We start from the raw sequence: 71,103 nt of genomic DNA, 5'->3' as shown, positions 1-71,103 counted from the left end.
GAAGAGGGAGGAGGGGCCGAAGGAGAAAGGTAGTGAGCTGCTCAGTAGGTGTCTGTTGGACTCAGTGGGCCTTCGATTAGACTCAAGTGCAGGTGATCATACGGAGTCCACTACAGGTTTACTTCTATATGAGACGAGTACAGCTAATATTTCACTAAGCACTGTGGGCCTGAACCCTGTCTGCCTTAACACTTGTCCAAATGGAGATGTATCTATACATAGAGCTAACACCCTGAAGGTTTCATCTCAAAGTGACCCTCATGTTCGGGTTTGTCTGTTGTCCCCCAGTGGCCCTCGGCCAATGACTACGCCCAAGCCCGAATCACGTGACCACAGAGGCCCCGCCCTCACCTGTCCAGTGTGTCAGGAGACCCAGGACACCAATGACCTCACCCTTTTTAACCGACACGTAGACCTCTGTCTGAACCAGGAAGTCCTGCATGAGCTTGGGGGACTGGCATCTGTGGACCGCACCACCCACACCGCACCACCTGCTGCCCACAAAGGTCCGTGTTTCAGAGATGTTTTATTTACTGAATGATCATGCATTACTGCTATTGTCATTCAAATAGAACAGGGACTTCTAAACTCTGTTTTTCTATGTGCTGCCACTACCAGTCTCATCCCCAGTGTCTCCATGGATCCTGTTTCTGCCTCTTCCTACTCAATATGTAATCCACTTACGTGGTGGGTGTGTCGGGGGCATAGAGAAAAATGTGTTGTTTTACAGGAAATGTTGCAAGGTGAAAGCAAGTTTTCTGCAATTCTACGCATTTTGCCTAATTGTGAAACTTAGCAACATGGTAAAGGCCCAAGGGCCACACCCTCTCATGCAATACCATGCCAATTGGCCACATGGTGGGCCTAGAACAAGCGATTGAAAATGCTAGCTTTGAAAGTTCAGCCCCCCCGCACCCTGTGTTCTTATGCTCAAACGTTATAGAAAAAAATCAATGGGTACACAAATCGGGGCCCCTGGGCATGTCCCCTATGTGCTCGGTTGGTAATCCAGCCATACCAAAAATACTCATAAATTAGAATGTTCGATTCTTCCTGAATGTCTAGCTTTTATTTAAGATATATTTTTTTATTCATAATTATTGGCACCCTTGACAAAGTTGAACAAAAAAAGACTGCATAAAATAAATAATACAAATACTGAGCTGTATTGTATGCAGAAAAGTTGGGAAATGTATTATTTTATACTAATACAACTGCTCAGAGAGAAATATTTTTCTAAGAAGTTGTTTAAAACATCTCTAAAAGATAGGGTCAGAATTATTGGCACCCCTGTTTTCAGTACTCCACCACCCTCCCCTTGTGAGGATAACGACCCTGAGCCTTCTTCTCAAATGTTTTATGAGATTGTAGAACACGTTGGGACGGATCTTTTATCCTTCGTCTTCTCTTATGGACTGCCTTCTTCAATTCAAACCACAGATTTTCAATGGGGTTCAAGTCCAGAGACTGAAATGGCCATTGCAAAATGTAGATTTTTGTGGATTTTGATTAGTGCTTGGGGTTATTGTCTTGCTGGAAGATCCACTTGAAGCCAAGTGTCAGCCTCCTGGCAGAGGCAACCAGGTTTTGACATAGAATACCTCTATTTTCATGTTATCTGACTGTAGAACCGGTTCCAATCCAAGTGCCAATGCCGTTTGTCAAAGTCCAGGTGGTGCTATGGTCAGATGACATGAAGATGGAGCTCTTTGGCCACACACACCAGTGGTGGGTTTGGTGTCGAAAAACAGAAGCATACTGTATGTAGACAAAGTACTTCATACCTACTGTAAAGTATGGTGGTGGATCTTTGATGTTATGGGGCTATTTTGCTTCCACTGGTCCTGGGGCCCTTGGTAAGGTCAACGGCATCATAAAGTTGACCAGCAAGACAATAACTCCAAGCACATGTCAAAATCCATAGGTTAATTGATCACAAAATCAACATTTTACAATGACCTTCTCCGTCTCTGGAATTGAACCCCATTGAAAACCTGTGGTTAAATTGAAAAGGGCCGTCCATAAGCACAGACTAAGGATATCAAGGATCTGGAAAGATTCTGTATGGAGGAATGGTCTAAGAGTACTGAAAACGGGAGGGTGCTGAAGTACTAAAAACAGGGGAGGGGCTGGAGTACTGAAGACAGGGGAGGGGGCTGGAGTACTGAAGACAGGGGAGGGGCTGGAGTACTGTAGACAGGGGAGGGGCTGGAGTACTGAAAACAGGAGGGGGGGCTGAAGTACTAAAAATGGGAGGGGCTGGAGTACTGAAAACGGGAGGGGGCTGGACTACTGAAGACAGGGGAGGGGCTGGAGTACTGAAAACAGGGGAGGGGCTGGAGTACTGAAAACAGGGGAGGGTGCTGGAGTACTGAAAACGGGAGGGTGCTGGAGTACTGAAAACGGGAGGGTGCTGGAGTACTGAAAACGGGAGGGTGCTGGACTACTGAAAACAGGGGAGGGTGCTGGACTACTGAAAACAGGGGTGGGTGCTGGACTACTGAAAACAGGGGAGGGGGCTGAAGTACTAAAAACAGTACTGGGAGGGGCTGGAGTACTGAAAACAGGGGAGGGGCCTGAAAACAGGGGAGGGGCTGGACTACTGAAGACAGGGGAGGGGCTGGAGTACTGAAAACAGGGGAGGGTGATGAAGTACTAAAAACGGGAGGGGCTGGAGTACTGAAAACAGGGGAGGGGCTGTACTGAAAACAGGGGGCTACTGAAAACACGGGACTACTGAAAACAGGGGAGGGGGCTGGACTACTGAAAACAGGGGATGGGCTAGGGGACTACTGAAACTGAAAACAGGGGAGGGGCTGGAGTACTGAAGACAGGGGAGGGGCTGGAGTACTGAAGACAGGGGAGGGGCTGGAGTACTGAAAACATGGAGGAAGACAGGGGAGGGGCTGGACTACTGAAAACAGGAGGGTGCTGGAGTACTGAAAACAGGGAGGGTGCTGAAGTACTAAAAACAGGGGAGGGGCTGGAGTACTGAAAACAGGGGAGGGGCTGGAGTACTGAAAACAGGGGAGGGGGCTGCTGGAGTACTGAAAACGGGAGGGTGCTGGAGTACTGAGGGAAACGGGAGGGTGCTGGACTACTGAAAACAGGGGGGTGGGTGCTGGACTACTGAAAACAGGGGAGGGGGGGCTGAAAAGTACTAAAAACAGGGGAGGGGCTGGAGTACTGAAAACAGGGGAGGGGCCTGGACTACTGAAGACAGGGGAGGGGCTGGAGTACTGAAAACGGGAGGGGCTGGAGTACTGAAAACAGGGGAGTGGGCTAGACTACTGAAAACAGGGGAGGGGGCTGGACTACTGAAAACAGGGGATGGGCTAGACTACTGAAAACAGCTGAGGGTGCTGGAGTACTGAAAACGGGAGGGTGATGAAGTACTAAAAACAGGGGAGGGGCTGGAGTACTGAAAACAGGGAAGGGGCTGGAGTACTGAAAACAGGGGAGGGGCTGGAGTACTGAAGACAGGGGAGGGGGCTGGAGTACTGAAAACAGGGGAGGGGGCTGGAGTACTGAACAGGGGAGAGGGCTGGAGTACTGAAAACAGGGGAGGGGGCTGGAGTACTGAAAATGGGGGTGCAGTCTTTTTTGCTCATCTTTATCAAGGGTGCCAATAATTATGGACCTGACTGTAGGTCAGTTATTTTTTTCTACATACTTTCTGTCTGGTTTTATTCATTTAGGTTAACACTGAAAGCTATTTTCCATCCTGAAAATGAATTACACTATCCTGAAGTCTTATGGCTAAAACTAGAAGGGGGCTCCCCTTCCCTGCTCTCTGCCACTGGTAAATCCCTTCTTCACCCATTGAATCCTGACAATAGAAAGACGATCTCTCCCAGTTTCTCCTTAACTATCCTGCCTGGGAGATTAGTCTGTATAGCTTTGAAATGAACACAAATGACTTGCCGGACATAGACAGTCGTCATTCTGTTTTCAGCGGAATAATCTGATGAAGTTTTTCGTGTTTCCCTTCACAGAGCGAGAGCAGCCCCTGCTGAGAGCGCCACAGAAAGGCAAGAGCAAAAGGTATGACTACATCTCCTTACACACATACAAGAGAGAGATTTGTTTGAAAGTCAGCACATTCACCAAGGAGTTAATTCAACATGTTGTGTGGTACGTCCAGATAAGATGGTTGCAGATACTGGTGCAGACAGTGAGAATCCCGCAGTAAAATGTGCTGTGTTTTTATTCTGCTACACTTCCAGGAGAGGCTTGTCTCCCCCACCCCCCTCGAAGAAGGCCAAAGCCCTGGGCCCAGCTTGGAACACTATTGACAAGTTCTTCAGGTGATGCAGCTTAGGTGACAACACACACTACGCCCAGACGATCCTGTGTATGAAGTATTATGCTCAGAAAGTGATAATGACTGACCTCACTAGCAACCATCCCTACCTACCTAGTACTAGTACCTCTTGGATTGCTGGGAATTTGGATTGCTCACTCAAGCATTGAAGATGCACTTCTTTCAAAATAAATACATTTTTATCTCTTGGGCAGTTAAAAAAAAAAAGTCATAATGGTCATAAGTTAGCAGGCAGAACCTTTGCAGGGGTTTTAGTGAAGGTCGTTGATGCAAACCAGTACCAGTATGAGATGGTGTATTTTTGCATAAGATAACTTAAATATAGGCAATGTATAAAAAATAAATTCATATTATTGTATTCAAATTTCATAGGCTATTTTTCTTACGGAAAATAAAACTTGCCACCACTGTAAATGTGGCTCAATTAATTATTCTCCTTGTGTCATTGTGTTGAGCATTTAATGTGCACAGTACAAATGAGGCTATTATGATTGCTTGAAGACATGGCTAAAGGTCAATCAGATTTGTGAACATGGTCCCTAGCTGTGTGTTGCCACTTTCCTTGTCTGTTGTCTGTAGCTTGTGAGGTGTGGAAACACTTTGTTGCTTTTATGAAATTTGTCTTGCTGCTTTTTGTTCTATGTTGCTCTGTCTGTATGCTACGTCTTGCTTGTCCTATGTTGCTATTGTCTATATTGTAATTGTTTTTAATAACCTGCCCAGGGACTGCGGTTGAAAATTAGCCGGCTGGCTAAAACCGGCACTTTTACTGAAACGTTGATTAATGTGCACTGTCCCTGTAAAAATAAAATAAACTCAAACGATAGAATCGTCTATCGATGAAGATTGAAAGCCATCATCAATGGTGACAACATCATGCTGTGAGAGACGATGGTTTAGCCTATTTGAACTTGACTGACGCCACGCAGAATGACTAGAACGGAGTCGGTCAGGGCAGCACATGAGGGACATTCCCAGTAATCTATCTTCCAATTTGCTATAGCCTATTTCAGCGTAAAATGTCCAGTCAGACAATATCCTCGCTCTCGCTCTGTCAGATACATGGGCCTCATAGTCTAAACCTTTTTTTATTTTTATAACGGACACTCCTCAACTATATTTTGTCTAGCTGTTTAAGAAAACGTAGGCTATATTCCCTTGTCTCTCCATTCGATATGACTGAGTTTGGGGTATAGTATGCTTTCATCATTTTATTCTCTCTCCCGATCAAACAATGAATTCATCTGAGTTCCATCTCAAAAAGTTGTTTGAATGGCCTACAAATGTAGGGTAGCCATGGGACTAATAATGAGAGCGAAAAAACAATATCAATGGCCGAAAGAAAAATATAATTAAAAGTTTAATCAAGTTCAAGCTTATTAATTAAGAAAAATGATCCATCCGGTCAGAAAAATCCATCCATGCGAAGTTTAAACCAAATGGCCTATAATATATACTGCTAGGCCTACCATAACTTTAAAACAAATTAAAGTTATGAATAGTAGCCTATTTCCCAAATATTCTAATAGCCTGAGAAGGTACTGTTGTCTTCAAGTTGCCACTTTAAAAAATAACAAGATTGAAAGTCTATAGGCATAGGCTAGGCTATTTTCAAGCACAGCTTTATGAGAAAGAACAAACAATAGCCTGTTATGACAGGAGGATGACGCACAGCAAATATTATCCTGTTCTGAACGGAGTAGACTGCTTCTATCCAGCTCATGATTTATAACATAACTCACTATGGTAAGAAAGCCCGTTCCTCATCAGTTGACTGTCACTTTGCTCCATCATGTGCACGAGACACACACACACACCTGTTTCGTTCCATGCTGAAACTCTAGCACCTTCTAACTCAACTCTGGACCTCGAAGCCAGTTCCACTGCATTTGTTCATTGTTCCCCTCTAATCAGGGACAGATTTAGACCTGGGACACCAGGTGGGTGCAATTCATTATCATGTAGAACAGAAAACCAGCAGGCTCCGGACCTCATAGGGTAAGAGTTGAATATCCCTGGAGGGGCAGGACCGAGTTTGGGAAACCCCACATATGACCTAGACTACTGTTGTAGTTTAGATTGGTGCTTAGATTCATAATAATATAATGATAGTCTACTTTACAAACATGTAGGAGATTAGTCACTAATCAAATAAATTAATGACAAGATGGGATTCATGAATCTGCACTCATACAGTTTATTCCAATGTTAGACTGCATGTGCAGGTAGTGCATGACACAATATTGATCATGCACTCAATGTGAAGGGTGTGAGCTTCTAGAACAAACAGAGGTCAGCCTTCCAGCCCAGGAAATGTACATACATTGCTCCATTCCCACACCAATTTGTATTCCTTATGCAGGACGAGCTTCAGTGAATGCTATATCACCAGTATAAGAGAAAGGGTTACCAGACTGTTGTGTATTCGACAGTGCTGAGTTCTCTTCAGGTTCCTCAGCATCTGCTCCAGTTCCTGACCAGACTTTCTGCATTCATTCAGTACTTCTACATGGTTGTTTGGCAAGACAAGTATAGAGAAGCAGAGGTGGTATAAAGCAGAGACAGACTGGGATCAAGCCCTGGTTCCAGGGAGAAGTCACCAGATATTCGCCATGGAGAAAAGGTCCTTGAAGGAGATACCGTCTCTGAAGGAGAGGATGGGGGCACAGCTGAAGGAACTAAACCTGAACCCTAAAACACTGAAAAACTCAAAAAAAGCAGTGAAGGGATTCACAGACTTCATACAGAACAAGGAGATGGAGGAGACAGACAACAGCTACGATAATAAAGAGATGTGTGAGTACCAGGTTTGTGTGTGTGTGCTTACACATGCGCGCGCGGGGGGTGTGTGTGTGTGCACTCATGTAAATGGCTGAGTGACTGGAAGCCCGTTTAGATTTTTTTTTAATGTTTTTATCAAAGTCATCTAACTTAAGTAAACACTGATGACTAAGGTGGTTGGTTAAGGTCCAATTGAAGAATTATAGCCTGAGGAAACCTGGCAATTGCCCAGTTTGACAGGATACAATGTAAAGTGTGTTATTGTAATTATGGTATCACAATTATGGTATCACCATATCGCAACATTGGTGAATATTCATGCTAGCAAATTCTTCTACAGATCAAAGCAAGCAATGGATATCCTTATCCTCTTGACGTTAAGGTGTGTTAGGCATGCCCTACAAGCTCTTTGCTCACTGGGTGTTCACATCCAGTCAAATCATTACCCCTGACAGATGTATAGGCTCTACAAACACAGAGAAAGAGCTGTGTTTGTATAGGACACACACACATGACTAATTCTGCCCTGATACTATTCAAAGTAACTCCTATTTCACACGCTCTGAAGAAGAACATTTTCTCTGAAGAAAAACATGCATATCGATGTGTTACTTATTGTGAAGCACCTTGTGTCTCTGTTGTGTGTTTGTAGTGTTGGCACTAGAGAAGGAATACATTGACGCAGCAAAAATAAATGATGTACAGACCATGAAGCTTCTGGGGAAGGCGGTCAATGTCGACGCAAAGAACTTGGTGAGTCAATCCTCATATCCTTGGAACACCGAAGGTCAAAATGGTGGGCGCTTATATTTGTCCTGTTTCACCCATGTACAAGTGTGTAGTATGAAATGGAAATGTGTTTTTTTGCACATCCCACTCCACCTGAGACCCTCAGAGTGGGGTCCTGGCCAGGGATCAGCCATTTGTGACCCTGGAGCAATTAGGATTAAGTGCCTTGCTCAAGGACAGATCAACAGATTTTTGACGTAGTGCGGCTCAGGGATTTGAACTAGCCACCTTTTTGTTACTGGCCCAACACTCTAACCGCTAAGCTACCTGCAGCTAGCCACACTGCAGTTAATATGCCATATATTCTGCTCTGTGTCACCTGTTCGATTAACTTGTCCCATGCATTGATCCTAGCATGATCGCACTGCCCTGCACTATGCAGTAGCTGGAAAAAACATAGAGGCCGTCCAAGTACTTCTACAGCGCAGAGCAAATCTCAATCAAGCGGACAAGGTAGGACGACACAACACTATTCCATTGTTAGTGATGGTGACATTTTAAGCTTGTCCATTTCAACAAACAATCCGACAGTTGAAGAGATTGGCCATGGTTTGTGAAAATGAAACGGCTCAACTCCCTCTGTCTTTTTCTTTCCCTCTATTTCTCTCTCCCCCTATTTCTTCCATACATACTCACATAGCATGGAGTGACAGCCATCCACCTGGCTGCCTGGTTTGGGAGTGTAACCATCATGAAGTTGCTTGTGCAGGGTGGTGCTGACCCAAGTGTTCAGAATGCGGTAGGGAACCTCTGTTTAAAACATTCTCTTTGCTATTCCAGAAGGCCTTGAGTGTGTCTCAGTTATCCCTTTCCTTGTGATGCTGGTCAGACCTAAGTTCACTGACATCTCAGTCATCTGGGATGCCAATTACAATAATCAACCACCGAGCCAATTTCTACATAGCCATTGGAGAATCCAATATGTCAAATTGTCTTGAGGTGTCATGCATGGAGATGGTGAGTTGTATTGTCTGTTCTCAGGTGGGACTGAACATTATGCACTGTGCTGCCATCAACAACCACACCGACATTGTGACGTTCATTATCTACGACTTGATGATGAAAGAACTGGACAAAGAGGACCTGGTAATCACATAGACATACAGTATCAGTAACCATTGCATCCATTTCAAATGTTGGTTGAGCTGAATTAGTTCAATAAGCTGACCCTTTTTCTTCCTCTCCTCTTCTCCCTCCTCTTTCTCAGTCTGGACACAGGGTGTTTGCGTCGGCAGCAGAGCATGGCTCTGTTGAGATGCTGCAGATGTTGATGGAGGAGGCATACAATATGGCCACCATGGAGGAAGACCAGGTGTGTGTGTGTGTGTGTGTGTGTGTGTAGGAGGCTGTATGACTGTTTCTCCATCTCTCCTTCATTGTGTATCTCTCCTTTCCTCCCACCCTCCTGCTTTTCCTCTTTCTTTAATTGCTAGAATGGGGACACACCTCTGCACTTGGCTGCCAGCAATGGCCATTTGGATGCCGTCCAGCTACTGTTGAAGAGCTTTGATACTCGTGATGAAGTCAATAAGGTAGAGTCCCACTGGAAACATTGTCTGGAGCCATTTGCTTGCCAGCATGTGTGACTGTGTTTGCTCAATGCCTACACTATACAGTAGATGCTTTAGGTCAATAGCTGATCAATGAGTGATGTATCTGGGGCAGCTTGGGGAGACGGCTCTGTACCTGGCTGCTGACGCTGCCCATGAGGACTGTGTCCAGGCTCTGTTGGAGGCAGGCTGTGACCCAAACATTGTCACCATGGTACGCCAGCAAACCGTACCAACCACACACTCCAACCAGTCAGTATAATGGTCACCACTAGGCAAAGTTACTAAATCATTAAAGGAAGGATCCCTCCAGACCCAGTTTATTATACAATAGTACTTTTACCACCCCCCTTAGGGCCAAAGCAGTGCTCTACACCCGGTCTCAGAGAAGGGTTACACGTCGTTGGTGAAACTCCTCATAGAGAACACAGCCCAGATGGACTTACAGAACCAGGTGAGAGTGAGCATAGAGGATTCGTACTAAGTCTTGGTCAAACATGAATGAAGCCAACATGTTATCCTAGTAATTACTCAGTAGTAAGTGACCTGACATCAGAGAGTTTCTATCTAATGGTCCATGTTGGCTGTGTCTCTATTGGCAGCACCTCCAGGCTCCTCTCTACCTAGCAGTGAAGAACTGTCACATCCCTGTCATCCACACACTGCTGGAGGCTGGCTGCAACGTCAACATCACTGATCATGTATGTACAACGCATGTGCATTCAGTCCTAATGCTATTTTGAAATCATCAGTTGCATCCCAAATGGCACCCTATTCTCTGCCCCATGGGCTCTGGTCAAAGTAGTGCACTATGTAGGGAATAGGGCCCCTTTTGGGATGCAACTAATGATTTAGAGGCATTGTAATGGTTATGGGTTTGAGTTTGGTAACCTGACTCTAGATCTGTGGTAAAGGGCAACATGTACCTTGCGCTCCTGTCTGTCCTCCTTAGAGGTCCCAGACTGTCCTGCATGTAGCAGCAGAGCTGGCCAGAGTGGACATTGTTGACATGCTTCTGAAAGCTGGGATGGACCTGACCCTCCAGGACAAGGTGAAACATGGACAACCACCATTATGATGTAAACCTGAATTTGACCCCTCTCCTTTTCACTGCAACTTCCCACTCAATGTTTTCTGCTTTGTTTTGAGCAGCAGGGTAAGACAGCACTGGCTGTGGCAGCCCGAGCAGACGAAGTCATCATCGTGGACATGATCATCAAGGCAGAGAGATATTTCACATGGAGGAGGGTAATAGAGAACCATAATGGAAATAAATAACTTCATTGTGTGTTTGTTTATTTTATATAATTGTGAAAGAATACAGACCATGTACTGTTATGGGAGTCCTCCCTATTAGTGATATGGCTGTATGTGTTTAAATGATACAATTCTGTAAATTCAATCAATCAATGAGACTAATACGTTGCTATAGTCATCTGTTAATCCATGCACTGTTGTGGAGCTGGAAATCAAAGATTACATTCATCACAGATGATTAATTTCCTAACATCACAACTCCAGATGAATCCCTGTAATACCATTAATACTTGGCTGTGGAAAAAATGACTTGTGCTGAAATGCTCGACAACCAATTTCATTGTCAATTTGATAGTGTTTCTTCCAACCTTACCTGACACTCAAAACAAGTGGCTCTGGCATTCAATAAGCACGGGACACCGTGCTCAGTGTGTGAAGCTTGTTGTCCTTTCTCAGGTGACTTAATGTGATTACCCTTCCAGGCCGACACTGAGCTTAATGAGAACCTTCACAGCCAGTCTCCGCTGACGTTTAAATTAGACCACCGCGCGGAGAGCAAACATGTCCGCGGTACGGCCTGGCACCTGGCCTACCGCCTGCTGGAGCCGGGTGACTGGAAGAGGCTGGCGCTGCACTGGCACTTCACCGAGCAGCAGGTGGCCGCCATCGAGGAGCAGTGGACAGGTGACACAACCCAGTGGGGTAATCATTCACAGGAATATCAGAAAACAACTCGTTGATTATAAATACAAGATGTAAAGGTCTGGCAAGAGGGATTCTAAAGTATTGTTCTGTAGTTACTTGGAATTGTGTCCCAGAACCAAGCCACTTAATAAGGAAAGCTTCGACAATAGCTTGATTTAGTTCAAGTTTCCCTTATTTTACCAGGTAAGTTCTCATTTAGTCTGTTCACTGCTTGTGTGTAGGGAAGCGGAGCTACCGGGACCATGGGAACAGGATGCTGTTGATCTGGCTCCATGGGTCAGAGCTGGCCCAGTTGAATCCAACTAAAGAGCTGTACCAGGGTCTGCTTGCCATAGACAACAAGACCGTAGCAGGTATAGTGTGTCCATGACCCTTACCTCATAGGAAAAAAAAGATTACATTCATGTCGTAGCCATAACAGAGAATTATAGATGGCTGTTTGGTTGCTTTGCAGATAAAATACGAATGGACACAGAGGACGGAGACATGAAGAAATGCATCCTTTCATAAAGGGTGTCGACATCTACAGACAGACATACGTTCAGTCAACCAGATTCTATATTTTCCCAAATGAGAGCATTTGTGTGGTTCTTTTTCCATGGATCCATAGTAGTACACATTTCCATGGATCCATAGTAGTACACATTTCCATGGATCCATAGTAGTACACATTTCCATGGATCCATAGTAGTACACATGTCCATGTACCGTTAGAAGTTTACATCCACTTAGGTTGGAATCATTCAAACTCGTTTTTCAACCACTACAAATTTCTTGTTAACAAACTATAGTTTTGGCAAGTCAGTTAGGACATCTACTTTGTGCATGACAAGTAATTTTTTGACACAAGTAATTGTTTACAGACAGATTATTTCACTGTATCACAATTCCAGTGGGTCAGAAGTTTACATACACTAAGTTGACTGTGCCTTTAAACAGCTTTGATAATTCCAGAAAATGTCATGGCTTAGAAGCTTCTGACAGGCTAATTGACATCATTTGAGTCAATTGGAGGTGTACCTGTGGATGTATTTCAAGGCCTGCCTTCAAACTCATTGTCTCTTTGCTTGACATCATGGGAAAATCCCAAGACCTCAGAAAAAAAATTGTAGACCTCAACAAGTCTGGTTCATCCTTGGGAGCAATTTTGTAATGCCTGAAGGTACCACGTTCATCTGTACAAACAATAGTACACAAGTATAAACACTATGGGACCACACAGCCGTCATACTGCTTAGGAAGGAGATGCGTTCTGTCTCCTAGAGATGAGGTTACTTTGGTGCGAAAAGTGCAAATCAATCCCAGAACAACAGCAAAGGACCTTGTGAAGATGCTGGAGGAAACAGGTACAAAAGTATCTATATCTACAGAAAAACGAGTCCTATATCGACATAACCTGTAAGGCCGCTCAGCAAGGAAGAAGCCACTGCTCCAAATCCGCCATAAAAAAGCCAGACTATGGTTTGAAATCGCTCATGGGGACAAAGATAGTACTTTTTGGAGAAATGTCCTCTGGTCTGATGAAACAAAAATAGAACTGTTTGGTCATAATGACCATCGTTATGTTTGGAGGAAAAAGGGGGAGGCTTGCAAGCCGAAGAACACCATCCCAAGCGTAGGAAAAGTATGTGGATAAATTGAACATCCAGTCAGGAAGTTAAAGCAACATATCAAGACATCAGTCAGGAAGTTAAAGCTTGGTCACACATGTGTCTTCCAAATGGACAATGACCCCAAGCATACTTCCAAAGTTGTGGCAAAATGGCTTAAGGACAACAAAGTCAAGGTATTGGAGTGGCCTTCACAAAGCCCTGACCTTAATCCTATAGACAATTTGTGGGCAGAACTGAAAAAGTGTAGGTGAGCAAGGAGGCCTACAAACCTGACTCAGTTACACCAGCTCTGCCAGGAGGAATGGGACAAAATTCACAGTGGGAGCGTTCTAAGGCTACATGAAATGTTTGACCCTAGTTAAACAATTTAAAGGCCATGCTACCAAATTCTAATAGAGTATGTACACTTCTGACTCACTGGGAATGTGATGAAAGAAATAAAAGCTGAAATAAATCACTCTTTACTGTTATTCTGATATTTCACATTCTTACAATAAAGTGGTGATCATAACTGACCTAAGACAGGGAATTTCTACTAGGGTTAAATGTCAGGAATTGTGAAAAACTGAGTTCAAATGTATTTGGCTAAAGTGTATGTAAACTTCCAACTTCAACTGTACATCTAATTAGGGAATGGTTTATTATTCTGAGAATATTTGTAATTCATGTTTTATTCATGTTCAAGAATTTACTGTGAAAGATTATAGTGCAGATTTTGACCAAAACATGAACAAATGGCCTTGATACAGTCCTGAAAACTTGACCACAAGTGTTGTTCTCAACACATCATCAACGCAATATTATTTCAAATATGCGATTTCACACAACAGTCAAGAGACTGACTTTCCATCATTTAAAAACAACAAATAAAAAAAACAGAAGAAAATACAAAAACAGTCATTCACAATAAGAAGTAAAACTAGTGAAAAGGTCATTATCCAAATGCTGTGAAAAGACAAGCCGGTTCCATCCGTCACCATTCTACCTTCCATTCCAGAGTGTTATCATGTTTATTGATTGCATTTGAAAAATTATTTTCTGTAATCCTAAACTTAGTTCTCACAGAAATGGTTCAGGTCCTTCATCGTTCTCTCATAGTAGTGAACGTGTGTGTGTGTGTGGTTACGTATGTGTAGAATATTTGGGAATATTCAATTGTGCACATGTATCACCATGTCCAAGTCATGTACGGGAAGACTACTTGTATTTGCATATAAGGTAGTGGAATTTTCCTATGTGAACCATAGGTGATAATGTTGAATGTGTGTGTGTTTACTCAACCACTTTGATAGAGTGTACGTGGTAGGCTGAGTGTGTTCTGGAGGAACTCTTGCTGCTGTAGGGGCCCTGGCCCTGCTGAGAGTTCCCCCGCCCCTGAGAGGAGCGGGGGAACTTAGCTGCGGTGGCCTGACCCACCGTGAGCTAGGAGAGAGAAAGAGAGCGATAAGTGAGACATGTTGAGGTCTGTTCAGCGAAGGTGTGTGTTTCTACAGATCATAAATCAACTTGTCTGGTGATTTTGGTTCATCGTAAAAATAGACATGCCTGGTGATGATGGTGTACCTGTGTGACGGGGTGATGGCGCTCCACGATGACAGAGCTCATGGGAGGAGCCACACCCATAACCTGGAGGTTGCTGGGAGCACGTACGGAGCTGGGAGCACGGAGATCGGCGCGTGCCGTGATGCGAGCGGTCACGGTTTTGGAGGCTTTCTGTTGACCCGATGTGATCACCCGTGTACTGACCTGATACAAATGATTATCATTAAGGAACAGTCAACAAATACGCGTGACCTTTCACTTTGATAAATGGTGAGGAAAAGGTCACAGTAACCAGAGACAGTGGCTAACACCGTTTTCTCAAACACTTCTCATCATGGATTTCAGATTGGTTAAAACTCCCTCTAGCCAATGATTACACCAATCCAATGCAATGATTGTAGATCCATGACAGGAAGTGTGCAAGTGCACACTTTAGGAGTGGGGGTATAGAATCGGGACATGGCCATAAGAAGCTCCCAGTGCCATAGACCATAATCAATGCTAGTACTAACCTGTCTGTGGGAGCTTGCAGTGCCCCCTGGTGGTAGGGTGCTGTGGACCACTGTGGTGGAGGGGAACAGCTCAACTCTGGAGGCTGGGACATTGGAACCCACCTGACAGAGAGAGTGAGTGGGCAGATATTAAGAGTGCAGGTAGAAACCCATACACAGGAAAGGAGATGAAGAAATTAGACAAACTGATGCCCTGTAAATATAACAGGCCTATCCAATGTATCACACAGAGGCCTGGTGTGTGTTTGAGGAGTCAGCAGTCATAAACCATTATCTCGGGACAGGCTGTGACTGTACATTGTGCAGTGGCAATTATAAAATACTTTTAGTGAGAAAATGTTTAGTCTTGAGAAAGAATATATACAACTGCAGCAAATGACATGACAATATGATATTTAATGATGGCAGAACCTGATCCATAGTAGTAGTGATTGCCATTGCATTTATGGACTGTAACCAGGGTGGGTGTGTGTGTGTGTGTGTGTGGGTCAGCATCTCACTGTCTCCTCTGTGTCACTCTGGGACGGTGGTACAGGGGGGTCAAAGTGGACTGGGCTGAACCGAGTGGAGGAGGCAGGCCTTTGCTGGAGATGGGCCAATGAGCCGGTGCCAGGATCATCCCGAGGGGGCGGAGCATCTATGGAGGGAAGACCAATAAGAGCAGTCATATAATCATCTGTACACAGGCTTAAGTCCTGAAGCCAGACCAGCTTCATGACTGGACATGTGAAAGCTGATAATCAAATAAGCCCAGTATAATCAAATGTGACCAACATAAATCACATTCTGTCATTTGCAGACACAGAGCCCTGTCAATTATAAAACAAGAGACAAATTACTCTATGACATTCCAGATTATTCTGATGAGAACATTTTAATTAGATTTAACCCCCCCCCCCCCCCCCCCAAAAAAGACAAAACTCAAATCAGACACAGATAAATGTGTGTTGAAACTAGAACCAATCTTTAAGTTCGAGCTGAATCTCTAAAATGTCATACATGCATTTGCGGATGACGACCGCCACACCAAGGTTACAACCTCCACAGAGCACCACGCCGTCAGCATTTCCAAAGATTTACCATCATCACGCAAGGAGCCAAAGTGTCACACTGCAGAAACCGTGTCTGTGTTTTAGGGTAACAGAACCTAGGCAATAGACTAATAAACTGAATGCGTGGCTTGATCAGATACAACTGGGGGAGGTAGTATAATATAGTATAATACAATTTTCTACATTGTAGAATAATAGTGAAGACATCAAAACTATGACATAACACATATGGAATCATGTAGAAACAAAGTGTTAAAATCAAAATCTTTTTTATTTGAGATTCTTCAAAGTAGCCACCCTTTGCCTTGATGACAGCTTTACACACTCTTGGCATTCTCTCAACCAGCTTCATGATGTAGTCACCTGGAATGCATTTCAATTAACAGGTGTGCCTAACAGGTGTGGAATTTCTTTCCTTCTTAATACATTTGAGCCAATCAGTTAGATTGTGACAAGGTAGGGGTGGTATACAGAAGATAGCCCTATTTGGTAAAAGACCAAGTCCATATTATGTCAAGAACAGCTCAAATAAGCAAAGAGAAATGACAGTCCATCATTACTTTAAGACATGAAGGTCAGTCAATTCACAAAAAAACATCAAGCGCTATGATGAAACTGGCTCTCATGAGAGCCGCCACAGGAAAGGAAGACCCAGAGTTACTTCTGCTGCAGAGGATAAGTTCATTAGAGTTACCAGCCTCGGAAAACAGCAGTCCAAATAAATGCTTCAATGAGTTCAAGTAACAGACACATCTCAACATCAACTGTTCAGAGGAGACTGCGTGGATCAGGCCTTCATGGTGGAATTGCTGCAAAGAAACCACTACTAAAGGACACCAATAAGAAGAGCCTTGCTTGGTCCAAGAAACACGAGAAATGGACATTAGACCTGTAGAAATCTGTCCTTTGGTCTGATGGGTCCAAATTTGAGATTTTTAAGATATATAACTGAATATTTTTCCAAATAAAAAAAGTTGCTAGTACGAAGTTATGCGCATTTCGAGTCTGGAAAAGTTGGTCTCAAAGATTGATAATTTGTAACGGGGCTCAATTTGGTGAATTGAAAGACTTGAAACATTTTTGGGGTGTTATCAACCAAAATCTGTTTTCTTTTCGATATACAGATGTTCTATTTAGTTTATTACCATCTCCACATTGAACACTGTATGCTGATCAATGTGGAACCTGTCTATGTTTATGGGGGGGGGGGGGGGGGTTATAGCCTAGGCTAACCAATTCTAAATGGCACTAGCAGTTCGCAAAGTAGCCTCAGTGGAAAATAGACGGGACGCAATTCTATTCATGGAATAATTCTAAAACTGCAGCTCGTTGTTGGAACATATTTTCCTAATTCAATCAACCAGTCCATTTTATATTTGTGATAACATGTTGTCACCTGTCAAGGAATGTATCTTGTGTATCCCATCAGTTAGATATGTTTTTGGAATCATTTATTTCTGTAGGTCTAATGGGAGCTTGTGTGTGTGCACTCTGCACCTGTGTGTAGAGGGAGTGGTGGAATGCATTTGAGTGAATGAGACACAGAGGGGAAAGGGAATTTAGGGAGAAGACTGATGCTCGGCTTGTTTAAAAAAAGAATGAAATGCACATCCACAAATGGAACACTAGAATCCAAAACATTTGGGACAACATTTCACTTGCCCGTTCTGGCAGCCACAAAGTACATTCCACTAAATAGTTTCACAGCACTTGAAAGGTTTTGACGTCCGTCCGAGTACTAGATTACTCATGCCCATTCCTAGTATAATATACTTCTTTTAACAATCTGTTCTATGAATTAAAGTGTCAGGAACAGAGGGGTTTCTTGACAGAGCAGTGTGTGTGTGCGGGTGTTACTAACCGTGCAGGTCGTGCTCCGCTCGTCCCTCCCCAGCGTGGAACATGCTGAGAGCCTCCATGTTGAGGGCACACACGCCCCTCATAAAGGCCTTCTTCATGGACTCCTCGTAACGCTCCCTCTCGGAGTGCAGCCTCTGGATCTCAGCCTGGGCAGCATCCAGCGCTTCCACGTGCTACACAGAGGGAGAGGAAGGAGCGAGAAGAAAAAGGGGGTGAACGAGAGAGGGGGGGGGAGAAGAAAGAGGGGGTGAAAGAGAGGGGGAGAGGAAGGAGAGAGAAGAAAGAGGGGTGAAAGAGAGAGGGGGGAGAAGGAGAGAGACGGATTCATTAATTTATCATTGTTCACTGTACTGTAATTAAAATGCAAAGGCCACATTGGGGAAAACATAAATAAGAGGACTGGTTCGATTGCAACTGAGGAATGAGGTTGAAGGGAAGCTTGTTTCATTTCCTTAACTCTGAACTGACCACCTACTCCATGCTGCAATTCCTCGCTCTCGCTGTAATAACCATCTCTCCCTCCCTCCCTCCCTCCCTCCCTCCCTCCCTCCCTCCCTCTCTAATAACCATCTCTCTCTCCCTCTCTCTATCCCTCTCTCTCTCCCACCCTCTATCCCTCTCTAATAACCATCTCTCTCTCCATCTATCCCTCTAATAACCATCTCTCTCCCTCCCTCTCTAATAACCATCTCTCTCTCCATCTATCCCTCTAATAACCATCTCTCTCTCCATCTATCCCTCTAATAACCATCTCTCTCCCTCCCTTTATCCCTCTCTCTCCCTCTCCCACCCTCTATCCCTCTCTAATAACCATCTCCCTCCCTTTATCCCTCTCTCTCCCACCCTCTATCCCTCTCTAATAACCATCTCTCTCTCCATCTATCCCTCTAATAACCATCTCTCTCTCCATCTATCCCTCTAATAACCATCTCTCTCTCCATCTATCCCTCTAATAACCATCTCTCCCTCCCTTTATCCCTCTCCCATCTATCCCCTCTAATAACCATCTCTCTCCCATCTATCCTCTCTAATAACCATCTCTCTCCCTCCCTTTATCCCTCTCTCTCCCACCCTCTATCCCTCTCTAATAACCATCTCTCTCTCCATCTATCCCTCTAATAACCATCTCTCTCTCCATCTATCCCTCTAATAACCATCTCTCTCTCCATCTATCCCTCTAATAACCATCTCTCTCTCCATCTATCCCTCTAATAACCATCTCTCTCCCTCCCTTTATCCCTCTCCCACCCTCTATCCCTCTCTAATAACCATCTCTCCCACCCTCTATCCCTCTCTAATAACCATCTCTCTCCCTCCCTTTATCCCTCTCGCTCTCTCCCACCCTCTATCCCTCCCTAATAACCATCTCTCCCTCCCTCCCTAATAACCATCTCCCTCCCTCCCTCCCTCCCTCATAACCATCTCTCCCTCCCTCCCTCATAACCATCTCCCTCCCTCCCTCCCATAACCATCTCTCCCTCCCTCCCTCCCTCCCTCCCTAATAACCCTCCCTCCCTCCCTAATAACCCTCCTCCCTCCCTCCCCCTAATAACCATCTCTCCCTCCCTCCCTCCCTCCCTAACCTCCCTCCCTCCCTCCCTCCCTCCCTCCCTAACCATCCCTCCCTCCCTCCCTCCCTAATAACCATCTCTCCCTCCCTCCCTCCCTCCCTAATAACCATCTCTCTCTCTCCATCTATCCCTCCCTCCCTAATAACCATCTCTCCCTCCCTCCCTCCCTCATAACCCTCCCTCCCTCCCTCCCATAACCCTCCCTCCCTCCCTAATAACCATCCTCTCTCCTCCCTCCCTCCCTCCCTCCCTCTCCCTCCCTCCCTCCCCTCCCTCCCTCCCTCCCTCCCCCTCCCTCCCCCTCCCTAATAACCCTCCCTCCCTCCCTAATAACCATCTCTCCCTCCCTAATAACCATCTCTCCCTCCCTCCCTCCCTAATAACTCTCCCTCCCTCCCTCCCTAATAACCCTCCCTCCCTCCCTAATAACCCTCCCTCCCTCCCTAATAACCCTCCCTCCCTCCCTAATAACCATCTCTCCCTCCCTCCCTCCCTCCCTCCCTCCCCCCTAATAACCCTCCCTCCCTCCCTCCCTAATAACCCTCCCTCCCTCCCTAATAACCATCTCTCTCTCCATCTCCCTCCCTCCCTCTCTGCGTGCTAGGCCCACTTCCTGCTCTTGCTCCTCTCTTTCACTGGGCTCTAACTGCAGCCTCCATCAACTAGGCTCACTCACTACTATAGTGCACCAATTATACATGACCATTATTCGAATCTCTTCACATAGCCCGACATACAGAAAAACCTTCAAAAAGGTATATTTGCCATGTAAAAAGCTGAAAGGTGCCAGGCCTGCAGAACTATGCAGTATGGTGAATGACACTATTTCTGTAAGACAATGTTTACTCAGTTTCTTAGTTGTGTAGTTAGCTTCTGTTCTGTGCTCATGTGAAACGGTCTTCTTCTTTTAGGACAGAACACCATTTCAAAGTGCTGGAACCAGAGATCATATGTAATTCTATGGTTGGAACTGTATAGGCCTACTCTATGTAGCAACCTCTGTGTGCGAGTGTGTGTGTGCGTGCGTGTATGTAGCTCCTCCCTACCTCTGCCATCTTGTCCTCATAGCCAGCTGACAGGCGCACACAGACCTCCTCTGCCCGGGCGCGGCACGCCTTCTCCACCTTCTCCTTCCAGCTCCCCTCGACCAGGTTGTGCCAGCCTGCCCACACCTTCCTCTTCAGCTGCAGACGGTAGTGCTGCTCTGCCAGCCGGGTACTGTGGGCCTGGGGAGAGGGAGGGGAGGGGAAGGGACACGGGGGACAGGGGGAGGAACGTTTAGGAAGACTCTGCTACACACAGGAATCAAACCGACACTTCAGATATTTAGTGAAAAACAAGGTATTAAATACTGTCACATGGATGCAAATATCACTTATTTAACCCATGAATATCAGGCACCGGACCAATAATACTACATGTAATTTAAAAAATCACAAGTGGAAAATCTAAGTGTGAAAACGTAATGCATGTTCAATGTGATTCGACATGGTATTGCATGTGTCAGTTAATCATGCAGAGATTCAGGATTTGCATAACCCTGCTGGAGTACTGTCAGCACTTAAAATGTACACTTCCCCTAAGAATGTTATGACATTCATTTCACAGAATAGACATGTGCAACTCATTCCTTGGTTAAAGGGGTGAACTGTCATTTAAAAAACAGACATTAAGATGCAGTGCGCTGTATACGTGTGTCCCGTACCCACTGCTCCCCATCTCAACCACACCCACTGCTCCACATCTCACCTGCTCCCCATCTCAACCACCCTAGCCCTCTGAGGGTTTCTCACCTGCTCCCCTCTCCCCTCTGAGGGGACCCTCTTTCTCACCTGCTCCCCATCTCAACCACACCCTAGCCCTCTGAGGGAGACCCCTCTCCCCCCAGTCTCTCACCTGCTCCCCATCTCAACCACACCCTAGCCCTCTGAAGGAGACCCCTCTCCCCCCGGTTTCTCACCTGCTCCCTGGCTTCGCTGTGCTGCAGTCTCCAGTGGGTGAAGGTCCTCATCAGCTCCAGCCTCTCCCTCTGTCTGTCCACAGCCTGGCTCAGGTTCACTATCACCTACAAGAAAAACAATACACGTCACACACACGATGCCTCACACACACACGATGCCTCACACACTCAATTGATCATAACACACAAACACTGTTGAAGAGAACTGTATGGCTTGTCTTTACATAGGTAAGACCCTACCAGTAGCGGATGTGTGGTGCGGAGGTGTGTGTGGTATGATATGTGTAGACTGCGTACCTCGTCCTTCCTCTGGTTGGAGGTCTCGTAGGTGTGGAGCAGTTCCTTCAGGCTGTCCATCTCTGCAGTGAGGCCTGCTATACAGGCAGCATGCTTCTCCCTCTCCTTCCTCACCTCCAGCTTGTGCTGCTCCATGAAGGCCAGCTTCCACTTCCTCAGCTCCATCAGCACGTTGGCCTGGGGTGGAGAGACAGGGATGGAATGGTTTCGCAAAGAAATATAGCAGCCCACTTCAACGGCACAATAGAGATACTGAATCACAAATGACAAATCAAGAATCAGATGATCATTTAGGAAACACGTCGCTGAAAGCCAAATGTGATAAGCGCTGTAGATGCGGTAACGAGGTCAATGGAACGCAGACCGTGGGGGACAGAAGAGGGACGCCAGATTGGCGCACATTCAACAAATCTGATCTAACAGAGTGGATATTGGACAAATCCGTCATGATTGATGGATAACGTGTGTGTGTGGTTACTAAAGTCAGATTTGGATTTATTTGGCTGTTTTCGACTGCATAACATTTAGAAGTAGTCCCTTTTCAGGCTTCGAAATGACTGCTAAATGCGTACTCCTGTTCGTATAGGCAGGTAGCATAGCTAGAATAGAGAAATCGGTGGTGGTAGTCAAGTGTTTTTAAACTGCAATGCGGTTGATTGGTGACAGTGACATGAACATATTATTGGGTTTGACATCCATACAAGCGTTATACTCTGATTTCTACCTCAACATAGTGTGAAATACAGCCTAAATGTACGCTAATTTTGCTGGGGTGCAATGAGGAGATTCGGGATCTTCCCCTCCCCATGCGTTTCCATTGTTTTGGTCGAGTACCCCTGGCCTCTTTACCGCGTCTATCAGGTCAACAGAACATAACCCAAGAACACAGCCTCATAAGGATCTATTCTCGCCAAGCTAAAACAAAATCGCCAGACATTGAATAGACAGACAATAAAGAGGCAGGGCAAGCTAACCTTGAGCTTGTCGCTCCACGTGTCCAGGAGGTTCTCCATCTTGTTCAGGTTCTCCTCAGAGACAAACATCTCTGTCACCACGGTGACCAGGGGGTCTGGACTGCCGTGTCTGGAGCTCTCCGACGGCGTCGGCAGTCTGTCTGAGTGGGCGTCTGAGACAACAGATGACCTGCCAGCCATCTCTTCATTACCTGGAGGTCAAGAGACTGGGTTGATTTTCTGCACTCAAACCTGATAAAGAACCACAGTGGTCCCAAAGAATGTTTGATGCTCTGGGAGCATCAAAATAGTATACTATAATTATATATATCCCATGCCTGTTCTGTCTCATGGTCTTTATAATAATGCTTTTTATTGGACTATAGTTATAAAGCATGTGTGTATTTACCCTCAAATGTGTGTGAGTGTGCCCTGGGCTCCACCATAAAAGGAGAGGCCCGTGCTGACCTCACTCCCCTGCTAGAGCGTCTCCCATCTTCAGCTTCAGAAACTGAGCCTGAGAGGCAGAGAGAGCCGGAGAGAGAAACAGTGACAGAGAAACAGAGAGTGCGTGTGATGGTAAGAATACTAAGTAAGAAAACTCTGGCTCTTCATCCAGGAATGCATTTATGGCAATATCTTAATTAAACCCTGCAGCGAGAAGAAAAAAAGTCTGTACTCTAAAGAGCAGTTTGGGCAGGATGCCAGCATATCATTACCAATCAGGCGCACAAAATCCTGCCTGCTTTTTACATCCCAGTACACTACTCCATGACAGTTTAAGCTCTACAACTGAGAATGCCGTGGTCTGGAGAAAAGAATGATAGACTGGGTGTAAGCTGCGTGTAAGCTTGCTTGTGGCAGGGAACAGAGAATGAATGGCTCTTCTGATTTTAAATAGAGTAGCTCAGACACCTACACTCCTGTAATGTACGGTCTGATATTATTCTCAGTTATATGATTAACTAGTAGTGTCAATGCCTCTCAGTCTGTGTTTTGGGACAGGTCTTGGCTATCATCAAGCAGTTAAATCTCTCCATGTCAAGTGTTTCGGTACTTGTGAAATACACATGGAACATTCAACAGCTTGTTGGGTTTGGTGCAATCGAGTTTGTGTGTGCCCGGGTTAAAAGACACCGACAGAGAGAGAAGCATTTCTTAATAGAAAGACCCAAAGCAGGAGAGAAGCCAAATCCTTTACGACAGTGGATCATTTGAAGGGAGCAATGTGGAGGACCTCAAGCTGTGTGTCTGTCAGAACGGCTTAGTGTAACAAGTGTGTGGGTGAGCAGCGGCCCACTGTACCTGCTGAGCCATGGGACCTCGCGTCATCATTTCCACGGGAACTCCGTCCATCCGCAGACAGTTGTGAGGCACTTAGAAGCTGCAGTTGAGTGGCAGGCTGTGGGTCATACTTAGGAGTGACCACTGCGTAGCGGAGAAGTTCTTCATATTCATCCTGTCAATCATATGAGAAGAGACATTGAAACGGGGCGGCAGGTGGTTAGAGCGTTGGGCCCGTAACCAAAAGGTTGCTGGATCGAATCCCCGAGCTGACAAGGTATAACAAATATGTTGTTCTGCCCCTGAATAAGGCAGTTAACCCAGGGGATGCATCATTGTCAATGAGAATTTGTTCTTAACTGACTTCCCTATTTAAATAAAGGTTTTTAAAAAAAATGTAAAATGTGAAATTCAAAAATGTGTGAATAAAGTTCTGCTTACTGCGTAGATGTGTTAACTAGTGATAACCTAGCAACAAAGCTCCCACCCTCATCTGACCGTGAGGCTGCCTGAGAAACCAGCCCATTCAACATCACCAGTTGTCATCATAGGCAACACTATGGTGAGAAACATTTCGGTTCCCAAGGCAAAAACCCTGTGCTACACGAGTACAGGACATCACAAGGCTGCTTCCGACAGTTCTACGACAAATGCTGGGAGCTGACACTGTCGTAGCCCATGTGGGGTCAAACGACATCAGGAGGGCTAGTTTGGAACATTTGAAAATGGATTTTAAAGAACTGATTTTAGCATTAAAAGACTCCAAAAAGTGGTCAATCATTTCAGGTCCAGTATCATCGTTGGGCCGCAGGTGTGAAAGATTCAGCAGACTGCTGGCATTACACATTTGGATAAAAGACTACTGTAGCTCTGTAGACTACTGTAGCTCTGTAGACTACTGTAGCTCTGTAGACTACTGTAGCTCTGTAGACTACTGTAGCTCTGTAGACTACTGTAGCTCTGCTGGAGTCATGTGTATAGATAACTTTGACACCTTCTGGAAATAGAAGATACTCTATAGGAATGAAGGAGTCCATCCAAATCATCTTGGCTCCTGTCCATGCATTTCAAGGCTGCGTTGCAACAATGACTGTTCAATGATCCAAGACCAGCTCAGTTAATCCCTACCATTGAGACAATGAGTTGTCATAATGCTGCATCAAATGTACATTATCCTAGGGGCATTGGCAAACACAATGTAAGCACCTTCATTTATGTGCCCCTAATTGCACCGAATACTTCTGTTTATCCTACAGCTATTGTAAGCAGTAATCATGAGCCTATGAACCAGAGTTACATTGTTAGCACTGAGGCAGTGTGCCCTAGTAGGAAGACCACAGAGTGCAGGGTGACCTGCACAATCAGCTCCAATTTAAATAACATGAGTAAGTCTACTTCTGATAAGCTTCCCAGTAAAGCATTAAAAACAAACAATCAAGCAACCCAGAAAAGCGCTAACAATAGCTCATATTAACATATGCAGCCTGAGAAACAAGGTCCATGAAGTCAATAACTTGCTTGTAAGAGATGACATTCATATTCTGACTATCTCTAAAACTCACTTAGATTATATCTTTGATGATACAGTGGTAGCAATACATCGTTATAACATCTACCGAAAAGACAGAAATGCCTACAGGGGGCGGTGTTGCTGTGAATATTCAGAACCACATTCCTATAAAGCTTAGAGATGATCTAATTTTAAAGTACTGTTGAAGTAATAGGTTAATATGCCTCACCTAAAGCCCATTCTTGTGGGAAGCAGCTATAGCCCACCAAGTGCTAACAGTCAGTATCTGGATAATATGTGTGAAATGCTTGATAATGTACATGATATCAACAGAGAAGTATATTTTCTGGGTGATTTAAATATTTACTGGCTATCATCAAGCTGCCCACTCAAGAAAAAACTGCAAGCTGTAACAAGTGCCTACAACCTGGTTCAGGTTGTCAGTCAACCTACCAGGGTAGTTACAAACAGCACAGCAATTAAATCATCAACATGTATTGATCACATGTTTACTAATGCTGCAGAAATTTGCTTAAGCAGTATCCAAATCCATAGGATGCAGTGATCACAATATAATAGCCATATCTAGGAAAACCAAAGTTCCAAAGGCTGGGCCTAATATAGTGTATAAGAGGTCATACAATACGTTTTGTAGTGATTCATGTGTTGATGATGTAAATAATATTTGCTGGTTTATGGTGTGTAATGAGGAGCAACTAGATGCTGCACTTGACACATTAATGAAATTGCTCATTCCAGTTACTAACAAGCATGCACCCATTGGGAAATTCACTGTAAAAACGGTTAAATCCCCTTGGATTAATGAGGAATTTAAAAACTTTATGATTGAGAGGGATGAGGCAAAAGGTATGGAAATTAAGTCTGGCAGCCCAACTGATTGGAAAACGTATTGCAAATTAAGAAATCATGTGACTAAACTAAAAAATAATACAAATCAACTATACTACGAAACAAAGACAAATTAGATAAAGAATGATAGTAAAAAGCTTTGGGGCACCTTAAATTAAATTATGGGAAAGAAAGCCAACTCGACTCCATCATTCACTGATATTGCCAACTACTTTAACTACTTTTTCATTGGCAAGATAAGCAAACTTAAGAATGACATTCCAGTAACAAACGCTGACACTACACATCCAAGTATATCGGACCAAATTTTGAAATCCGTAAAGCCAGTGTGGAAAAAGGTGAATTTTTTTGTTGTTGTCTATCAACAATGACAAGCCACCAGGGTCTGACAATCTGGATGGAAAATTACTAACGATAATAGCAGACAATATTGCCACATCTTCAATTTAAGCCTACTAGAAAGTGCGTGCCCTCAGGCCTGGAGGAAAGCTAAAGTCTTTCCGTTACCCAAGAATAGTAAAGCCCCCTTTACTGGCTCAAATAGCCGACCAATCAGCCTGTTACCAACCCCTAGTTAACTTCTGGGAAAAATGGTGTTTGACCAGATACAAAGCTATTTCCCAGGAAACAAATTGACAACAGACTTTCAGCACGCTTATAGGGAAGGACACTCAACAAGCACCGCACTTACACAAATTACTGATGATTGGCTGAGAGAAATGTATGATAAAATGATTGTGGGGGCTGTCTTGTTAGACTTCAGTGCAGCTTTTGACATTACCGATCATAGTCTGCTGCTGGAAAAACGTATGTGTTATGGCTTTACACCCCGTGCTATAATGTGGATAAAGACATACTTGTCTAACAGAACACAGAGGGTGTTCTTTAATGGAAGCCTCTCAAACATAATCCAGGTAGAATCAGGAATTCCCCAGGGTAGCTGTTTAAGCCCCTTGCTTTTTACATTTTTTACTGACGACATGCCACTGACTGAGTAAAGCCAAAGTGCCTATGTATGCGGATGACTCAACACTATACATGTCAGCTACTACAGTGACTGAAATGACTGCAACACTTAAAGAGCTGCAGTTAGTTTCAGAGTGGGTGGCAAGGAATAAGTTAGCCCTAAATATTTCTAAAACCAAAAGCATTGTATTTGGGACAAAACATTCACTAAACCTCAACTTAATATTGTATTAAATCATGTGGAAATTGTGCAAGTTGAGATGACATAACTGCTTGGAGTAACCCTGGATTGTAAACTGTCATGGTCAAAACATATTGATACAAAAGTATGTATTTGTCCATAGTAAAGCGCTGCTCTGCCTTCTTAACAACACTATCAACATGGCAGGTCCTACAGGCCCTAGTTTTGTCACACCTTGACTACTGTTCAGTCGTGTGGTCAGGTGCCACAAAAAAGGGCTTAGGAAAATTACAATTGGCTCAGAACAGGGCAGCACAACTGGCCCTTGGATGTACACAGAGAGCTAATATTAATAATATGCATGTCAATCTCTCCTGGCTCAAAGTGGAGAGATTGACTTCATCACTACTTGTATTTATGAGATGTATTGACATGTTGAATGCGCCAAACTGTCTGTCTAAACTACTGGCACACAGCTCAGACACCCATGAATACATACATACTACATAGAGCCATGACTACATGGAACTCTATTCAACATCAAGTAACTGATGCAAGCAGTAAAATTAGACTTAAAAAACAGATTTTTTTTAAAAACACTATATGGAACAGCAGGGATTCTGAAGCAACACAAGCATAGGCACAGACACATGCATTCACACATACACACGATAACATATACGCACTATACATACACATGGATTTAGTGCATATGTGGTAGTGGTGGAGTAGGGGCCCGAGGGCACACAGTGTGTTGTGAAATCTGTGAGTGTATTGTAATGTTTTTAAAATTGTATAAACTGCCTTAATTTTGCTGGACCCCAGGAAGAGTAGCTGCTATGGGGATCCATAATAAATGGCTAAACCCCACATATTTCTACAATTTCTTCTTAAAATCTGATTTTGAACCAAACCTTAACCCTTACCGTAACCACACTGCTTACTTTATGTCTAACCATAACCTTAAATCAAGACCAAAAAGCTCATTTTAGTTTCCATGGATTTTTACAATCTTGACTTGGTGGCTGTGGTAACTTCAATTGCAACCTCAACAAAACAGTCGACTGATGAGTTTTAAAACATGAAGAATTGCATTTCTCTTCATGAACACATCTCCATAAATCTGTAAAAGTAAGTGCTTTTTTACCTGCAGCTCAGAGGAGACCGAGCTGCCCTGATCTGAGTCCCCTGGCAGAACTGGACTGCTCGGATCCCCTTCATCTGAGGACATCTGAGGAAAAATACATAAAAATGCAACTGGTTGTTTTAACAGGAAAGGCACTTGGAATGGTCATCTGCTGATGAAGTCAGATAGCATGATGGAAAATACTACATAGCTCATTGAGATGTAAACCAACTACATAACTCCTGTACTATATTCAAAGATTCAGCCAAGAAGAAGGACCAACATAAAGGTAGCTAAGGTTAGGGTAGTCTCGCGAGGACAGCCTACAAAATCTCGTTTGGTGATTGTCAGGGTTCGTGCTATTCCGAATCATTGTCGGGAAGTCCCTACCCGTTGAAATTTAAATGCTTACAGTACGGTTTATGGTGAGGCAGTTTCCCTAACTCCTGGGGCACGTTTTGGTTTTTGCCCTAGCACTACATCCGTGCTATCCTTGGGACGGCCCTAACGTTACCCAATTTCAATTTTAAGTGGTTTAGGTAAGGTTTACTGTAGGGACGTCCCTAGGATCCTAGATAGCACAGACCATGTACATTTTGATCAACATCATTTAGGTTAGCTAGCTGGCGTTAATTTAGCTAACGTTAACCCGTATCAATTCGCTAAATTGGCTAGCGTAGTAAACATAGCTAGCTAACAGTAGCAATAGCAAACTAGCGTTTCCACACACACACACACACACGATGCAGCTTTGGAACGAATTTGTCTAATTTTGTCTTATATCACGTCCACATTTGCAAAAGTGTTACCTTGGTGCTTTGGAGTAAATCGAACTGCCTTCGTCTTGCGTTTGTTTTGTGTTATCAACTTGTTGATCTTGACAGTTTCAAATCGCTAGGTTTGTGTTTCAACTGGCTAATTTTTACAACAATGCGGGATTAGATTGGTTACTGAGTCGAAGGTCCCTACTAAACGACTTTTGATTGGGCAGCGCGTTTCTCTGGTAACAGTAAACGGAAACAACGTTGAACTCGGTGTCGTCTAAAATGATGTACTTGTATCATGTACTTTTGCGTGTCATGTTGTAACAATTGGATTTAACTAGATAACTAAATAGCTAGTTGTAGTAGCGCCATACGTTTACAATACTAGCTAGCTGTATCGAGACAGACTAATTGATGAGAATGGATTTTACTCCATATTATCTGCCTAAATTAATCAGTGAGATCTGGAGCCATGCTTGCTAGCTGCTGGTATTATTCGCTGATCAGAGGTAGGCTACTGTAATATTTAACTCCAGCTAGTAAACAACTTGTACTGTAACGTTAGCTGCATTGCCAGTTGAAATTGATCTGTCAATGCTCCTTTCTCATTTGTCATTAAGCAGGGCAAAACACCTTGTGTGTGTCCATTCTTCTTTTATAGCACATGGCAGTGGTGGCAGCAGCACTGGCTGGTTTAGTAGCCTGCAGACCATTGCATTGGTTAATTCATGAATTAAAACAATCAGTCCCACTTACCTGTCTGAAGTAGGTATATGTCTTTGGTGAATACCACCAACCTGAGAACCTGCCTGTTGACATTGTTGTGCCTGTCAGTTGGGAAACTACTGACACATAGCTAGGTTCACCTGTACAAACGAAGACTGAAACGCCTTTGAGGTCATAAACCTCATGCTTAATAGCATTAAGCCCCATATGTTGCAGAGGCTTGGCAGACTGGAATGGAGGCGGGACAGACTCAAGACAGCAGAGACATATGGTCCCTCTTGGCCATGGCAGAAATGTCTGTTACTCTTGGACTAGGACCTCCTTACCACCTGGATGTGCAGTGAGAAGGCTGCTATGGCACTGTTATACACAATGCTATCAGCATTGTTATAATACTTGTGGCATTTCTTTGAATTAGATGCATGAGGGAAAACACTGTAATGCCATGTTTGTCGGTGTCATTGAGATTAACCTGACAAAGTATCTGGGCTATTCTGCCAAGGAGGAAGAGTAGTCCAAAAGGGTGCTTGACAACTGATCCCCTAAGTGGCAAGGCATAGGTTACTCTGGCTGAGGAGGAAGTGTGTATTTCAGGTCACTATAACATATGGTCCAGAAAACAAGTCGATAAGACATGATAAAGTATGCAATGAAACCACATTGATCAGACTTCAATGAATAGTTTGCCAACAGTTAATCAAATGGCTACATGGACTATTTGCATTGACCCCCCCCCCCCATTTTCTCTCTTGTGCTGACTCTATGCAAAACTGGACACACGCACACATATTGACACCACACACACTCACACAATCTGAGGGGTTGGGTTAAATGTGGAAGACATATTTCGATTGAATGCATTCAGTTGTGTAACTGACTAGGCATCCCCTTTTCACACTCTTCACATACGCTGCTGCTACTCTGTTTATGATCTATCTTGATTGTCTATTTACTTTTACCCCTACCTACATGTACATATTAACTCAATGACCTTAACTACCTTGTATCCCTGCTCATTGACTTGGTATCGGTACTCCTTGTACATAGCCTCATTATTGTTATATATTTGTGTTACTATTTCCTTTTTTTATTGAGAACATTGTTCTCCATTTTTAAGTCTGCATTGTTGGGAAAGGGTTTGTAAGTAAGCACTTTACGGTAAAGTCTACACCTGTTGCATTCGGCGCAAATACGATTGAATTTCATTTCATTATTTAGCATTTTGTTCTGCTGATTGACAGAATTCAGTAGCTTCACAGAGATGACCTATTTCCATTTTACAGATGTCTCTTTGAAGATTATTTTGTCACCAGATCTTTCTGTAGCAGCTTCCCTGCCCTTTATAATGGCATTAGTGAGCAGCTGCTAATTTGGTATGCTTTTCTGCAGTGGTAAGATATAACAGAACAAGGCATGGGTACATGATAAAATAATCCTTACATTGTGTGTGTGACAGGAATGAACTAAAGAAAATAAACCGCCACAAGAGACTCAATGTCACAATGACAAGTGAAATGAAGCCGGAAATGCACCTCCACCCCCAATCCGAGACTGTATACCCTGTTTCCAACAGACGATGTGGTTCAGGGATTGGACTACAGCCGCACTAAGACACTCAAGTCATCATCGGATACAATGGACTACTAGTAAGCAAGTGTGTGTGGGTGGGTCAAACAATATCACTATTATTCACTGTTCCTATGGTACACATGGAATAGCTGATATATTGTCCCTTCTGAAAATCAATGGTAATTGCTGTGTTTTGATCCTTACAGGCATACAAGAGAAAGAGTTAGCGCAGAAGATAATGCTTACCACAGGCAGTGCAGTGCCCTTTCTCAAAACACTCATTCTTGTAGTGGAAAGAGGTTATACACCACAGTTGATAGGGGTGAGATTAAACTGTGTATTACTGTGTATTACTAGATCCCATTTGTAAATGCCATCGTTGTTTGAGATAGATGAAATGGACCTGCCGGTGTTGAAATGGGATGCAGCTCACATCCTCTTCTAGCCTGTAAGAGGTTCAATCTGTTCCAGGACAATAATCACAATCCATTTGACTTTCCTCCCCCTGGTATTTTAGCTCAGGTACGTGAGACTATTCAGGACCTTGAAATAGTAGACAGTAGAGAAATTAGAGAATAATGTCCGGGGCTAAAACTGATTTTTGGCTAATGTTTGATTGTTTAATTCTGTACGTTGATAAAAAATACATCCTTTGTTTATACATTAGGCAGATAAAAGAATCCATGTGGATACAATGAGCTGGAGAAGACTTCTCAGAACAGAGTGCCATAGAAGAAGATGGCCTATGCTCCCAAATGAGCGATGGGTCAAAGTAAGTAAGTACGTTTGTTTATACCTTTCGCCTACCTGATGCATGTACAATTTGCAGCATTTAGGTCCTATAATTACATTTGTTATACTACTGTAATAAACTGTAAAGTAACTTAACTTTCTACAAAATTGCTACTGCTGCCTACAATCGATTTTCTGCAGACTCCTGACAACAACTACAATGTGCTATCTTCAATCATAATGATATCAACCGATTTTCTGCTCAAATCCAACAGTGATGATCTCTCATACAAGACAATGGTGATAATTGTCAGGGGGGCGCTTTTCTTAGCTGCCTGCTGTTTTCAGATTAGTTTTGATTACCTGTTGGCGATATTGGACATCCCCCTCAGGCTAAAGTCATCTATCACATCACGACATTAATAACACCAGTGTCCTTTTGCATTCATGATGCTCCTTTCCCATACAATCACTGGGGCTGGTTTCTTGGTCTTGTGCCTGTAAATATGGAAACGCTGTCTCCATTCATATAATGTAAGTATACACTCCCTAGCAATTGTGTAAGAGAGGGATAATGGTCAGCTGACCAATAACAAAGGTAGGACGGGGGGCTAAGTCAGTTACCTCTCCCGTTAGGCAAAAACTATTATCATCAATGTCTAAATCGCTGTCTGGACAAAGATAAGGCACTTTATGACTAGATTCTTGCACAAGTCCACCCCCACTATAACTGTTGATTTGCAGATAATGGCTGCTAATGTGCAGCTGTGTACCTACGTGCATGGGCATGTTTTGCCAAAGTAGAATTCTTTGAAATATGAATAAATATGTGATAAGATGGTGTGTGTGTGCGCATGTGGCCAATGGCCATGTGCGTCAGAGCGTGTGTGTGTGTGTGTGTGAGGATCATTCTGCTCTCCCGTACATTAAGCTAAGTGCTCCTTGGCTCTCCAGCAGTAGTAAATGAAGTCTTATGGCCTGAAGAGGTTTTGTCTTCCAGCTCTGAATGAAAAGCAGAGACTGTCCCCAGCCTCAGGTCACCGCTCCTGTGAATCATCAAAATCAGAGGACAAAGAGAGAAGCCTCTCTTTTGTGTGTTAGGGAGTGTGTCCGTGCCAGTATGTATGCATCTGTGTGTGTCTTTTTTGTGATGGTATTTAATGCACGTACAGTATATAGCCTGTGCCAGCTCTCTACATTTCTTGTCATTACAACAATAACAAAATAAGAAAATAAATCAACATAATACCACCAGTCCCTGGCAGTATCACCATTCCATTGCTACCATCTAGACCTCTGCATTTATCTCAAACTGCTGGAAGCCATTTTAAATGCAACTCCTTTGATAATCATATCTTACAGTGGCTTAAATCTCATATACAACAAGAGGTAAACCCAAAGAGGAATATAAAATGTGCAGATAATCTGCAGTGGATCTTGTTCCTCTGTGGTACTGCTGCAACGGTTTGCGGTCTTTAAGGCTGTGAGTACTGTATGGCTGAGTGTCCTGTACTGCATCAGTCCCTCACTTTACTCTCTGACCATCTCTCTCCACAGCTTGTGGATTTGAGAAGCACTAGGATTTGACATATTAAGCCCAGCACTCACTGTCTCACACTTCATCTGAAGAGCCTACTTATCTCTGGTTATGTAATTATATAACATTATTATATAATCATTGTGTGATATTCTGTCATATGTAAGAATTCAAATCTGTGTGTACTGTATTGTGTGTATAGAAATAAATCAAATAAACTCTGAGCTACTTTTGAAGTGTCTCTTTTCATAACTCTAGACTGCAGTCTCTTTCATCAGCTGAAAATATACTGTATAGTCAACTTTGTTATTCATATTCGATGCTGAAAGGGAAACACCTTACAAAACTGTGAACATTGATCACTATGCCCTCAATGTTATTGTTCTGAGAAGAAGGTGCAATGACCTGGGAGCGGTGATAGACCAGGATGATACTTTGAAACACTGACTAAATTAATAGCATTCATTCAATGTTCTGCCGAGTAATTATGGGTGCCATCATTATAGATATGGAAGGATGAGACACGCATGGCATAATTTTGGTTGATTATCAGTCAGTATTCTTCTGGTGACTAATGCCAGATTTGGCTCTTGGACTGCCCTGCATTAGGTTGCATGCCATTATTCTGCAGGTGCAACCTATAGTGTATGTTTGCAGAAAGGTAGGAACTGGTATAAATATCTCAATTGGAATTCTGTGTTGGTGTTTAGTGAAAGCAAATCTCGTGCTTCTCACTAAATGCTAACACAGAATTTTAATTCTCCATTATGCTGATTTAATACATTTGAATGATCTTCTAACTTTTTGTCTTAGATTATAAAAAGCATGATCTATGGTAAAGACAGGAGTTAATCCAAGAATGGACCAGACAGAACGACTTCACTGAGACGCAAAGAAAATGAATGTAACCTAAGGCAAGGCTTAATTAGGTAGGAAAGTATACATATACACTGAGTATACCAAACATTAGGAACAATAATGAGTTGCACCCAGAACAGCCTCAATTTGCCGGGGCATGGACTCTACAAGGTGTCGAAAGTGTTCCACAGGGATGCTGGACCATGTTGACTCCAATACTTCCCACAGTTGTGTCATGTTGGCTGCATCTCCTTTGGGTGGTGGACCATTCTTGATTCACACAGGAAACTGTTGAGTGTGAAAACCCCAGCAGCGTTGCAGTTCTTGACACAATCCGGTGAGCCTACTACCATACCCCGTTCAAAGGCACTTAAATCTGTTGTCTTGCCCATTCACCCTCTGAATGGCACACATACACAATCCATGTCTCAAAGCTCACAAATCCTTCTTTAACCTGTGTCCTCCACTTCATCTTCACTGATTGAAGTTGATTTAACAAGTGACATCAATAAGGGATCATAGCTTTCACCTGGATTCACCTGGTCAATCTATGTCATGGAAATAGCAGGTGTTCTTAATGTTTTGTATACTCAGTGTATATTTATTTTTACTTGGACCAACTTGATGAATACATGCTTGTAACTAAGCAAGCACAAAACAGTGTTACTTATAATGTATTTAGTGGAAGTTAAGATTTTAAGGACTGTATCTCATGATGATTCAGCCATTTTATTGAGAGAAAAGTGTGTTGTGGCCTAATTCACTGAATTATCTGAAGACTGCCTGCAATAGAAATGTAATCAATGATGCATGTATCCAGTGTGTCATATCCACCAACAGGTATGTAGCCTAGCCTACCAGTGATGGTAGTAGTAAACCGTGTTGGACTTACCAGTACAATTTTGGATCTGCAGTAAACTGTAGAAGTAAGTAGATTATTCTTCATTCTATAGTAGACTAGTAGCCGGCCCTGCGCCAGGGAAAATACATGTATTATGCTGGAGTTAAGGTGTTCCTCACCCACACAATCTAAATAAGCACAAATCAGTGCATTTACACCAGCAATGCCCCTGAAAATGTACACACAAGCGGTAATAGTGGTATTGTTATTGCGCAAATTCAGCACTAAAATAATTTCAGGACCGTGGACAGCAGCCATTCCCGTAGAATGACTTTCTGGGCCATGGACTGCGGCGAATGAAAATCTGTTGTCGCCTTGTTGGCTTTATGTGGTTATAAACAATTTACACATAGCCTAATGCACTGCCGCTTTTTAGCGGAATAAGCTAGCCTACCTTGTTTTCAACATTATACCAGCCATGGTCGACATATGTTTTCAAAGATTTAAGAAAGATAATTACTCATTTTTGTCAAGTGAACTTGAAAACATTGCAGTAGGGTATTGTGTTTTCTTTAGCCTACACTTCACGCTCTTGGAGACTGGCGGGAATTATAATAAACTGTTGGAATTTGGAACGATGTCGGATAGAACAAAGCTGACTCCATAAAATACAAATGAGCAAGATACTGCAACATAAACACAAGGCTATACTACACAAACGTTTCAGCAAATACAATCTGTTTACAGCACCATTAATTTGCCTTTCAAATGGATGCCATTCATCTTTAGCCTGTCATTGGAAAGATATTATATTTTTTAATGCTTTTGTAGAATAGCATGAGTTCTTAAATCTGTAGAAAATGTGTTTGTTTAGAGTCATCTAAGAATTTTCTGTTAAAAAGTCCTGCTCTGGAAATCAAAACCTCGTATCATATCGCATACAGACAGCACTTGACTTGGGATGAAAGAAGTGCACGAGCTCTCGGTCAATTAGACTATGTTAACCGAAATTCACAAATAATGCTATAGAGACTTCTGATTATTCACTATTAATAGTTTATACACATTGTCCATGACTTCTCACCAAATTTTCATGACTATTATTATAGCCTACATGAAAAAGTAAGCATTGTCGACGCTGGAAAGACTGCTGTGTCTGATCCCATGAAGGCCTACCCTCTCCTGCCATTGTGCCCGGAGAGGGTGGGGGGCACTTAACCCCCCACAAAGTAAAACTGCACATGTTTTTCATCCGGAGAGCTCCTGGGTGTGCAGGCTTGGCTTTTGATCCAGCCCTGAAACACCCAAGTCTGCTTATAAAAGTAATGTTGAGCAACTGATGTTTAAGCTACAATGTGGTTAGACCAGGGCTTGAACAAAAGCCTGCACACCCAGTAGCTATCCTGGAGGATGGTTGCCACCCTTGATATAAAATATTGCAAAATTACAACCAGATATTTTTGTCTTTATGAAATTATAAACTCATTCAATGAATCAGGGATCAAATGGATAATGTAGGCTACTTCAAAGCAAGATATCTAACTAGACATGTTAATATATAAGGCTAAAATATGAATGTTTCAGGGGAGATCAATGCACAAGAAGTTATTTGTCAATTAGGCCATTTTTAGAAATGGTTTAACGTTATTGTAATTACATGCCTACTGTTTAATAGATGGGAATCCTAGATTTTCAACGGTGCACATGTATTTAGGCTATCTACAGTTCCGGTGGAAAGGCGACAACTACATTAATGCTGAGCTATAGCTATAGTTAAATATCGAGATAACTGCTACAAGTTATGTTTTGAATTGGCTATGTAGTTAGTCTGTTTGTCTGTCATTATTTTATACTTGCTGCTGAAATGTCCGCCCACTCGCACTGGCACACGCAACACACACATACACGCACTGAAGGGTCCGATAATGGCTGATATGCAGAATTGTAAGTGATTGATAATACTAAAAGGTGTGTCTTCATGAATTACATTAACAAAAATCAATACAACAATTTCCATGACCATACAACCCCACATTTGACATCTTGTAACAGCGCATCATGCGCATTCAGGTTGGCGCATTTTTAATCTGCACAATCTCAAATAGCCTACTGTCACACACTGACACACTGATTCACAGACTAGCGGCAAATACATTTGAACAAAGTGGGATCAGGAAATGAATCCCCACCCTATTGCTATACAATGCAGATCCAGTACGCAATCCCCCCCCAAAATAGAAGCACCGGTACGGCGCTCCGGACAGCTCTGGCCCAAGTCAAGCACGACAGTCCGTTGCAGTGTTTCACGTCATGCTCCCTCTAACTACATTGTTCCATTTCACGGAATTGCCGGCATCACTCAATGAAATACAATTATTGATTGCACTCTCTCCTAGCTCTCCCCGTCCCTCCTACTTCTCCCTCTCTCGTTTCTTTCCTGAAGTACTGCAGGGAGAGAACATCATCGGAAAAAAACACCATCAGACAGCAACTACCTCAGTTCTACAGTGGGACACCAGCACATTTACATTCACAAGACACAAGCAACTCGCCTGGTGCAATGGCTTAACAACCAGCGAAATCCACTTTTCCTCTCTCCTTAAACAACGGTAAGCGCTTTAATTTCTTGAGACGAAACTGAGATTAGTATTTTTCAAAAAACCTAGCCTACAGTGTTTCCTGTATTGTTTCATATAGGCTTTCTGGGAATGCAGAATCATTTTCACTATAGGCTAAGTGCAAAGTAGGCTAATGTAGCAAAATACACTTTTGATATTGTTAAATGCAAAGTTCCATTGCGTAGTTCTAGACTGCAGTGCAACTGTGTGGAGGATGTTGGCAGGGATCCCCACTTTATTCATAATACAAAGCTACTGCTTAATCTCATGCATAGTTTACGTCTGAAGTTGACCAGCTTTTTCAGTGTTTATGCTTGATTTTTCTTTGGGTATTGCAGTCCGCGCAATAAATGTGCTTCGAACCATCCAGATACATTACTTGGAGTATATATAGGCTTCATTTGGGACACTAGCCTATAATGTAGGTTAACGTCAAAGAGACAAGTTCGGTTTTAGTCATGTAACATTGTGCCTACCCCTTTACAGACCCACCAAGTAAAGTCATGATGCCCATGATATCTGTTCTTCATTAAATTTTATTTCAATTGAAGTCGATAGTTGTTACAGTCTCACATCTCTGCAAGTCTGACAGGAGCTCTCGGCTGCGGTGAATTAGTAGGCTATCACATGGCCAGTTACCCGGAGCTTTTATAGCACTCTGCATTACCGCCAAAAAGAGCGCGAGGCTGCGGGTACAGTAGCGTGCTGGGTACTGATTCATCCGTGGACTGCACCTCAGAAAATGCAACGATTGATAGGCAGGCTACCAAGGAGCATGGCCAGTGAACCGGAAATCTGCATCAAAGTCCTCTGTAGGAGCACTATAGGCTTGCTTGGCAACATTTAAAGGGTATGGAGCATACACCTAACCACATGAAACAAATGTATTTGCATTAGTATATCAAAAGTCCCAATGCAAAGTTACACCTCACTTTTTATATATAAAAAAGTGATCAGAATTCCCGAAGAATTGCCAAAGTCATGTTAGGGAGTGATGTAATATGGAGGACCTGGAAAGCAAGCCTATTCCCTATAATGTAAACTCCAACAGAAATAACTTCAAAAGTATAACTTCAAATTAAACCAAATCGTTTGCACTCATGACTACTGGTTTCAATTGAAGTTTCAGCCAATTTACAAGCAAATACTTGATGAATTTATTGTTACAAATCAGCTTGCAAGGTTGCTAGCCAACTAGCCTGCTAATGTTAGCCCTACTAGCCTGCTAACATTAGCCCTACCAGCCTGCAAATGTTACTTTAACACTCCATTAGTCATCCAGTTGCTATCAATGCCTAGCTTGCAGCTACATTGAAGTAAACCAATGTTTTGGAAATACATAATTCTATCTAACCAGTTAGCAAATAATGTTACCGGTACTTAAAGTTATCTTAGTCAGCAAGCCAGACAGCTAAAGTTAGTTATTTTAGCCTGCCAGCTAGCCTATACAGATAACTACCCAAGCTTACCAATGTTGACCATCACCACGGTCAACATAGCTAAGTAGTAAGCCAGAGAACAACGTGTCAAGCACAGGTAGGAACCCACAAAACACACACAAATACACCACCAGATATAATGTAGAGAGAGCGGAGAAATACAGATTGACGGCTGTGTTAACTACCAAAGAAGAGTCTGAGAGAGGCCTTCAGAGGGAGAGGCCGTTTCACCGGCCCGAGGGAGAGTCAGCTAATCCAATGCGATTTAATGAGGTAAATTCACATTGAATTTACCCGGTTTATGTACATCACTGCTGACACTTGCGGTGTACCGGCAGGTTGGTAGGAAACAGGTTGCAGGGTTCACATTCACACATGGCACAGCACCTGGTTTCATTCAGTCTCATTCCGAATCCTGCCTTCCACTGGTTAAACTAAGCCATCAAAGTCATCTGGGGTGAAATGAGCACTGCACACAGTAGATGTGCGCACGGTTCCCTTACTCCAATCTGCTCGCTTCAACCGGACAAACCAGTCCCACTTCAAAGCTAGCTTCTTATTTTTGGGCAGCAAATGAGTCGTAACCCTGTCCTTGTGGGTATTACTGCAGTATGTGGGTGTTACTGTACTAGCTACGAATGAAAGAAAACTAATACAACACTCACTCGCTAGCTCATCCACTGCTAAGTGCACAGAACAAGAGATGATGCAGTTTTTTGCATGCATGTACAGTGCATTCGGAAAGTATTCAGACCCTTGACTTTTTCCACATTTTGTTACATTACAGACTTATTCTAAAATTGATCACTTGCTCAGTTTGGAGACCTTTAATGGTGCAGACTTTTTTTTGGTACCCTTCCCTAGATCTGTGCCTTGACACAATAATGTCTCGGAGCTCTATGGACAATTCCTTCAACCTCATGGCTTGGTTTTTGCTCTGACATACACTGTCAACTGTGGGACCTTATAAAGACAGGTGTGTGCCTTTCCAAATCACGTCCAATACATTTTATTTACTACAGATGGACTCCAATCAAGTTGTAGAAACATCTCAAGGATAATCAATGGAAACAGGATGCACCTGAGCTCAATTTCGAGTCTCATAGCACAGGGTCGGAATACTTATGTAAATAAAGTTTTATAAATTTGGCAAAAAAATGGAAAAACCTGTTTTCACTTTGCCATTATGGGGTATTATGTATATATTGATGAGGATTTTGTTTTATATAATCCATTTTAGAATAAGGCTGTAATGTAACAAAATGGGAAAAGTCAAGGGGTCTGAATACTTTCCGAATGCAGTGTATATGGTTTCTTCTTCGTGGATGTACATAGTAGCTCACTAATGCCAACACTTGGTTTTGAATGTAATTACATGCGTTGCTAGTAGCTAACCGGTTCGCCATATGACATTGACAATAGTTCATTGTGGGTAGTTCCGAAGATATCCAAAAATAAGTTCATAAATATTTCAAAACCCCAAAACATAACTATTTATGGAATTATGGGAAACCACACCATGACTACGAACTATGTTAATAAGTCTTTGACCATACCACGTTGTTACTTGGTGAGTAAAAACTCATGCTTCCTACCCTTTACTTTGTCTTCAAAACAGCTTGACAGATTTTCATGGGCGGTGTTGTCTGTCTGTAGTCAGTTGGTGGGAAACACTTGACTTTTAATGGTGTTGACAGCTAAATTAAGCCATGTGTAAACTGTGGCTTTCAGATTCAGGAAAAAGCTCCTGGAAGTTCTCCAATCAGTTAACCAATCAATCCCAAATCTTATAGTTTTGTTACTCAAATCTAAACCCAAATCTTTTTCTCCCAGGTGGACCACACACTCTAGCAACCCCTCTCGACTCAAAGTTACATCATTGAGAGAGGTAGTTAATTGACACTGGTCCAATGACAATGCAGTAAAAGTGGAGGCCTCCAAATAGACCCAGTGAGTCAGCCATGCAAGTAACCCTGTCTAAGCACTAAGCAAATTAATAATTTACAGATACATCATTTGTATGTCTGGGATGATTGAACCTGGTAATGTAATTACTTGGCATCATACAGTAATGTTATTCAGCCGCGACCTCTGAACTTCACATTGTATCTCCAGTTAACATTTGAACCACATCGTTTTCTGCAAAAATGTCCTGCACAAATCCTTTAATCTCTTCACACATACATGTGTGTCTCCATTTTCACAATTTTCTCTCTTGGTGTAACTTGTGGGGGTACAAAGAAGTCCCTTTCGTAACTAGTGTCAGGCTGGTGAATCACTGCCAAAGACTATAGTGTAAAAGCCGCATCCAGCAGCGAGTGGCGTGCTCGCCGTCTTCTCTGTTCGAGCTCTCTGTGTTTCCTAGCTCTGCAGTGAGGGGCTGGCATGGCTGGGTGACCATATGTCCACCGCTCAGATCAAACAGGAACCCGTGTGTGTCCACTGGGAACCAGGTGACAACACACACATTACACTGTTTGGATCCTCCCTCCCTCCCTGACTGAAGAGATTGTGACTACGTTAACTATTATGTGACATAGTAATAGTAAACGGGTACTAGGTGATATTGTAATACAAATCCCAAAGATGAACAGGGTGCAGTTATCTGATATCCTATTGGCCATTATCTCCTGCATCTGTGAAATCTGCCGGATGTGTGTATACTACCTTGGCTTGAACTGTGAATGCTCTATATGGGATCCTTCAGCTTTATTGTAGGTCACAACATAGTGTGTGTAGAGTGCATATATAAGTGCCGTTCATTTTGACCAGCACCATCACGTGACGTCACAACATCATTACTTCCATTCACTGCAGTGGTGAGGGAACTATCTATTATTATAAGCATGGGGTGAATTCCAACTGTATGTCTTATCTTCACTCAGCACGAGATTCATTGAAGTCAACAATAATATTTATAATTCTGGTTCTTACAGAGAAAAAAGGTATTGCCAACTTGCAAAAGTTGACTTCAAACCATTCGCCATCATCAATATATCCTTGTGAAGGTTGACTCTGCACTACAGAGCACTATTGAAGCAGGTTTCCTCCAGGTCTAATCTGTGTACCCACATAACTAGTTTGCCTTAGCTCTCTTCCATTCCTCTCTCACTTTCTTTTCTCTCCTATAATCTCTCTCACTCATCCCCCTCTTCAACCCTCCCTCTTTCTTTCCTGCCATCTCTCTCTCTCTCTCTCTCTCTCTCTCTCTCTCTCTCTCTCTCTCTCTCTCTCTCTCTCTCTCTCTCTCTCTCTCTCTCTCTCTCTCTCTCTCTCTCTCTCTCTCTCTCTCTCTCTCTCTCTCTCTCTCTCTCTCTCTCTCTTTCTTTCTCTCTCTCCTTCTCTCTTTCTCTCTCTCTCTCTCTCTCTCTCTCTCTGATGAAATCTCCTAACTGAAGCCATCTCAGGCTCAGGCTCCATCTTGCAGATGAGGTCATGCACTCTCTGTTTTGATGCTGGATGTCCTCTCCTCTTTCAAAGGGGAGGACATCCACAAGTCAAACATGATTAGGATGGAATATATTCATAATTTCTGTTTAAATAGATTGCTTCCCCTATATTGCTATTATATCCACCATAGGATTTTATGATCTCGTGGAAATAAAGGAGTTGTTCACTGCCTTCAGTAGGTGTGGATCAGGAAACCTGTAAACTCCTCCTGCAAGCTTTTGTTTTTCATTCTAACCTCCTGCTTGTAAAAGTCAAATGGCCTTGTGTCAGGTGATCTGTGTCATGAATTCAGGCCAAATTGAGAAAGCAACATATTGTGTTATAAACTAACTGTGGGGCACCAAGACCCATTTGCATGCAACACTGCGGAAGACACAAATGGCCAACACGATACATTGAATGTAAAACCAATGTTGCTAGCTAGTAGCTATATCTCTTCGAGTCTTGACTCAGATGGAATGGAGTGCAGGAACTCCTGACTCAGTGATATACTCAACTAGTGCAATCTCTGGGCGTTGATTGCCTTGTCAGGCCTGGTGCAGGAGTCTTCACAGTGTGAACTGAAATGGGTTTGGTAGGAATGGAGGAGATGGAGAATGGTGGGGGTGGGGATGGGGCGTTACAACCAATTAGAGACTTATTTTTTTGTAAAAACATCCCTTTTCAATCAGTACACACATTAATGGATTTAAAAAATAATAATTTTGACACATTTTTCACTCTCGGTAGGAAGGTACATAGGGCCTAGTTTGGTGAAATGCCTTACCTACTGTATATAGTTAGGGCAGTTAGATATGTTTGAAGGAGACTAGGTAGAGGTTTGGAGTGATAACTAGTTAGTTAGTTTGACAGGTGGATACGAGGGAATGGTGGAGGGAGAGGTTGAATGGAAGGGTGTAAATGAACAGAAGAAAGTAGTGCGAGGTATAATGGATAGAAAAGGGGAACACGGTAGGGGAGTGATAGACAGATCAGATGTGAGGAGAGGGACGTAGGAGTGGTATGATAGATGGCAGTGCGACTGCCCCTGTTGGTCTGGCTGTCTGTGCTGTCTCGGTTTCGTCAGTGGTGGTCAGGCGAGGTGGACTGTGAGGGCCTTGGTATGCACACATGTCTTCACTGATCCTCATCACCACTGACAGGGGGGCTTGGACTCTGCTCCACAGACTCTCTGACAGACAGATGCTGGACACACACACACACACTCACACACACACATCACCCACTGTGTGTGATCAGTGTGTGTGTGTGAGAGAGAGAGAGAGTGCATGGGAGAGTGTGCGTCTGTGTGTGTGAGTGTTTGTGTGCTTGCTTACTTTGCATTTAGAGGTGCTTGTGTATGTGTGAGCACCCAACTCATGGCCTGCATGAAACACTAGGAAGCGTCAATGTCTTGAGAGTCTGTCAGGAGTCTTGACAAGCCACTGGCAGCGCCTGACTCTGAGTTCACATAACAGAGGCATTAAAAGTGCAAGCTTCGCTGTCAAGATAAACTGCAGAATGGGCTCCAATAGTAGAGTAGCACAGTATAGCAGGGGGGTTGAGAGAGACAGGTTTGCATATTAAATCTCTGAAGATGGTTATTTAACTTCACCTAACCTGAGTGTCCTCTGTAATACAGCTCAGCGATGTTCATCAAACTAAGGTTCTCTGCAAAAAAAAGGATCCCAATAACGAGAACGACAAAGCAGTAACACACAGAACCCTGTACTAGTCACAATGATGAATAGCACAGGCAATATGACCAGTACATATAAAAGGAGACTTGGTCTTAACTGCAGAAGCCAGCCAATGAGACAGAGGGGATTAGCAGAGTCACCTTGAATCAGCGGTGTCATTCTGCCCAGTAAAATTGTATAATGGGAGCTGGAGCCTGGGAGGTGATTTGTGGCCTCCTGACAGAGCTTCAGTGTTCATTAGGCCCTATAGAGAGCAGCTCAGAGACACACTGAACGGATGCAGAGATACACACACCCACACTTGTTAATTAAAAGTACACAAACATATAACATTTCAGCACTTATAATTGTACAGAATAAGGACACACTCTCAGTCTCTACCAGAATCAAAGCCTTCTTCCATTGGATAATTGCTTGACAGTGCCCAATTAACTTCCTTCTTCCCTCCAATCAGCAATGTATATTTTATGCAGCTGTAGTATGAAAGAGTTCAGCCAGGGCGATTAAGTCAATCTGTGATATACTGTAGGTCTTGGTTTACACTTTGATCATTCACAATGAATCACTCCAGGGTTATGTTGGGGTCACACTCCTGCCTGCCAACTTAATGTAGCAGGCGTAAAGGAAACACCTGAACGGCAATTATTTCTTTCTGATCCTGACGAGAGGGGAGGTTCTCTTCTGCACTATTCAACCAATCCAGTAAATGTGGAGGAGGAGTTAAGATGGAGTGTTGCGTTGTTAACGTCCAAAAGCGGAAGTCACGTCACAGTCTCTCTTTCCATTTCCCCTGAAAACCGGATGCATCCGGTTGTTTCCACTCTGCTGAGGGTGCACTCTTGCCAACCCAGGCCTCCTCTGACTGGGAGGGTTTCCCCCTGCCCATTGTGTGTGTGCGTGTGTCCTAGTTCATGTGTATGAAATCAGTGACATTGCCAAATCAATTTCCTTCGAACACACAGTGTGTATGTGTTTTGTTTCATTATGCTGGTGACACAGAGGCCATTTGCTTTCAGTGTTTCCCGTGGATCCTCCTCGTGCATGGATTTAAGGATGACACTACATTTACATTACATTTAAGTCATTTAGCAGACGCTCTTATCCAGAGCGACTTACAAATTACGGTTCCGCTTGGGTCACCACACCTGCCCTTATATACCAGAACCTTGATCATGACTCAGCACATTTCCTGTCTCTGTTTAAGACCTGAGACTGAAGGAGACTCATGAAATATAGAACAGGGGAGCTCTCCTGGAAATGTAATATACTTCATGAATATAAACTGTGTAATACGGCCAAAGCCATTTTCTTTACATCACTCAAGGAAATGATTAAAGGGGAAAGGGGCAGGCAGGCAGGACAGCGAGCGAATGTTTAAGAGAGTTAGGTGTCAGAGCTGTTTTCCTGCAACACCTGTTTGTCTGGTTATGAATGCAGCTGTCGAAACGTCCCGAGTTATTCACCTCTTTCTCTCTTCCACAGCTTGACCAATGAACACCACAGCCAGTGAGGGTAACTTCCTGTTGTGACTGCAGACTTCAGGGTTTTCCCTGTTGCATCTCCAGACCCACCACTCTGATCTGCTCCCAAACCTCTCTACCCCCCTGTACTCCCACCCCTGAACGTCCATCAGAGCTAAAATGGACGACAGCTACGAAAGCAGGACTTCCTTAGTGAAGGGGGCCAAGGACATCGTCAAGGAGGCCAAGCGGCACGCTGTGAAAAAGGTCAACAAGGTCGTGGACAGCACCACAGACGAGTACTCCCAGCGCAAATACAGCCGTTTCGAGGACGAGGTGGACGAGGGGGACGACTTTTACCGTAACCCTCCCAGGCAGGACGGAGGCTACAATGACAATGACCAGGCCAGTGATGCCAGCGACGCCACAGAGGGCCATGATGACGAAGATGAGATCTACGAAGGGGAGTACCAGGGAATCCCAGCGGCCGGAGACAGGCAGGCCAGGGAGGGGCAGGTGGCTCTGGGGCAGCCCGTCACAGACAGCCTGAAGGACCGTAAGGAGCTGGAGCAGGAGAGGCAGGCGGACGAGGAGGAACTGGCCCAGCAGTATGAGCTGATCATCCAGGAGTGTGGCCACGGCAGGTTCCAGTGGCAGCTGTTCCTGGTGCTGGGCCTGGCCCTCATGTCGGATGGGGTGGAGGTGTTCGTGGTGGGGTTCGTTCTACCCAGCGCCGAGACGGACATGTGTGCTCTGGGTGGCTCCAACTCCAGATCTGGATGGCTAGGTAAGCAGTTAGGGGTGTGTGTGTGTTTAAAACATGAGTGCTTAGCAGTTTCTGTAAACTTCTGTAAGATCACAACAGGATTAAATTACGATTGTCCACAGAGTACCGTGTGACGGTACGTTGGTTTCTGTGGACTAGTTTTCCCAATGTGTTCACTTGGAGTCACACTAGTCCAGATGGCTGCAGGTCTGTAATCCATCACTATCGAGTCTGACATGACATGTGTGTCTGGGGGCTGCCTGTGTTAATGTCATATTGTAAAAACATAGAATCAGTCAGCCCTCCACCCCCTGCACAGTGAGACATGGCACTACTACTTTCACTGCTCCATGCTCTGCTTACCCTTATTCATGCTCCCTCCCTCCCTCCATCCCTCCCCCCCTCCCTCCCCAGATGAGGTGACTCAGGCTGATCGGGATTGTGTTTGTCTGTGTGTATCGTGGAGTTACTTTGACCTTGTTGGAGTCCAATGTGATCATCATCAGATGTGTCTCTTTTCATTTAGTTTTGTCATTTTTCTTTTTCAGAGCGGGGTTAGAGCTACAGAAATATGAAAATAAACCCGCCCGCGTCCTGCCGTCTCACCCGGAAACCATGATTTTCTGTGGAATATTTAATTACACATCTGTGCATTTTGTATACAAACAACACCAATGTCAGTGCTTTGTTGGTTAGTTAGTTCAACCTGAGTTTACTTAGTTGTTTCCATGCAGACCCATCGCAGGGAAACATGAATAACATCCCAGAGACTGAGGCTTTGCATTGCAAGCTGGTCAAACTGAGCCCAGTGTAACAGGATAATACAATCTGAAAAATGAAATGAAATCAATCAGATTAAATTACAGAATAAAATTTGTACCTAACAGGATCCCACAGGAATCCTAACTGCTGCATGGGAACGATGGAGGAATGAGAAAGCACCTCACTGTATCACTTTTCACCTCCTCTGTTTTCTTCCCTTTCTCTTTCTGTAACTCTCTTTCCCTTTCCTTTCTTAGTCTCTTTCTCCTTTGTTCTCCCTCCTCTTTTTTGTCTCCTTCATTCTCTCTTTACATCTCTCCCTCCTTCCACCACTTCCTTCCTACCATCTCTCTCTCTCTCTCTCTCTCTCTCTCTCTCTCTCTCTCTCTCTCTCTCTCTCTCTCTCTCTCTCTCTCTCTCTCTCTCTCTCTCTCTCTCTCTCTCTCTCTCTCTCTCTGACTCTCTCTCTCTCTGACTCTCTCTCTCTGACTCTCTCTCTCTGACTCTCTCTCTCTGACTCTCTCCCTCCCTCCCTCTCTCTGACTCTCTCCCTCCCTCCCCCTTTCTCTCTCTCCCTCCCTCCCCCTTTCTCTCTCTCTGTATATGGTAGCCAGCTGGCAGGCTGTGAGTATCTGCGTGGTCCAGGCCAGGGGCAGCTGAGCATGGCTAAACTGCAGTGAGATAGCAGTGCCACTGCAGAGATTACCCGCTGCTACCGCAGAGAGAGTGTGTGTGGTAGAGGGCTGTGGGGTGGGAGAGCGTGTGTGGGGGGGGGGGTTCTCTTATCGAGCACTCATAGTATCAAAATACTTCACGCCTATCTGGTCATTACCCTTGATGCAAGGGAGCTTAGAAGCATTACTTAGCTGAATGAGTCATTCCATTGTGCTTGCACCCCTGGGCCCAAGATAAGTATAATTTCATAAAGATTTCATTGAAATCTTTGCTACCCCCACCAACCAAAAATGTGACAAAGAGACCCAATCTTTTTTTCTGCAGAGGTGGTGGTTTTCTTACGGCAAAAGAGGGGGCACGAATCCCATCAAGCCTGACATGATCTGGTACAAATGTGATTACACGCTGCTCAGTGTAAAGGAGCTGAACAGAAGAGAGGAGAGGAGGGGAAAAGGAGAGTGGAGGAGAGGAGAGGAGAGGAAAGATATGGGAAAGAAGAGGAGGACACAAGCAGAAAAAGAAGAGCGGGTAGAGATCAGCACAGTGAGAAAGAAAGCAGACAAGATCTGAAGAGAGGAGAGGAGAAAAGAGACGAGAGGATAGGTAAAGAGAGAGTATTGAAAACAGTAAAAAATACAAATGAAAGGAAATCACCAGACCGTTGTTTACAGTGACAGAATTAGCTTCAGACAGGCACGCCGTACTTGTCATGCAGGTGAAAGAGGACCCAAAAGCGACTTAACAGAAACAGAGTTTATTCAAGTCCAAACAGAAAACGACAAATCCTGAATCCTTAACAGGAAATGTCCAAACAGGGAATAACAGAAATCCTCTAGTCTGTAGAGGGGAATAACAGGAGAAGCGGCCACAGACTGCAGGTCGCTTCGGGTAGGCGCAGGCCGTAGCTGACAGAGACACCTGCTCACACGCAGCATCTGATGAAGGCAAAAACACGACAGGACAGGGCGATACACAATCACAGCACGGTGAATTCTAAACAAGGAACCGACGGGACAGGAACGGAACACAAAGGAAGAAATAGGGACTCTAATCAGGGGAAAGGATCGGGAACAGGTGTGGGAAGACTAAATGATGATTAGGGGAATAGGAACAGCTGGGAGCAGGAACGGAACGATAGAGAGAAGAGAGAGCGAGAGAGTGAGAGAGGGAGGGGGAGAGAGAGGGATAGAAAGAGGGAAAGAACCTAATAAGACCAGCAGAGGGAAACGAATAGAATGGGGAGCACAGGGACAAGACATGATAATAAATGACAAACATGACAGTACCCCCCACTCACCGAGCGCCTCCTGGCGCACTCGAGGAGGAATCCTGGCGGCAACGGAGGAAATCATCGATGAGTGAACGGTCCAGCACGTCCCGAGACGGAACCCAACTCCTCTCCTCAGGACCGTAACCCTCCCAATCCACTAAGTATTGGTGACCCCGTCCCCGAGAACGCATGTCCATGATCTTATGTACCTTGTAAATAGGTGCGCTCTCGACAAGGACGGGAGGGGGGAGGGAAGACGAACGGGGGTGCGAAGAAAGGGCTTAACACAGGAGACATGGAAGACAGGATGGACGCGACGAAGATGTCGCGGAAGAAGCAGTCGCACAGCGACAGGATTGACGACCTGGGAGACACGGAACGGACCAATGAACCGCGGAGTCAACTTACGAGAAGCTGTCGTAAGAGGAAGGTTGCGAGTGGAAAGCCACACTCTCTGGCCGCAACAATACCTTGGACTCTTAATCCTGCGTTTATTGGCGGCTCTCACAGTCTTCCCCGCAGACAAAGGCAGACCGGTAATGAAGTCTAAGGCGATGTGAGACCATGGTCGAGAAGGAATGGGGAGCGGTCTGAGACGACCGGCAGGAGGAGAGTTACCCGACTTAGTCTGCGCGCAGTCCGAACAAGCAGCCACGAAACGGCGCGTGTCACGCTCCTGAGTCGGCCACCAAAAGCGCTGGCGAATAGACGCAAGAGTGCCTCGAACACCGGGATGACCAGCTAACTTGGCAGAGTGAGCCCACTGAAGAACAGCCAGACGAGTGGAAACAGGAACGAAAAGGAGGTTACTAGGACAAGCGCGCGGCGACGCAGTGTGCGTGAGTGCTTGCTTAACCTGTCTTTCAATTCCCCAGACTGTTAACCCGACAACACGCCCATAAGGAAGAATCCCTCGGGATCAGTAGAAGCCACAGAAGAACTAAACAGACGGGATAAGGCATCAGGCTTGGTGTTCTTGCTACCCGGACGGTAAGAAATCACAAACTCGAAACGAGCGAAAAACAACGCCCAACGAGCTTGACGGGCATTAAGTCGTTTGGCAGAACGGATGTACTCAAGGTTCTTATGGTCTGTCCAAACGACAAAAGGAACGGTCGCCCCCTCCAACCACTGTCGCCATTCGCCTAGGGCTAAGCGGATGGCGAGCAGTTCACGGTTACCCACATCATAGTTGCGCTCAGATGGCGACAGGCGATGAGAAAAATAAGCGCAAGGATGAACCTTATCGTCAGACTGGAAGCGCTGGGATAGAATGGCTCCCACGCCTACCTCTGAAGCGTCAACCTCGACAATGAATTGTCTAGTGACGTCAGGAGTAACGAGGATAGGAGCGGACGTAAAACGTTCTTTTAGAAGATCAAAAGCTCCTGGGCGGAACCGGACCACTTAAAACACGTCTTGACAGAAGTAAGAGCTGTGAGAGGGGCAGCAACTTGACCGAAATTACGAATGAAACGCCGATAGAAATTAGCGAAACCTAAAAAGCGCTGCAACTCGACACGTGACCTTGGAACGGGCCAATCACTGACAGCTTGGACCTTAGCGGAATCCATCTGAATGCCTTCAGCGGAAATAACGGAACCGAGAAAAGTAACGGAGGAGACATGAAAAGAGCACTTCTCAGCCTTAACGTAGAGACAATTCTCTAAAAGGCGCTGTAGAACACGTCGAACGTGCTGAACATGAATCTCGAGTGACGGAGAAAAAATCAGGATATCGTCAAGATAGACAAAAACAAAGATGTTCAGCATGTCTCTCAGAACATCATTAACTAATGCCTGAAAAACAGCTGGCGCATTGGCGAGACCGAACGGCAGAACCCGGTACTCAAATTTGATACTGGGAAGATGACTACCATCTAAGGCAAACATGGGCGTAGGCTTGTCTAACGGTCTGAAAGGAATGTTATGTTTCCGAACCCATGCTTCGTCCATGAAACAACCCTCAGCCCCAGAGTCAATCAAGGCACTGCATGTAGCACCCGAACCGGTCCAGCGTAGATGGACCGACATAGTAGTACAAGATCTAGATGAAGAGACCTGAGTAGTAGCGCTCACCAGTAGCCCTCCGCTTACTGATGGGCTCTGGCCTCTTACTGGACATGAATTAACAAAATGTCCAGCAACTCCGCAATAGAGGCACAGGCGGTTGGTGATCCTCCGTTCCCTCTCCTTAGTCGAGATGCGAATCCCTCCCAGCTGCATGGGCTCAGTCTCAAAGCCAGAGGAGGGAGATGGTTGCGATGCGGAGCAGGGAAACACCGTTGATGCGAGCTCTCTTCCACGAGCCCGGTGACGAAGATCTACCCGTCGTTCTATGCGGATGGCGAGAGCAATCAAAGAGTCCACATCTGAAGGAACCTCCCGGGAGAGAATCTCATCCTTAACCACTGCGTGGAGTCCCTCCAGAAAACGAGCGAGCAGCGCCGGCTCGTTCCACTCACTAGAGGCAGCAAGAGTGCGAAACTCAATAGAATAATCCGTTATGGACCGTTCACCTTGGCATAAGGAAGCCAGGGCCCTAGAAGCCTCCCTACCAAAAACTGAACGGTCAAAAACCCGAATCATCTCCTCTTTAAAGTTCTGGAACTTGTTAGAGCAATCAGCCCTTGCCTCCCAGATAGCTGTGCCCCATTCTCGAGCCCGGCCAGTAAGGAGTGAAATGACGTAAGCAACCCGAGCTCTCTCTCTAGAGTATGTGTTGGGTTGGAGAGAACACAATCTCACACTGCGTGAGAAAGGAGCGGCACTCAGTGGGCTGCCCGGAGTAACAAGGTGGGTTATTAACCCTAGGTTCTGGAGGCTCGGCAGGCCAGGAAGTAACAGGTGGCACGAGACGTAGACTCTGGAACTGTCCAGAGAGGTCGGAAACCTGAGCGGCCAGGTTCTCCACGGCATGGCGAGCAGCAGACAATTCCTGCTCGTGTCTGCCGAGCATGGCTCCTTGGATCTTGACGGCAGTGTAACGAGCGTCTGAAGTCGCTGGGTCCATTCCTTGGTCGGTTCCTTCTGTCATGCAGGTGAAAGAGGACCCAAAAGCGACTTAACAGAAACAGAGTTTATTCAAGTCCAAACAGAAAACGACAAATCCTGAATCCTTAACAGGAAATGTCCAAACAGGGAATAACAGAAATCCTCTAGTCTGTAGAGGGGAATAACAGGAGAAGCGGCCACAGACTGCAGGTCGCCCGGGTAGGCGCAGGCCGTAGCTGACAGAGACACCTGCTCACACGCAGCATCTGATGAAGGCAAAAACACGACAGGACAGGGCGATACACAATCACAGCACGGTGAATTCTAAACAAGGAACCGACGGGACAGGAACGGAACACAAAGGAAGAAATAGGGACTCTAATCAGGGGAAAGGATCGGGAACAGGTGTGGGAAGACTAAATGATGATTAGGGGAATAGGAACAGCTGGGAGCAGAAACGGAACGATAGAGAGAAGAGAGAGCGAGAGAGTGAGAGAGGGAGGGAGAGAGAGAGGGATAGAAAGAGGGAAAGAACCTAATAAGACCAGCAGAGGGAAACGAATAGAATGGGGAGCACAGGGACAAGACATGATAATAAATGACAAACATGACAGTACTCCCCTATATTCAGACAGGCACGCCGTACTCCCCTATATTCAGACAGGCACGCCGTACTCCCCTATATTCAGACAGGCACGCCGTACTCCCCTATATTCAGACAGGCACGCCGTACTCCCCTATATTCAGACAGGCACGCCGTACTCCCCTATATTCAGACAGGCACGCCGTACTCCCCTATATTCAGACAGGCACGCCGTACTCCCCTATATTCAGACAGGCACGCCGTACTCCCCTATATTCAGACAGGCACGCCGTACTCCCCTATATTCAGACAGGCACGCCGTACTCCCCTATATTCAGACAGGCACGCCGTACTCCCCTATATTCAGACAGGCACGCCGTACTCCCCTATATTCAGACAGGCACAGCGTACTCCCCTATATTCAGACAGGCACGCCGTACTCCCCTATATGCAGTATGAATAGAACAGGGCAAGCGTTTTGTGTGGCGCTGAAACAGTTTACCCCTCTAAGAGTGAAGAGCATCAAAGCGTGAAATCGGAAAAGAGACCATGATGCAGCTGAGCGCTCTTACTACTCTTAGGGGGCTCCTCAGGATCTGACAGCACAAAAATCACCACCACCATGCCCCCCTCTCTCTTCACTTCCTCTCATACACCCTTTCTCTGAACTCCGTTTCCTCTCTTTTTCTTTATCTCTCACTCTCTTATTCTTCACTCCTCCTTTTTCCGAACTTCTCTCCCTCGTTCTCCTCTCACTATGCTAATTTTCTCTGCCCTTTTCTAGTTGTTTACATCCTTTTCCTTCCCCTTCTCCATCTGCCCTGTTCTCCTCCCCATTACAATTTATTTGATTATCTCTCTCTTTTTGCCCTTCATTGTCAAGTTTACAAGAGCTGCTGAATCATGATCCTTAACTGGGTGTGTGTGTGTGTTTTGCCGCACTGTTCAGCTCCAGTACCTCTCCCTTTAGGGTTTGTGTGTTGGTGCGTGTCTGACTGTTTGTTGAACATTTCCCTGTTTTGTAGATGTGTTTTGACATATCTGCGATCTATGTGAGTGCTTTGGGACAGTTGTGTCTGAGAGTTCTGATGCAGCGTGTTTTGTTTGGGACGATGTAGAGTTTCGTTGCCATGCAGTTAACCTGTCCAAATTCAAATACGGTATATTCTCTTCACTTTTGGGACCAGAGGCACACCACCCTGCATCCCACTGCTGGCTAGCCTCTGAAGCTAAACAGGGTTGGTCCTGGTCGGTCCCTGGATGGGAGACCAGATGTTGCTGAAAGTGGTGTTGGAGGGCTCGGTAGGAGGCACTCTTTCCTCGGGTCGAAAAGAAATATCCCAGGGCAGTGTAGTAGGCTGTCTTTTTTTCTGTCAAAGATTCAGTCTCGTCTCACCCTGTTGAGAGAACCCAATCACCCAGACAGTCATGTTGTTTCACCACCTCCTGCTTGGCCACAGATCACCTCATCATCACAACTCTCCTCTCTCACACCTTCTAGCACCCAACAGGGAATAGAAACACACATGTTCACCCTGCCTTTCCCCAGATATTCTAGATGTGACCTGTGTACAAATTATGTCATCTATCTCTCCAACCGCCAGGCTTCTGGGCAATAGCCTATAGAACTAGACTTTTTACACGAGAATAGACTCGGATGCCCAGGCTTTGCTCATGTGGTTTCTATACGGAAGGTAAGGTTGAAAACCTGTGACAGAGGATAACATGTGAATTCACTTGACCCACTCCCCTGCCATGACAGGACAGGGAGTGGCTACAGATAACGGGGAGCACTGAGCCACTCTGACAAACGGTCTGCCTCTAAGCTAGCCTTAACTGAGGGGTGAATGTCTATTTGGTCATATATATTCCTGTATCATTTAGTCTAGCAGTACTTTATTTAGTAACCATGTGTGATGTGTGTGGAACGAACGTTCCTAAATGCACTAGTATCATACTTCTTAGAAAGTGTGGCCAACCCTGTTTCACCACCAGATGCTCTGTCCACTGCTGCTTCCTTCTGCAGAACAGTTTGTGCAGCGTAATAATTTCTTGGGCTCTACAGGAGCAAACTAGCGCCTAGAAAAGTGCCTGGTCATAACAAGAGTAGCAGGGGACTATAGTCTGTAGACTAGAGGCTGCACAGTTAAAGAGAAATATCTTGTTGTGCAGCTTTTATGGGTACTTGTGTGTCTGAAAAGAATATAGAGGATACTAGCATATAAATATAGGTTTTGCACAACCATGTGTCGCTGGCTAAATGCTTCTAGACAGTTGGTGAATGGGACGCTGGAGTATTTCAACATAGTGATACTGTAGATGTCTTTCCCCCATGAGTCACGTTATTTCCTGGCGCCAGTGCTGAGATGATCACACCCTCAGATGCTGTGCAGTAAAACACAAAAATCAATACATGAATGAGGTATTTGGACGTCCTCTAGGGGCTATTAGACAGTATGATCATGGTTCAACTGTTTTACGGTTTTAGAAGATATCTGACATCCTAGGCTCCTTTCTCTCTTTTTGAGACAAAAGGGTTATTTGTGGGGGGGAAAGGGTTCTTCCTAGAACCATAAGGGTTCCCTTGTGGGTAGGGCTGGGAAATTCTAGGGACCTCGCCATACGATATTGTCACAATGCTTAGGTGCCGATACGATATGTATTGCGATTCTCACGATTCTGGTATTACGATTAAATACTGTGATTTTATTGCAATTTGATGTTCCAGACATATGACATATATGTCTGCTGCAGCCTCCCGAGTGGCTCAGTGGTCTAAGGCACTGCATCGCAGTTGCTAGCTGTGCCGCTAGAGATCCTGGTCTGAGTCCAGGCTCTGTCGCAGCCGGCTGCGACCGGGAGACCCATGGGGCGGCGCACAATTGGCCCAGCGTCATCCGGGTTAGGGGAGGGCTTGGCCGGCAGGGATGTCCTTGTCCCGTTGCGCTCTATCGACTCCTGTGGGCACAATGCATGCTGACACGGTCATCAGGTGTACAGTGTTTCCTCCGACACATTGGTGTGGCTGGCTTCTGAGTTAAGCGGGCATTGTGTCAAGAAGCATTGTGGCTTGGTTGGGTTGTGTTTCGGAGGATGCATGGCTCTCGACCTTCCCCACTCCCGAGTCCGTGCGGGAGTTGCAGCTATGAGGCAAGACTGAAACTACCAATCGGATACCACGAAATTGGGGAGAAAAAGGGGTCAAGTTTTAAAAAAAATGTCATTATAAAAAACATGTCTGCTGCAGAGGGAGCATGAGAATAAAAGTGCTGAAAACATGTTGGCTCACTATTTAAAAAGAAGATGGAGAGAAAGCTATATGATGCAGGTACAGCCGACTAGCGCTCGCTAACGCTACCTAGCAAAAATATAAATATATATACATTTTTTTACAAATCAATACTTGGAGTCAAAGTATCAATATAATATTGTCCAAAAAACATATAGCAATACAGTGTATGTAACTGTATAGATGTGTTCCGCCATCACTACAGAAGGGGACAAGCTGAAGAACCCTCTAAGGCTTGCAAAACAGTGTGGAGAAAAGTATGGGCAGTATTTGATATATCACTATTATTTATGTTGTCCCTTTTGTCAGGAAGAGATCAAGGAGTATGCTGTCTTCCTAATGCCTTGGCTTCAGGGCTGTATCAGATGGCCGAATGGCTTGCTGACTCTCCCCGAATCCTCATCTCAACCATTAGATCATAAAGAAGGACCTCAGATTAGCGACTATGGCCAAGTGTGAATGACCCCAGTTTGACCCCTGAAGTAAGAGAGTTAAGTCAGATCCCCGTCTATCCACAACAGTGGGGAGATGAGATCTGAATGAGGTGTATCTTGTTATACCCTGAATTGCAATGATTTGGACCAGACGTCATTGCCTCAGGCTAAATTATACCACACAATGTGTAATCAGAATATTGGCCTAATCTATCTGCAATCTGTTCTTTATTGTCATAGCGACTGAAATGTAAAATATAAATGGCAGTGCTTTTGTAATGAGAGAGCTATCCCTTAGACGCCATTTTCTGTTTACTCGTCGGTTTATCCGTCTATACCTCGGTTTCTTATTATATGGAGAGAAAAAAATGTATTTAGATGGTGTCTGAGTCCTCTTAAGGAATCCTGTTTGATGGTAATGTCTCTTGACCAGGACTTGGCAGCATTCATTCTATCAATGCATGAAATGATTCAACCCTAGAAAGATTCCAAAATGGACTGGTAGGCCATAGCAGGACTATGACTAAAGATGAACATCTGCCTGAGATTGGAGAGGGTACAGGAACAGTGGCGTTAACAATAGAGAAGGATATCTCATAGTGTTCCAAGACCATGATCAGCAGTGGGTGAAATTGATGCAGAGATCAAGTCACCCTGTACAGTGCCTTCAGAAAGTATTCACACCCCTGGATTTTTTCCCACATTTTGATGTGTTCCAGCCTGAATTTAAAATGGATTACACTGAGATGCTGTGTCACTTACACAATACCCCCTAATGTCAAAGTGGAGTTATGTTTTTAGAAATGTTTAAAAATGTATTAAAAACTAAATGCTGAAATGTCTCGAGTTAATAAGTATTCAACCCTTTTGTTATGGCAAAAGCCTATATGTTCAGGAGTAAAAAAAATGTGCTTAACAAGTCACATAATCAGTTGCATGGACTCACTCTGTGTGCAATAATAGTGTTATTTTTAAATGACTGCCCCATATCTATACCCCACATATACAATCATCTGCAAGGTCCCTAAGTCGAGCAGGGAATTTCAAGCACAGATTCAACAACAAAGACCCGGGATGTTTTCTATTGGTTCGCAAAGGGCACTGTATTACTGACCACATTCTTCATCCCATTGATTCATGTCACACTAGTGGGTCCAGGTTGATTCCTTCTGTATTCACTCATCACATCACAGTGGGGTTGAGAATGGGTTGTGTTTTACCGTAGGGACTTCATCGCTTGTATAACTCCTTATCATTCTGACACGTAACAGGAATCTAATAGTTCTTGGTGAAGGTATTTATGAAGTGTGCTCTTGGGATGTGCAAATCATTGAACACAAAACTGAAATAAAAGTTGAATCTACAGTATCATTTGGGTTATGGTTTGGGCAGCAAGGCAAGAGAGATCCTTTGTTATTCCTGCATGAGATAACGGTTTTAACAGTCAAAAGATGAGCAGGATTTATCAAGTTGTTATTCTACCAAGACATCTCCACTCTCTGGAGAAGTGGAATTTGTTACACAAAACAGAGTCGTTCAACAGATTTGGTGATTACATGTTCTTATTGATGTATGATAATCAGCACTAATGGGCCTTAATGCCGCTCCATACTTTACTGTGACAATTTTATACCCTTCACTTTTGCAGCTAGAGCCCACGGAGGGGCCATAAATCCTAATGGTTCAGTCCCAAATGGCACCCTGTTCCCTAGATAGTGCACTACTTTTGGCCAGAGCACTATGGGTCCTGGTCAAAAGGAGTGCATTAGAAAGGGAATAGGATGCCATTTAGGAAGCACTCAATGTCTCCTGGCAGGGATATGATGTCAGGTAGAGAGGGACTAGAGGTGATTATGACATTGCATATTAAAATAGCATGGGATATATATATAAAATAAAGGAAACAGTAATGTCCACTGTGTTCTGCTGAAGACGATGTGAATCCACCATTAAGATTAGCTTTATCCACCAGTCAACAATTCTTATCTACACTGTCAAATTCACACAGTATTTGTTGGTTTGTTTGAAGGTTCGATGACAATCGGTTTGAGCATTGCTTTGTGCTGTGCAAATAGATATGGTATAAATCTAAAGTATCTCTCTGTCTGTCTCTCTCTCTCTGTCTGTCTCTCTCTCTCTGTCTGTCTCTCTCTCTCTGCAGGCAGTATTGTGTACCTGGGGATGATGGTGGGGGCGTTCTTCTGGGGGGGCATGTCGGACAAGGTGGGCCGCAGACAGTGTCTGCTCATCTGCATGTGTGTGAACGGCTTCTTCGCCTTCCTCTCCTCCTTCGTTCAGGGTTATGGCATCTTCCTACTCTGCCGCGTGATCGCAGGCTTTGGGTGAGTCTATCTGACTGGGGTTACAATGGCAAGCAACATCAATGTGTTATTTCTCTTAAATAATGGGCTAGTGAATTATAATAATCCACACTAAACAAACAATTAGAAAAGTGAATTACAAATAATACTGGAGATTAAAAAATGTATTGTGAGTTGTGACATGAACAGTAGAGTAAGGACAACTGACTCAGTTTGTTCCAATTTACAAAGCTCGCTACAACCATGATGTGTCCTTTCAAGTCGTTCATCAAATGGCCCTGCAGTTCTACGTCGTTAACTCCTTAATTCCCATAGAGACTGCTTTTCACAGTAGTTAGTCATTCATTCATTATCTGTTGTTGTAAATCATCTGTTTTGGTTTCTTGAATGAATGTCTAGTTGTGGACCCCTCTGTTTACATAGACTAACTCTTGTATTTCACCCACATAACCCCTAGAGGTTTCACTCACTCCTATCTGTATCCATAATAATAAGAAGAAGAAGAATGTGTCAACCACTCTCCTGTCAGTATGGCAGTATGCTCCTAACATCCATCATGAAAGTCTTTAGTTTAGACCAACTAGGCTGTGTCAGTGATAACAGGGGATTTACTGTAATATATTTACTGTAATATAGGGGCTTTGTAAACACGTCTTCTACTTGGAGTGGATGAATGATTTTAACATTGCTGGTAAAATGCTTTACAAGACTCAAAAACAAAACAATTAGCACAAAATAATTCCCCTCATTCGTCAAATTAATTTGAAAAAGTTCAAGCAAAAAGTGCACAAGAATTCTAAAAGCAATATCTCAGCAAACAACATTCAGTCCTTTCTTACAGTCTTGCACTCGCTGATTCTGGTGTCTCATTCAATCAGATGTGTTTTTGTCAAGGTTTCCCCTGGCTTGACAAATCCTAGGGACGTTTCCTTAGCCATCACTGTCGTCATGCCACACTGGCTTTTGGTAAGCGTTTAGTGAAAGGCTCTGTGACAAATGATTGTCTGAAATGTGCTTCTGGGGCATTTAAAAAGCAGCCTTATGATGGACAAGTGACATTTGGAAACTACTGTACTAGCCCAGTACGACCATCCTGATCTCGCGAGCTTACATTCTATTTCGCTACACAAGGCAACAAAACAAAAGCGCAGCAGGATAGTGGAGACGTCTTTACAGCACCGTTTCTGAATGTCCATATTGTTATTCACTGGCTGCATGGCCTCTAGCCTCACATGTCTAGCAATGTAAGAACAGAGCATTGATTTATAGAGAGAAAATATTGGAGGGGTGTAACGGTCCCTGTCAAAAGCTCATTTACTAATTGCCTCCCGCTCCTCTCCCCAGAGGGACTCAATGTAATTGAAAAGGCTTGCCAGCCAAACTGCCTTCTGTTGGAGTCATGGACGACTGGCTTCAAGCCTAATGGTTAACTGGAAAGCCAAGGAAATGCCCTTTTGGCAAAGTTGGCTTATTTTCAGGAAAATTGTTGGAGTGTTTGTTTCTATTGTCTACTTTTACAGTAGTAAAAACTGTTCCAGCTGCGTCACGTCTGAACAATACAAAAGGTTCCTCAGAGAAAATAAAGGCCCCACAAAATATTTTTTTTAAATAACAAAAAACAAACAGATTTTTGTCGTTGTTGCAGCAATGTACTATAGATATAGTTCATTTTTCATGGGTCAACTGAATTTGTAGGTGTTAAGAAAATGTTACCTTCGCATAATCCGTGTGGCTCTACTCGTTGTCCTATGGCATATCATCTTCTGGTGCATTGCGCCACCAAGTAATTAAGCAACTCATTGTCCTGTCCTTGTCTCCTTCAGAACAGGGGGAGTTGTACCCATCGTCTTCTCCTTATTTGCGGAGGTGCTGTCCAGAGAGAAGAGAGGGGAGCACCTGAGCTGGCTCTGCATGTTCTGGATGATAGGAGAGATCTATGCTTCAGCCATGGCCTGGGCCATTATACCACACTACGGTAAGTAGTATACTGTTATACCACATTAACGCACCACGGTGACTCACCAGGACTAGTTCACACTCACACAGGTGGAATGAACACATCATAGGCATTTTAGTAACAAAACCTTCTTGGTTAGATGGTTATGATGCCCCTGAATGTGGTAGAATAACTTGACATTGTACAGTTTACAAAGTAAAAACAAATCGAACAATGGGACACAATGTTAAAACTTACTGCACAAATCCAGGTTGGCAGAGTATTACCAGCGGAACGTTTAGCTGTGACCGTGGGTGAAGGTGCCAGTTTGCCCTGCTGGCGCATCAACTAAGTGGCTGCAGACCGGGAGAGGGACAGTTGAAGTGATTAATGTAGGCCTGGAAACCACGGGGATACACATACAGGCACACATAGGGATATTTAAAGGATGAAGGCGTAACGGTGGGAGATAGGAGACTGTGATTTACAACCGCTACACTGGAAATAAGCTGCACTCATCAATAAAGAAAAGGGGAAAGGCTTGAAAATGGGCTTTCTTCTCTCTCTTCCTCACACTATATCAATCTCTCCCACCACCCGTATCTCTGTCTGAGCCTATTTCTCTCTGCTCATCTTCTTTCCCTCTCACTCCTTTCTTTCTGTCCCTCTCTTTCCTCCCCCTCTTTCACTGTCTCCCAATGTCTCTTCCAACCACTTCTTACTGTCCCTCCCTCCCTCCCTGTCCCTCCTCTCCTTCTCTCTGTCTGGGGATGTTCTTCTTGATCAAGCATAATTAGCTTTTTCTTCTTGCTCTAACCTAATGGGACAAAGCTACAGCTAGCCATGATTTATGGTCGAGCCGTGTTTTAGCCCAGCCATGGGGGACGACAGTGAGAGGCTTCATGGAGGATATTTCACTGTGCCGGCCGTGCTGAGCCACTGAAATGCCTGTTGGTACAAATAGTGACTGCACTGTAGACATTGAAGGAAATGATACCTGAATCAGTGGGGGTTCATTTAAGATTTCAGATCATTGAGCTGCTTTGAGGAAAATCCACAGTTTCTCTTTATTGTGCAGTGGCTATAGAGGAGGGCTATACACACACACACACACACACACACACACACACACACACACACACACACACACACACACACACACACACACACACACACACACACACACACACACACACACACACACACACACACACACACACACACACACACACACACACACACACTCTGATAAACCCAGTGAGTCTCACTGAGAAAGCTCTGCTGTCAGGTCTGCAGATATCCCTCTGAAGGCTTGATAGTAAACCCACTCTGCTCTCATTCCTTCTGACACACACTCTCTCTTTCCTCTCTCCATATCCTCTCCCTTTCTATCCTTTATCTCCCCCCTTATCTCCCTCCCCCTTTATCCCCCCCACCCCCTCTCTCTGAGCGTGCCCTGCATACTCCAACAATTTTGGGTGATTTTTATGTTCTCTCCAACTGCCGCAGTGCCCGCCAACAGCGATGTGGCTGAGGAGCCTGAGGTGTAGTCTTTTGTCTCATATAGAAACAGATAATGATGGATTACCACACATCTACCACCTCATTGGTGTTTAATACTCCATTAAAGTTGTTTATATACCTCCTCACTTGTCTTCAACACTCTGCAGCTCCTAATGTCTTCTAAAGCCTCATGACAAAGACACAGATGGAGCCTACAGAAGCCTGAATCAGCCCGGAGAGATCTCCGTCATACTGCAGGCTTTAGTTACACTACTAGGGGTCTCGCTCTCCCTCTCTCCCTCCATCCATCCACTTAGTCAATTATGTACATTATCCCAGTAATGACATTTTCAATGGCTAAAAAGACACTAACCCTCCGGGGCTGACAGCACAGCTATATCCCCATAGATAAGGCAATCACTGCAGCACATCAAATCTCACACACACACACACACACACACACACACACACACACACACACACACACACACACACACACACACACACACACACACACACACACACACACACACACACACACACACACACACACACACACACACACACACACACACACACATTACCATCAGCATACATGTGTCATGTTAACACGTACACACACATGTGCAAGCGCGCACAGACACACAGAGTCCATGCATTCACACCAACACACACATGCACAAGACCCTGAATGTAAGGAATTGAGATTGCCTTCAAGGTAGTCACTGGGAATCCTTGACATCCTCCCACACACACCTACAGGATAGTGGCATTACTCAGCGCACAACTACAATAACATCCCAGCAGTTCTATACATTAACGCTTACAAACACGGTGTGTGGATGACTCCGATGCATGCACAGAATGATGTACAGCCCCTGCCATACACGTGTGGTTTGAGAGAGATGATCTGTGTATGACAGCCTTTCTTCAAGTCTGGCTTTATTTCCACAGTGGTTCATAAGCAGCGGTGGTATCAATCTGCCATTAGGTTCATTTCTAGCACTCATTTCCTTGCATTAACATTAACAGTGCTGATGGATAATGGGGTTAGTCCTTTAAATCGTGTTAAAAAGAAAAAGGCCTGATCCAGAGGGAGAGACGTGGGAGGTCACGACTAACATCCCTCTTCTCCCTCCTTCCCCAAATAGGAACAGGGAACATAAGCACACACACACATTGCATTAGCCCTCTTACACTAATGTACACTCCCACACACTGAAGAACAGTCATTGTCAGTAAAAAGGAGATAAGGAGAACAAAAATATTCCTCTTCATTGTTTTGGATTTACCCTGTTACTGTAGTTCTCAGCTACAGTGTTTATAGTGTACATACCGCATGTGGATTTGTGTTAATTCTGTGTCCTGTTTATTGTCGGTCTATATATCCTGTTTATCATCGGTCTGTATATCCCGCTTAACGTCTGTCTGTATATCCTGTTTATCTGTCTGTATATAACCTGTCTTTATCTGTTTATCGGTCTGTATATGCTTATCATCTGTCTATATATCCTGCTTATCATCTGTCTGTATATCCTGCTTATCATCTGTCTGTATATCCTGTTTATCGTCTGTCTGTATGTCCTGCTTATCATCTGTCTGTATGTCCTGCTTATCATCTGTCTGTATGTCCTGTTTATCATCTGTCTATATATCATGTTTATCATCTGTCTGTATGTCCTGCTTATCATCTGTCTGTATATCCTGTTTATCGTCTGTCTGTATGTCCTGCTTATCATCTGTCTGTATGTCCTGCTTATCATCTGTCTGTATGTCCTGTTTATCGTCTGTCTGTATGTCCTGTTTATCATCTGTCTATATATCATGTTTATTGTGGCGGCACCACAAATTCCTGTACATACAAATTTATTTGGCGAATAAAGGTGATTCAGAAAATATTTTACTTTCTCGATGTTCCATCAAATTTTCAGTAAGATCCATTAAAGTGGGCAACAAATTTGATATTTATAAACTATTTCACAGAATGTATGAAGCACACATTTAAGGGTTTGAAGGTTTCTACTGTGCCTAAGGGAAAGCGCTATGAAATTACAGTGCTGTACATGGGTCGCTCAGTGTTGAGGCTAAGATTATTTACATGGCTGTGTACTATTACAATGATTGAGGATAGATATAATTGAAGGCTACAGCAACCTTTTCCAGCTCGAGGACATAATTAGTCCGGCACGTTCCTTTCCAATGGTAAAGGTGCAAAAAGGTGAAGGAATTCAGAAATGACATTGTTTGTAGCACGACCCACAGAGTTCTTAAACTACGGTGCTCCACATGGTCTAATGTGCCAGTAAATCAGCACAATCTAATTTTTTGTTTTTTCAAATTGGAGCCATCTTGGAGGTAGAATTGGGATCATGTATACTGTGATAATGCCGATACAAAAAAAGAGTAACGTAGAGCAATGTACAATAAGGCAAACATAGCAAATGAGGTAAGTTGTAAGTACATGGGGGCCGCCATCTTTATGCACCTTCGCTGTTGAATAGTCCAGAAAATGACTTTACAATGTGCTGAGATAAGTGGCATTTAGAGAGGGGAATTGGAAATTGATTGTGTGTGTGCATGTGTTTGTGTATGTGAGAATATGCGTGTGTGTGTGTGTGTGTGTGTGTGTGTGTGTGTGTGTGTGTGTGTGTGTGTGTGTGTGTGTGTGTGTGTGTGTGTGTGTGTGTGTGTGTGTGTGTGTGTGTGTGTGTGTGTGTGTGTGTGTGTGTGTGTTACTGCTATGAAGATGAATTGGACATAGTCTCTACCTGTGGGATGAGATCAGGTACAACATGATTTAACTTAAATGTCCTTTCCTTCCTTTCTTTATTTGTTTGCTTTGTGTGTTGCACTTTCCTCTGTGTGTGGTCTTCTGGAATATACCCCATAGAAATTGTGCAAATAGAACAGACGTCACATCACCAAGGGAAGCAACAGTCAGTTGCCCACAAGTAACTTAAAAGACCCACTCCTGTGACATTTTTGAACTACTATGAACGGAGACCAACAACAAGCTGAATATTGTATGAATTGAAAAATCGAAGCTCCCTCTCTTGAGAATGTGACCATTATGTAAAACATGCTGATGTGTTCTCTTGTGTCTGATTGTTTAATGATGTATCGTGTGTGATTGGTTGCTGATGTGTTCTCTCGTGTGTGATTGGTTGCTGATGTGTTCTCTCGTGTGTGATTGGTTGCAGGCTGGAGTTTCAGTATGGGTTCTGCCTACCAGTTCCACAGTTGGAGAGTGTTTGTGGTCGTCTGCGCCCTGCCCTGCGTTTGTGCTGTTGTGGCTCTCACTTTCATGCCCGAGAGCCCCAGGTTTTACCTGGAGGTAAAGTAAAGCGTTATGGGAAATGGGGTTTTAGGGAGAGTGCCTGCCCCTCACAGACTATGTCTGTGTGTGGGCATGGATGGTCAGCTTTTCAATTCAATAGTTCCAGTTCTGAACAGTATAGGCAACTAATAGAATGTAGACCAATCCCAGATAGACATATAGCCTATATAATTGGTTATTTAAGTCTGATGATAGTGCAAGGATTGGTTATCATTAACCCAGGGCCCTATAGCAGCTTAGGTCCCTATAGCATCTATTTCCTCAGAAAACCATTGAAGAGGGTACATTATCCTAGGTTACTATAATGCTTAAGTGTGTTCATGACAGTGGGTGCTGAGGAGTATTTTATTTGTTTTTGCTCAGTCTGATTGGGTGGGCCTGGCAGGGCCTGGCTTCCCAGTGGGTGGGCCTGTGTCCACCCAGGCCCACACATGACTATGCCCCTCGTTCATGAAAGTTGGAAATGCTTTGTTCTTCAACAGCAAGGCCTATGAGGCAAACAGTTAGTCAGCCTAAAGCTTCAGCAGCAGAGGTCTGGGCTACATGGCACGCCATTTTGCATGTTTTGTCGAAGATGGCAAATAATAATAAACTAACGACGGTGACAGTTGGCTCCGCCTGTTACTGTAGGAGAATTATACTTTGAAGTAAAATGAGTCATCATTGTCGTGACTCCTGTCATCTCAGCCCATCTCCTCCCTGCGTGAGCATGGCTGTCACGGAGGAGTGCTCCCGGTTGTCTCTCCGTTAATCCCGTTTAATTCTCCCTCCTGTCAGGTGGGGAAGCACGACGAGGCTTGGATGATCCTCAAGCAGATCCATGACACCAACATGCGAGCGCGTGGGCAGCCGGAGAAAGTCTTCACCGTGAGTGTTTTCCCGCCTCGGCTCTTGCTTTGTTCACGCAGTAGAAAAACGAAGGCTTATAACCGCCAGCGCTGCGACTTGTTTAAATATGTGCCGAGTATAATATCAATGATATGAAAAGGTTTTGAAAGGTATTTTGTGCCATTCAAATACGCAATGCCCGAGGCGCGCCCGGAAACAGCACCCCAGTCAATCTACATTTAGAGCTTTTCATTTGGTGTCAGATGTCCTGTCTCTGGAAGTGAACTAAAGCCCTTGCAAATCTCATGATACATCTGTAGCCTATATTTTAAGATGCAGGTTTTTGCTGCTAATGCAATAGCATAAGGGCTCAATCAATCTTGAATTGCAAAACTTGCCTATCAAGTTGCATAGCCTACCTTTTTCCATAGAAACATTTAAAAGCAATGCAGAATAGTTGTAGATACTGTAAGAGAACCAGGTAAATTCCAATTCCTCGAGGAGCTTCCAGGGCCCGAGTTTCCTTGTACCACCCACAGATATCCAATGAATGGACCACAGCCACAGACCACCTTCCAGTCACATTTCTCCACCAGCAGTAGCCTACAAGAAAGAAACAGCAGAAACATGACTTTTGATGTAATTATGTTATTAAAAACTCAATTTCCCATAATTCCCATCCCAGGTGAACAGAATCAAGATCCCCAAGCATTTGGATGAGCTGGTGGAGATTAAATCAGAGTCGGGGAACCCAGTCTCCAAGGCCCTCTTCAGGTCCAAGACAGAGCTATGTGGGGTGGGTTTTCTCTGTTGGCTCGCTAGATGGCCATGATGGAAGCGGCATTATCCTGCACTGCACTCTCACAAATCATTATTGATGCATCTCTCTTGTTTCTCCACACAGATCTGGGTTAACTTTATGAAGTGTTTCGACTACCCTCTGAAAGAAAGCACTATCAAGCTAGCTATTGTGTGGTTTACTCTGTCCTTTGGGTAAGTTTTTCTATTGTAATGACTCCCGCTCCCTCCCTCTCTCCTGATAGAAAGGTCCGGTTCTTAATTTAGAGCTGTAGGAGTAAGAATAGGCCAACTTCTTTCGTCAGGAAATGGCATAGACTTTTGCGCTTGCAGCCACATTGCATTTCTGTCAGCTGTCCAACGTGGTAGCAGAGGTCGCAGCTCCCTGCTCTCAGGAGAACTACTGAATCAATATGCTTTCATTGGCCTCTCCTCTCAGTGTGACAGGGTGGGAATTCAAGCAGCCTGAGAAGAAAATAACACTCCTGGAAACCCAACAGAAACCGTGTATTCTACCCCTATAGTTCCTATACATTTCAACTGGCTCCTATGTATAAACATGGATTTCTTTCTATTTGTTAACCTATATCCACTAAAGTGACTCCCTACGCCAAATTCCCTGTGGGTACGTACATAACCTAACCTTTATGTTGGTGATGACACTGTGTGCGTCTGTGGATCCAGGTACTACGGCCTGTCTGTGTGGTTCCCTGACGTCATCAAGCACCTCCAGGCAGATGACTACGCCTCCAAGGTGAAGATCCACAGCAACGAACACATCGAGGACTTCACCTTCAACTTCACCATGGAGAACCAGATCCACACCAATGGTGTCTTCATCAACGACAGGTAGGGAAGAAAGAGAAAACTCTTCCAACATTAATGCTGAACAAGCAGTTATAACTGCATCCTCAATGAAAATGGGCCGGATGGACTAAAATGGAGTATGGATGGAAATGTGAGTCATTACTATGGTGCTTTTATATTAATCTGGCATGTTGTCTTATCTGCTTTGTCTCTGTCAACTAGATGAGATGAGTAAATGTTGAATACAGAATCGACAAGGATTTCTCTGTAAAAGGAACATGACATGTAGGCATTCGTAACTAACCATGTCCACACATACACTTTCCTCTGTTGAACCGTCCAGATTTGTTAATATGAAGTTGAAGTCCATCACCTTCATTGACTCCACCTTCCGTAACTGCTACTTTGACGACGTGACCTCGGTGGGATCCTACTTCCGGAACTGTACCTTCATCGAGGCGTTCTTCTACAACACTGGTAAGACAGACAAACAGAACCAGAAAGAGCACAGGGGCATTTCTGGGCCACGGTGAAGAATCCAGAAGGATCAATGTCAGGCTTGACCTGTTCTCCTTTCTTTCATACTTCCTTTTTTGTAAAGACATAGTTTCGACGGGCTGAAAAATGTTTGCTAGGTATTGTCCTTTCTTTGCTACAGTCTCAGTCATGCCTATATTCCTGTTTGTGATGGCAGACATCGATGACTCCAAACTGATAGATGACACAGAGGTGATCAACAGCACGTTTCACCACAACAAGACGGGCTGTCAGATGACATTTGACGACGACTACAGCGCCTACTGGGTCTACTTCATCAACTTCCTTGGAACTCTGGCTGTTCTGCCCGGCAACATCGTCTCGGCACTGCTCATGGATAAAATCGGACGCCTTTCCATGTTAGGTATGTACAGGGATAGTTTGCAAAGTCCTTTCTGAGGGCTGCCTTTGTTATGAGCATGACTGTATCAGGTTGTTCAAATAAGAAAAGGATGTTGTGTGTCTGTGTCTGTGTGCGTCTGCGTGCGTCTGCGTGTGTGTGTCTGCGTGCATCTGTGTGTGTGTCTGCACGTGTGTGTGTGTGTGTGTTATAGGTGGCTCCATGGTTCTGTCAGGGATCAGTTGTTTCTTCCTGTGGTTCGGCACCAGTGAGTCGATGATGATCTTCATGCTGTGCCTTTACAACGGCCTGAGCATATCAGCCTGGAACTCACTGGACGTGGTCACCACAGAGTCCTTCCCTACAGATAGAAGGTATAGTTAGCAAGAAAATATAAATGATCCATTCCTATCTGCATACACAACAAGCATGAAAAAACAAAGACATACATATAAAACTCCTGTAAATCACTAAAAGACTTTCCAATCTCCCCCCCTTCTCTCTCTCTCTCTCTCTCTCTCTCTGTGTCAGAGGGACAGGTTTTGGGTTCTGTAACGCTTTGTGTAAGCTGGCTGCAGTGCTGGGAAACCTCATCTTTGGTTCTCTGGTTGGCATCACCAAGTCCATCCCCATCCTCCTGGCCTCATCTGTGCTGGTGTGTGGTGGCCTGGTGGGGCTCCGGCTGCCTGATACCAGGGCCAACGTACTCATGTAGCCCCAGGAAGGACCACCTGGCCTGTGGAAGACTTGGGCCAAACCTGGTGCAAAGGGTTTGCTTCAAACATGTCCTATGGATGTTTGAGATTTGATTTGCTTATTGCCGCTTGTGGTCTCAAAGGGAGTTCAATTGCATAACTCCCCACCCCCACCCCATATTGCTACAAAACAGTATATCTACTTTCACTTTATCAATTTATGTATGTACAAGACACAACCCAAGCTCCAGACCATCCCCTGGTGTCAAAGGGAAACTCCTATTTATTATTGAATGTAATATTTGGGGATGTCACAACGCCCCTTCCAGGATGGAATGATGTCACTCAATATTTTCATGTTATTTCATCATGATATAATCATAAGAGTTAGTGGGGTATATATTTTAGTGAAGCTTGTGGTGAGCATTGTTCAGGTGAATTGATGGTCAGTTGTTCTTGACTGATTGATGGCCAGGCCATTGCCTGTGGATTATGTCCATCCATCCCTGTATAGTACTGGCTGTGAAGGGAACTACTGTATAATGGGTCCTGTAGTTGGCTGAAGTAGACTCTATATCAGTGTCAAGGCCTGTTTGCCATGAGCTGGCTTGTGAAGTCAGTACTGAGCTGGTGCTATGTGAGTTATATAGATGTCAGTAGCGCCTGTTGCTTTGTATCTTATGAGCAGTAGCTTCCAGGCATGTTTGTCTGGAGTCATTGCAGGGGCAGGGTTAGTGCTGTACATATGAATGCGTTCTTATTAGGCCAGGACAGATGGGGAGAGAGGGGATAACAAGCTGTTCTGAGCACAGCCACCATGCAGTGGGAGAGACGGGGGAATAGATGATCAGAA

At 44.3% G+C, this 71,103-nt stretch overlaps 4 protein-coding genes and 1 long non-coding RNA gene across 10 annotated transcripts in view; 4 read left to right on the top strand and 1 right to left on the bottom strand.

The window, feature by feature from the left end:
• LOC124034230 (DNA polymerase kappa-like) overlaps positions 1-4,746 on the top strand; it is a 10,914-nt gene extending 6,168 nt beyond the window's left edge. For all 3 annotated transcript variants that reach the window (XM_046347121.1, XM_046347122.1, XM_046347123.1), the window contains 3 exons: positions 1-506; positions 3,996-4,044; positions 4,227-4,746. The exon at positions 1-506 is cut by the window's left edge and continues 736 nt beyond it. In XM_046347121.1, the coding sequence (XP_046203077.1) occupies positions 1-506; positions 3,996-4,044; positions 4,227-4,311 (640 nt within the window). In that variant the 3' untranslated portion in view covers positions 4,312-4,746. The remainder of the gene's footprint in view (positions 507-3,995; positions 4,045-4,226) is intronic.
• Positions 4,747-6,672: 1,926 nt separating this feature from the next.
• LOC124033266 (ankyrin repeat and death domain-containing protein 1B-like) lies at positions 6,673-12,235 on the top strand. 2 transcript variants are annotated; one of them, XM_046345250.1, is made up of 15 exons: positions 6,673-7,120; positions 7,758-7,858; positions 8,249-8,347; positions 8,535-8,633; positions 8,876-8,980; positions 9,102-9,206; positions 9,328-9,426; positions 9,560-9,658; positions 9,800-9,898; positions 10,047-10,145; positions 10,397-10,495; positions 10,597-10,692; positions 11,184-11,385; positions 11,628-11,759; positions 11,861-12,235. In XM_046345250.1, exons 1-15 carry the CDS (start codon positions 6,937-6,939, stop codon positions 11,914-11,916), a joined length of 1,674 nt encoding a protein of 557 aa, XP_046201206.1. In that variant the 5' UTR covers positions 6,673-6,936; the 3' UTR covers positions 11,917-12,235. The 2 variants fall into 2 exon arrangements, with proteins under 2 accessions (XP_046201206.1, XP_046201205.1); XM_046345249.1 differs by having other exon boundaries at positions 11,184-11,403.
• Positions 12,236-13,525: 1,290 nt separating this feature from the next.
• On the bottom strand, positions 13,526-30,341 carry poc5 (POC5 centriolar protein homolog (Chlamydomonas)). Of its 3 annotated transcripts, none has more exons than XM_046347118.1 (13): positions 30,224-30,341; positions 28,725-28,808; positions 24,072-24,225; positions 23,176-23,283; positions 22,788-22,978; positions 21,814-21,990; positions 21,517-21,621; positions 20,603-20,782; positions 17,987-18,158; positions 15,574-15,710; positions 15,074-15,175; positions 14,565-14,765; positions 13,526-14,441 (listed from the first exon to the last, which is right to left on the bottom strand). In XM_046347118.1, the coding sequence occupies exons 1-13, from the start codon at positions 30,284-30,286 to the stop codon at positions 14,292-14,294; spliced, it is 1,824 nt and encodes a 607-aa protein (XP_046203074.1). In that variant the 5' UTR covers positions 30,287-30,341; the 3' UTR covers positions 13,526-14,291. The 3 variants fall into 3 exon arrangements, with proteins under 3 accessions (XP_046203074.1, XP_046203075.1, XP_046203076.1); XM_046347119.1 differs by having other exon boundaries at positions 14,583-14,765; XM_046347120.1 differs by lacking the exon at positions 30,224-30,341 and adding an exon at positions 29,513-29,900.
• On the top strand, positions 29,724-34,135 carry LOC124034229. The gene is made up of 3 exons (XR_006838541.1): positions 29,724-29,976; positions 31,650-31,839; positions 31,969-34,135. It is a non-coding gene; the product is annotated as an uncharacterized LOC124034229 (long non-coding RNA).
• A 3,900-nt stretch (positions 34,136-38,035) lies between these two features.
• Positions 38,036-70,427, top strand: LOC124034226 (synaptic vesicle glycoprotein 2C-like). Its single transcript, XM_046347117.1, has 13 exons — positions 38,036-38,339; positions 46,399-47,163; positions 59,310-59,490; positions 61,293-61,444; positions 66,109-66,242; positions 67,023-67,112; positions 67,759-67,869; positions 67,978-68,066; positions 68,556-68,720; positions 69,022-69,155; positions 69,373-69,579; positions 69,770-69,929; positions 70,087-70,427. The coding sequence occupies exons 2-13, from the start codon at positions 46,557-46,559 to the stop codon at positions 70,268-70,270; spliced, it is 2,214 nt and encodes a 737-aa protein (XP_046203073.1). The 5' UTR covers positions 38,036-38,339; positions 46,399-46,556; the 3' UTR covers positions 70,271-70,427.
• The last annotated feature ends 676 nt before the right edge of the window (positions 70,428-71,103 follow it).

Source organism: Oncorhynchus gorbuscha, linkage group LG04, assembly GCF_021184085.1.
Source record: "Oncorhynchus gorbuscha isolate QuinsamMale2020 ecotype Even-year linkage group LG04, OgorEven_v1.0, whole genome shotgun sequence".
NCBI lineage: Eukaryota > Metazoa > Chordata > Actinopteri > Salmoniformes > Salmonidae > Oncorhynchus > Oncorhynchus gorbuscha.
This window is presented reverse-complemented; position numbering and strand designations above follow the sequence as displayed.

Bases quoted from the DNA above. Each gene is read 5' to 3' on its own strand.
- poc5 (XM_046347118.1), bottom strand. From the start codon at position 30,286: ATGTCAACAGGCAGGTTCTCAGGTTGGTGGTATTCACCAAAGACATAT. The intron at 23,284-24,071 runs GTACAGTGGGCC...TCTGCCTCTCAG, and splicing joins GAGGTCCCATGGCTCAGCAG to GCTCAGTTTCTGAAGCTGAA. The intron at 22,979-23,175 runs GTAAATACACAC...CTTGACCTCCAG, and splicing joins ACACTCACACACATTTGAGG to GTAATGAAGAGATGGCTGGC.
- LOC124034226 (XM_046347117.1), top strand. From the start codon at position 46,557: ATGGACGACAGCTACGAAAGCAGGACTTCCTTAGTGAAGGGGGCCAAG. The intron at 69,156-69,372 runs GTAAGACAGACA...TTGTGATGGCAG, and splicing joins GGCGTTCTTCTACAACACTG to ACATCGATGACTCCAAACTG. The intron at 69,930-70,086 runs GTATAGTTAGCA...TCTCTGTGTCAG, and splicing joins TCCTTCCCTACAGATAGAAG to AGGGACAGGTTTTGGGTTCT.
- LOC124033266 (XM_046345249.1), top strand. From the start codon at position 6,937: ATGGAGAAAAGGTCCTTGAAGGAGATACCGTCTCTGAAGGAGAGGATG. The intron at 9,427-9,559 runs GTAGAGTCCCAC...TATCTGGGGCAG, and splicing joins CTCGTGATGAAGTCAATAAG to CTTGGGGAGACGGCTCTGTA. The intron at 10,693-11,183 runs GTAATAGAGAAC...TTACCCTTCCAG, and splicing joins GATATTTCACATGGAGGAGG to GCCGACACTGAGCTTAATGA.